Source organism: Trachemys scripta, chromosome 2 (assembly GCF_013100865.1).
Source record: "Trachemys scripta elegans isolate TJP31775 chromosome 2, CAS_Tse_1.0, whole genome shotgun sequence".
Lineage (NCBI taxonomy): Eukaryota > Metazoa > Chordata > Testudines > Emydidae > Trachemys > Trachemys scripta.
Window position 1 is genome coordinate 241,393,734 of NC_048299.1, and position 72,089 is coordinate 241,465,822.

Here is a 72,089-nt window from a genome sequence, read left to right on the forward strand (position 1 = left end):
CAAGGCAAAGTAACAAAAAAGCAGGTATGGGGCAGGTTCAGGAAGGACAAGATTTGCAGCATAAGATCATGCAGTTACTTGGGTTAGTTACATGCATACTTTGATGAGTCAATTAAAAGAATTTTAACACAATAATAATTATTGTTATTGAACCGTCATTTATCCCAGAAAGTACTTGTTTAAACATACAATAGAACAAAGTTAAAAGTGAAATAAAATATATCAAAAAACAATTATAGTAAAGTATACAGTGGATAATTTATGGGCCATTAAAGACATAAGCAAAGCAAGTCTTTTAACTATTCAATAAATAAAGAGCTGAAAAAGTATTTCAAACTTTATTAAAAATGTCCAGGAAACCTCTAAATCTCATTTTATGCTCCACTAGAATACACAGATTAATTTCCTTTTGGCTGCTGCTAGACAAGTAATCAAATTGGTTTTCCAGTAGTTGATCAGACATTGGCCTGCCGGAGAAAATTCAGTTCCCTAGAGGCAATTCCCGCAAACCTCTTCAGATGACTTGTCAGACAAGTTTCTTCTGAGTCTTATAAATAAATGTTTAAGCCCTGCTGCTCCACTATGTCTGTGCTGTACTCAGAAGTAGTGGAGAGGGCTAGCTGCAGGGAGTTGCTTGGGGTTCCCTGATGCAGAACCATCTAGCTCCAATACAAAGTCAAGGCTAAATGTGGGCAGCCCAATCTTACATCAGTGGAGAACTGGACATAGCAGAGCTCTGCTCCGTCGTTCTCTCCTGCCCCACCTTGCCCTGGTCCCAGACAACCTCCAACATACTCAAACATCATGAAACCAAATCATAATAGGTATTACCCAAGTGTCCGTTATTTTGTTCTAATTCTTTCTAACCTACCTCTTTGCAAATTACAATGTCTTAAGAAGTATTTAGAAACTCAGAATGTACACTTGTTTCAAAAGATGGTGGATCAAATCTTGCAATGCACCCTCAGTCCTCATTCAGGCAAGACTCGTTCAATGGGATGGCAGAATTTGGCCTAGACCATATGAAAAGGGAATGTTGTCTGCCATTCTGTAGTGTATCCATGACTGCCTAACCACACACAGCATGAGGCCTGCTCCAACACCCATCAACAACAATGGAAAGTCTCCAACTGATTTCAGGGGACACTGGATCTGGCCCACAAATCCTCAAGCCTTTCAATTTGAGATTATATGATGAGGTTGCCTGACATAACAGGGACTGGAATCAATGACCCAGAAGGCCTCTTCAAAACCTATGTCCTATGAGATAAAAGAATAACTAACACTGTTAACTATAAGTAGCAGGCTTCTGTAGTCTTTGAAGTTAGTTACTATATGCATAGCAGACAGACAAAGCAGTGTATTATATACTCCCTCTATTAGATAAACTCATGCTCAGCATCTGATGGGCCACAGGAGTTCAAGTCCCCTGTGAAGTAATAACATATAATAGATCTGGGGTGTCTGTAAATATGTGGCTACTGCTGCATGACAAAACAGAACCTGGATGGGAACTGCCATATTGTAATGAATCCATGGCTGCATACCCCAGCTCATCATCAGGAATAGAACTTGGGACCTTCATCAGCAAAAGTTCAAGCGCCCACTGCTTTAATGTAACACATACTTTTTCTCATCTTAATATTAGCCATGGAGTGGTAAAATTACCACTATGCTCTACAGTACTTGTAGAATGACAAACTCTTGAATGGAAGACCCTATAACTGAATTAATACACAATACAGGAGATAGAAACACCATTGGTGGGGATCAGGGCTGGATTAACCACTAGCCACAGTACACCCATGCATATGACTCCTGTGATGGTTCTTGGGGTACCCAAGCCTGTGAGTCAACTTGTTATCCCACCTCGAGCAAGAGAGAGTCTTTTTTTGTACTAGCCCACACACCACCTGGGTGTGGTGTTCTGTTCCATCTAGTGGCACCGAGACCATTTAGAAAGAGAAAATGAGTCTGCTCTTCAGCCTTTGCTAACAGCCAGTTAGCTTTTAGCTCATGCGATAGAGACTCATTCGTTAAGCTCCAGAAGTTCCAAATTCAATCCCTCCCGCCAACGACCGGGGTCTGTCGGCGTTACATCAACTTCCTGACATCATCAGTCTTTCAGCCACTCAAGCAATCTCCTCTGGGCCCTAATTTTGCCTTGCAGGTTAACAATAGATGCACCCCAATATCCAAGCTACCTTAAATAACTCCCCTGTGATAGCCAGCCCTTGACACTGGCTACTCTCAGAAATTCCAGTGCAGTGCACCCGTTTACAGTTTTACTTTAAACCACTGCTCCTGTAAACCACATGTCACTTGTGAGCACTTATGATAAAACAAAATAAGGTTTATTTAAATAAGACTAAAGATATAACTAGAAATAAGAGAGTGGTGGAAACAAGTGGTAACAATACAGAGCAAAATCATAAAATGTGATCCTGGGTCTACACTTATCAATAGTTACCTTCCCTCTCAATAAAGTAGATTTTCCACACAAGTTCAGTCTCTATTGCAGAGCTGGCTGGTTTTTCAATAAACAGTATCCAAAATGTTAATGAAAGCACCCTTGCTTCCCAAGGCATTTCCTCAGTGAAGGGATACACTCTGCTATAGTCTTTTGTTTCTATTCATGACCATGGCACAGCTCTCTCTGTCGTAATGTTTCTTTTTCACTTCTAAGTGGTTTTGATTGTTTGATAGTGCCTCTGATGGTTTGCCATTGATAGTTTTGGGAGGGAGCAAGGCTGATCAACTGAGCCTTGCCTTACCTTGCCAGCTAATTAGGTAAGGGTGACAACTCCCTCTTGCTTAGATGAGCCATTCTCAAGGCACGTTACCCCGTGGCGATTAATTTCTATTCCAAGTCCATCAAGCGCACTTTCACTATAAATACATTGTTCTTTAATATTACCTGTACATACATCTCACAATAGTTATAAGTCTGGAGAAATTACAAGCTTTCTGTAGACATGTCACATGATATCCCTTATGAATAATTACCCTTCAAGAAATGTGTTTGGTGTAATGAGTTTGTCAGTCTGAGATGAGAGCTGTTTCCAAAAAAATAGGGGACTTTTTGTCATGGGGTCTCTGTGACACAGGTCTGGAGTTATATGAAGACATTACAGTGACATCATCATGTACAGCCTGTAGCATAAGGCTGTATACTCCTGTGGAGCAAAAAAGCCTATATAGAAAGCTGTGATCTCAGTCCCATGGAATAGAGACCACTAAGGAGAATACCATCCCCACCCTCTCTGGGACAGAAAGCTCTGTGTTGAAGGCTCCTATGCCACTTTAGCAGACCCCTCAGGGATGGCCAGTTAGTAGCATCTACAGTACCCACAAAGCACCCTCTGCTGTTTTGTCAGGAAGCAACTCCCCATAAGGGTGCCCATGCCACAACCATCCAAAGCAAAATGTATGTCTGTCCATCATATGAAACAATGCCATCACAGCATCTGTGTGTTTTCTTGTGGCGGTATAGTCCAACCTGTGAGGAGCAATGTCATGAGCAGATATTGCATAGGAATGCATAGGCTCCCACTGAAGACTTTCAATGATACAAGGCTCTTTTTTTCAATCAGTTTTTCGCACTTGCCTTTCTCAATGTGTTTACAACCTTTATTGACAGCTGCTCTCCATTCAGGTCTGTCCTTGGAAGTTATGAATTTTTATGCCACATGAACTGAAATTCTTCTGAAGGATGTCTTTGAAGCATTTATGTTTTCTGAGTCTCAGCTCACCATAGAGGACTTTTGCTGGGAATCTATCCTCACCTATTCTGATAACATGACCTGTCCATCTAAGTTGAGCTTCGATAATCATTACCCTGTTGCTGGTTGTAGCAAAGGGTAGCCATAGCAGAGGCAGGACCCTAAGGCCCTTGTATGGGATGTGGAAATGGCCTGGATTGCCTTGATCCATAACTTCATGATAGAACAGGATTTGAAGAATGGTGCCCTTCACACAACTTAGAAGAGCCTCTGCTTTCTGTATGCCTATGGGACATATGAAGTAAGGGTTGCGCTAAGTGCAGAGGAGGCAACACTGACAGTTGTGACAATGCAGCCCCAGTTTTTAGCTTTGTTTATTGTCGAATTGCCATCTCGGGGGAAGGGGACATTGAAACTGCTTTCTAGTTACAATGTTGTCAACGTTTGTGATTTTTATTACAAGTCACATGATATTTGGTGTTTTCTTGAAGCCCCAGCTCCTGGAGTCATGTGAATGCATGAGAATCCCTGCTTCCGCTTTGTTTTAAAAGTATATTTCTAGTGCTGGTGTTGCAGAGAATAGCTTGAAAATACAACACAAGTACATCCTAAAGATTCAGAACCTAGAATGCAAATAAAAATAAACCCAGTGTATATATCTGGGGGGGCGGAGGGGGAAACATGATTTTAAGCTATGGTGATATCTGAGAGCTTGTGGTTTGTTCACTCAGCGCCCCACTGGCTTTGCCCCTCTGGGTGTGTGGATGAGTCTCAGAGCTTTGGGCAGGACAGATTAGTGGAAAAGGAAGTTCCCCCATGGGAGGGGAAACTGAGTGAGCATCACTATGTTCCCTCCCCTCCCCCATCATATCGGAAGTGATTTGAGACCCAGCGTTGCCTCGGTACTTGCACTTGTGTGCTCCGGCCACCTCCCCGCTCCCTGAGACTAGGGTTCCCGGTGAGACGGCAGCGACACCAGGAGCAGCAGGAAGGGAGGAGCGGCCGCCGCTGCTTGTGTGTTTGAGCCGATCCGCTCCCGGGACCACAGGGAGGAGAGGCCGCGGGGAGCGCGGACCAGACGCCCTCGCCCTGGAGAGGGTGGCGGGAGGAGCAGGCGGGAGCCCTTGCGGCTCTGCCGGAGGCTGGCGATGGAGGAAGGTGAGAGGCTTCATGGCGTGTGCCCCCGTATCACCCTCCCCCGGGGCGCTAGGCCGGCCATGGCTGTGGGCGGGGGGGAGGGGCGTTAGGAGCGGCGGGGGGGGACTGGTGCCAGTGACAACGGGGGCTGCTCGTGCGTCGCCCCTGCTTGGCGCGGCCGTGACGTTCCAGGGGCGAGTGCGTGCGGCGCGAGGAGGGCTCCTCTCGCGCGCGGGGGGCAGCGGCAGGCTGCGCTCGCCGCGGGTGGTCACTGGCCGTTTGCCGTTGGACGTGCGGTGTGGGGTTGCCCCGATGACGTAGGTCACAGGTAAATGTAAAAACTGCAGCGCAGCCGATCGCGTGATGTTGAATGGCAGAAGCAGGGTGTCAGTGGGCGCCCCTGGTTGCTGCTCCGGACTCGTCTTCGTGTGTTTTTAAAAATATGCGTTTAAGTAAATTTCACAAGGCTTTTTATGTGCCTCCATGAGCCTGCGCCGTTGTTTTGGTTTGCCCCAATTGGAGGAAATCATCATCACCGTCTAGTCACCCTGCGCTGTGTGAAGACAGAGCTAAACTTCTCATTCGTCAGTTTGCTGTTACAGACCACTTGTTGCTTTATTAATTGCAAATCTGTGGCGCTGTCTTCGCTACTGTGTACTCTGCAGTGTCTTACTGATCACAAATCCATCTACTCCAGGCTATTTTCCTTTGACTCTAAACCACACTAGATGAAACAATGGTAATGCTTAAAATCATTGGATTTCTAAAAGTTCTGTAAATGGGAAATTTCTCTAACTGCAAGTACAGTAACTCCTCGCTTAATGTTGTAGTTATGTTCCTGAAAAATGTAACTTTAAGCGAATCCAATTTCCCCATAAGAATTAATGTAAATGGGGGCGGTTAGGTTCCAGGGAAATTTTTTTCACTGGAGAAAAAACTATATATTATATAGATATACACACAGTATACATTTTAAACAAACAATTTAATACTGTTCACAACTATGATGATTGTGTAGCTTGGTTGAGGTGGTGAAGTTAGAGGGTGAAAGAGGGAGGGATATTTCCCAGGGAATGCCTTGCTGCTGAATGATGAACTAGCAGTCGGCTGAGCCCTCAAGGGTTAACACGTTGTTAATGTAGCCCCTCACACAAGGCAGCACGAACACGAGGGAGAGGAGACAGCATAGCAGACAGAGACAGACACACACCTGGTGTGTGGGAGAGAGAGAGATGTACACTGCCCCTTTAAGTAAGCTGACCCACTCTTAAGTGCATTATGTTTTTAAGTGGATCAGGAAGTTGAGACAGCAGCTGCTGCCCCAAGCTCTCTCTGTCTCTCTCAGTCTGTGTCCCCTCCCTGCTCTATATGGAGAAGGGGTAAGCAGGGTGCAGGAGTAGGGGGGAGGGAGACACCCTGACATTAGCCCCCTCCTTCCCACTCTGCACAGCAAGCAGGAGTCTCTGGGAGCAGCTCCAAGGCAGACGGCAGGAGCAGCACATGGCAGTGGGGGGAGGGACAGCTGAACTGCCAGCGATAGCCTGCTGGGCGGCTGCAGCACAGGGAACTTAGGGAAGTGGATGGGGGGCTGCCGGTCCACCCTGGTTACAAGCCCCCGCCGGCTAGCTGCAATGGGTTGCTCTTCCTGCAAGCAGTGGACAAAGCAGGCGGCTGCCAAACAACGTTAGAACGAGCGTGAGCATTGCAACAACTTTAAATGAGCATGTTCCCTAATTGATCAGCCACGTAACAACGAAACAACATTAACCGGGACGACTTTAAGTGAGGAGTTACTGTACTGATTTTATGAATAAAACCTGTGGCACTTCTGGAGTCAGAGAACAATGATACCATATCCAGATGTTCCTAAATTGGGATGAGTTTTATGTTAGAAACATGGGACTATTCTTGTCGGGATGCTGCCATTTTAAAAACAAAATAAATGTACTACTGTAGTTAAAGTATTACTGTATTTGAAAGACTAGAGAGAAAAAGATTTTTTTTTTCAATGTATTTTGTGTTTTGAAATCACTCTGTGCACAGTCAGTTTTCCCTTGTTGCTTATGTAGGTATAACCTTTCTCACCCCCAAAAATAAAGGAACCAGAAAAATCTTGTAAAATCACAGAAGTTGGCAGGGAGTTTTAAGGGTTGTGTTGGCTCCTGAAACTACTGTTGAAATCTAGTCAGTTTCATAACATGAGTTAAGTTGACATTGTCCCCTTGTAAGTTATTTTAGCTCCTACAGAAACACTGAACCCCTAATCCTGCAACTGGACCTGGATGGGTGAACCCTGTAAAATCTAAGGCACTCCAAGTGAGCACGAGGGTCCAACTCAGAGATCTAATTGCATATAATTTCATAGTTTTTAGGATAAACTAGAAAACCTTGATGATTACTGTCTGCTGGTCATTGCTGTTGCCATGAAAGTATCCAGAAATGCATTGTTTGGGTATATGGTGCTGAATATCCAGAAGAAACATCTTTATACAGTTGTCAGATCTGTAATCTCAACACTGCACATGTAAAATAATCAAATAATTCTGAGCTATAAATGAATTTAACCCAACATCATTTTATAAACAATTAAAGCGAAGCCTTCCTGATATGGCTGTGCAGAAAGTAAGTTGAACAGAGGAGGTCTTTTAACTAAAAGTTGAAGACAATTGTACTGGGAACCTTGGAACACTATGAAGTGGTCATTTAAGATGAGAAGCTGCTGGAGGTGAAGGAACTAGAGCAGGGGTTCGTTCTCAAACGGGGGGTCGGGACCCCTCAGGAGGTCATGAGGATATTATGTCATGGGGTCATGAGCTGTCGGTCTCCACCCCAAACCCTGCTTTGCCTCTAGCATTTATAATGGTGTTAAATATATTTTAAAAGTATTTTTAATTTATAAAGGGGGTCGCACTTAGAGGCTTGCTATGTGAAAGAGGTCACCAGTACAAAAGTTTGAGAATCACTGAACTAGAGGCTGTGTCATAAAATCAAAATCCTGGACTTATTTTTAGTTGTCACCTTGTTTGTCTTTTATTTCACCTAATTAAAAGGATTTACAGAAGTGGAAACAACAGTTTTTTTTCTTATTCAAGGCAATTGTAAATCAAACAGACATAGCATACTTGTATATTTTGTTTATTGATTTTGTTAGTTGTTGAGCAATCCAAAAAACCAATGTCCAGATCATTTTGTTGACTGATCTGTATTTATATCAGAATTGGAGGTTTTAAGTTTTTTCTTTTGGGATTTTTCTGTGATTACTGATAAATTCAGAGTTTACTGCAAACATCTGTTATCATTAAAATTTAGATTGTTTGCCAAAATATATATATATATATATATAGGCACTAGCTGCAGTGGTACCCTACTGATATTGCTCTGGTAATAGCTGGTATGACAGAGTAAGGTATCTAAGCTTTCCTTTTAAAATGCACACAAAATATCAATAAACACTTATTGCTCACCCAACCATGTAGATTTTACTTTTTCATATTGTATAAACACAAATTATGTGTCTGTTCTAGTACACTGAGTTTTTAACATTACTGTCTAACTTTTTTTAATTTCTTCGGAGCAAGGTGGGAACTAACTTATGTTTATTTGGATTTTTATACCATGCCGCCATCATCAAATTTGAGTGCCCTAGAGATTTCTTTTGTCAATCATATTCCCAAACCTGCTCCCATTGAAGTAGATGGAAACTTTGCATTGCATACAAAAAAAGACTGTCAGATTATAGATAGATTATCCCTAACCACACACAATCTATATATTTTGCTGAAAATATATTTTAAAACATTGTGTTTAAAACGTATTTCCTAATAAGCCAGACACCATTTTGAACCGTCTATTTATGTTATATCCTTTTCCCGTATTTCTAAGTCTAATGACTGGAAATTGAAGCTAGACAAACTTAAACTGTAAATAAGTGCAATTTTTTAACAGTGAAAATAATTAACAATTGGAAAGGTTTACCATAGGATGTGAAGACTGATGTCTTTAAATTAAGATTGGATGGCTTTTTAGAAGAGATGCTCTAATTGAGCCCCCAGTTACTGGATGACATTCTGTGTCCTATCTTATGTAGTAGGTCAGACTAGATTCATAAAATGTTCCCTTGTAGTATTACTATCTATGAATTAGCCTGTTTGCCCTTTAGATTGTAAAATCAGGGTGGGGTCTTAGACTTTATTTTTGGAAAACATTATGGAGTCTACAGAAAATAATAACGAGAGCAGAAACAGGCCTATAATCTTACTATGTGCCTTCATTAAATGACTTGCTTTTTAAACTATATGATTCTTGGTTAAATTAGCATGTATGGATTTCATTTGAGTAGACTTGGAAGTTAAAAAGGTCATCACTATTCATCTTTATCTTTTAAAATCTTGACTATATAAAAGTAGCAGTAACAGGCAGTTCTTTTAAAAAGCAATGTGTGCCTGATGCTGATCTAACTTACTAATGTAAATCTCAAGTCAGTGAAGTTACACCAATGTAAAAGCAGTGTGAGAACAGAATCATGTCTATATCCATTAATTTAGACAACCTGCTTTCTCCATTATAAAGTAACCATAAAATAAAATAACAAACTTTCAGTGAGGGTTCTAGTGATATCACAATCCTCAAAGCAAACTTTAATGAATTCTCAAAAGTATCTCATGATGGAATCAATATGTATTACCCTCTTGTATGTTAGTTATATATTCAATATAAAGGTAGAAAGTTGATTTAACACATTTTTGTTTAATGGGACTTTTATTGAATGTACTCTGTGTGAGGTTGCGTCAGTAACAATAACTGCTGTGTAGATTTCTTAGAAATGATACTATATATTGCAATAACTTCTGGGAATATCTTAAGGGGCAGCAGACCTGCGACAAAGAAAGAAGCAAAATTGCACAGAAACTGACAAAATGGCTCCAGATGAGAGAAACAAAGAAAACCCAAACCTGGGAAGATCGCCAAAATGTAAGCAGCAGCATTTTCTGTTAACGTCTCATTTTTTATTGTTCTTCTTAAACTATGTAAATTGTATGGAATTATGTTTCTAGTACAATAATTATAGAATAATTATTTTGAATGAGATTCTTTGGATGATTAAAAAATACACACATGCCCTTCAATCTACTTATGGTGCAAGTTTGCATATCATGAAGTAAAATGATAGTGCTTGATCATTTCAATTTTTTGCAGTGTGCAAATTGCATTTCTTCTTATAGAAAATCTCTGCTCAAAGTTGCACGTTTTTGCCTGTTTAAAAACAAAACACTCCATTCAATTTACATGTGCGTGTATTTGTACACACTTGCATCCTTTAATGGAGTCTGGAATTTTCTAGTAGCTTATAAATTGGGACGGTTGAATTGATCTGCAGCAGGAATAGAGGAACTAAAATAGTTCTAGTTTTATAAGAAATAGAACAACTAAAAGCTGTTGTTGTTTTATGTATGGGCAGTTCAATAAGTTTGTTACAGATTCTTAAACATTTTGAATACAAAATAGAGGGAGCTAGAGTTGAAATGGGTGCTGATTGAATTAAATAAATAGGTAAATTCCAAAGTAGCTCTGCCCTATCACTCATGAAGAAGAAAAAGGAAACGGTAATGTTAAAGTATTGGTGGCAATTTTCTTGAGAGCTAATGAATTGTTACCTTCTGTTGCCTGTATACATCTATTACAGTGTGTGTAATAAAATCCTGTCAGGACTGAGATCCCCACTTTGAACTTTAGGGTACAAATGTAGGGGCCTGCGTGAAAAACTTCTAAGCTTAATTACCAGCTTAGCTCTGGTTCGGCTGCCACCATTTTCAATGGATTCCCTCCCTGGGAAACCTTGAAAAACCTTCACCAAATCCCTGGTGAAAACAAATCCAACCCCTTGGATTTAAAACAAGGGGAAATTAACCATTCCCCTCCTTCCTCCCACCAACTCCTGGTGAATCAGTTCCAACCCCCCTTGGGATCTACAACAGGGAGAAATTAACCATTCCCCCTCCTTCCTCCCACCAACTCCTGGTGAGTCAGGATCCACCCCTTGGATCTTGAACAAGGAAAAATCAATCAGGTTCTTAAAAAGAAGGCTTTTAATTAAAGAAAAAGGTAAAAATCATCTCTGTAAAATCAGTATGGAAATTAACCTTACAGGGTAATCAAACTTAAAGAGCTCAGAGGACTCCCCTCTAGTCTCAGGTTCAAAGTACAGCAAACAAAGATAAACACTCTAGTAAAAGGTACATTTACAAGTTGAGAAAACAAAGGAAAACTAACACGCCTTGCCTGGCTATTTACTTACAAGTTTGAAATAGGAGAGACTTGCTTAGAAAGATGTGGAGAACCTGGATTGATGTCTGGTCCCTCTCAGTCCCCGAGAACGAACACCGTCCCAAAACAAAGAACACAAACAAAAGCCTTCCCCCCCCAAGATTTGAAAGTATCTTGTCCCCTTATTGGTCCTTTAGGTCAGATGCCAGCCAGGTTACCTGAGCTTCTTAACCCTTTACAGGGAAAAGGATTTTGGAGTCTCTGGCCAGGAGGGATTTATAGTACTGTACACAGGACAGCTATCACCCTTCCCTTTAAAGTTATGACAAATCCAAAGTTCAGTGCGGTTTTCTCTAGGATGTATTTTCTTCACTAGATTGTTTCAGAAATCATGACAGTTAATATGGGGGTAAATTTTCAGCATGATGTGTAGGTATTTATCTGTGAAATCCCCATTCAGCATTAGTGAGGACTGAGGGATAAAACCCCCTTTCAAGGAATGCAACTCTGCTATATGGTTTCTTCATGTGTCTGCAGTGAACTATTAGGTTAATTTTAAGGGCCTTAACTTGTTGAATTGAAAATAAACTAGTCATAGTGAACTTAAAAAAAAAAATTGGCACATTAACAAAAGTGCTGTATTTCTCTGGAGTATCTTTGCTTTTTAATATTCTTTTACAGATGTCTTATTTCAACGTTTTGCAAAGCTTTTCTTTGGCTGTGTCGCAGCTGTCACTAGCGGGATGATGTATGCTGTGTACCTCTCAACATACCATGAACGGAAATTCTGGTTTTCCAGCAGGCAGGTAAAAAAGTAGAATAGTTCTGAAATAATGTTATATTGTGTTTTTAATTCTCCCCATTAATCAGGATGTCAGGTTCAAACTTCTGGTTCCTGCTTTCAAATCCCTAAATCCTGTAGCCTTTGCTTACATTTGTGACAAGGTTTCTCCTTTGTATCCTTTCTGCCAAATGCCAATCTTAATTCCCCTCATCTCTTCTAACATATGTCTTCATGCCATTTTCTGTCCTGTTCTTATGGTTCGAACACCCTTCTAAAGTCTCTTGGAGAAGCCTCCACCCTCAGCTCATTCAAATCACTCCTGAATACTGACTTCTGCAGCAGTGCCTACATAATATTCTATGCACTATAAAAAACAAAGAAAAAATCCTAAAATGGAGCCACCCACATGTACATATGCCTAAACTGAGTAACTGCATAATGGTGGATATAATGTATGTCTGTCCTTCCCTCATCCCATTCTGGTGGATGCTGTATCCTCGCTCATTTAGGTTGCAAACTCTCTGAGAAGGGACCTGTATTATCTGCTGCTAGACATTAGAAACTTCTTGGGTTCTAATTCCAGTTCTGACCCCAACTCGCCCTGTGTCTTGAGCATATTCTTCATGTGTTCCTGATTTCCCATATGTAAAATGGACATAATGCTTTTTTTACAGGGATTTTGGATTCATTAGTAGTTAATATTTGCAAAGCACTATACTAATGAGAAGAGCTGTTATACCTTATGTATATATTTTAGTATGTAATCATCTAAACAAGCTTTGCTGGTTTCCATCTGGTGTTCTTGTTTTGACAGCATCAATACACTAACTAGGTTTTATACTTCTTGTCTTGTTGAGAAAACACTCTTTATAGCCAAAATAACCTAGAAGTTTTAAGAGGTGTGTTACACCCATATGATGTGTTTTACCTGTGTTATGTTGGCAAAAGGTGCTGTACTATATAAGATCTGTTCTAGATGTACTAAACCAGTGGCTCTCAAACTTTTTTACTGGTGACCCCTTTCACATAGCAAGCCTCTGAGTGTGACCCCCTTTATAAATTAAAAACACTTTTTTTATATATTTAACACCATTATAAATCCTGGAGGCAAAGTGGGATTTGGGGTGGAGGTTGACAGCTCGCGACCCCCCCCCCATGTAATAACCTCGTGATCCCCTGAGGGGTCCTGACCCCCAGTTTGAGAACCCCTGTACTAGACCTACAAATATTTGGAAACCATCATGTTGATTTTTAAGCTGTCCCTGCAAAGCATTGTACGGACAGCTGGAAGCGCCTTCTATATTTAGGTTGCTTAGGGCTTTCTATTCTAAGATTCTTGTGACCTCTTTTTAAGATACTTTAACGACTATGTTGTTCGGAGCAAGTCTCTAAAATTTTGCATGAGGAAAGCCCCTGGGTTAGAGAAGTGCCTTTTCTTTATCCTGTGACATTCTGTTCAGGTTTTGCTGAGATACAAACTGAAAATCACCATTTCTCTTGTCAAGTATCAGAGGGGTAGCTGTGTTAGTCTGGATCTGTAAAAAGCAACAGAGTCCTATGGCACCTTTAAGACTAACAGATGTATTGGAGCATAAGCTTTCGTGGGTGAATACCCACTTCGTCAGACGCATTGCTCAGAAAATTTTTGGCAGATTTCAAAATAATACATGAATATGAACATTCTAAAACTAGGCCCATGTCACCAAAGCAGCAACAGTGGGCGCGACACTGGGAATGCCTGAGAGCTGCTAGGGCAGCTGTAGTGGTGGGAGGACAGAGCCTGGCCGAGCTTAGTCTGACTGATTTACCATGTGGTTTTGGGCAAGTCGCTTTAATTCTCAGTGTCAGTTTCAGGATTTGTACATTATAGGTAACAATACATATATGACCGGGGTGCAGTGAAGATTAATATTTTAAAGATATGGATTCATAACCATATGCTATATTACAAAACTAGCCTATCTGAAAATATGTGGGCTTTTAGAAGAAGAAATTATAGGAGGCAAATATATATTTAATTATTTTATTTTCTTCTAGGAACTTGAACGAGAGATTACATTTCAGGGTGACAGTGCCATTTATTACTCATTTTATAAAGAACTGCTAAAGGCTCCTTCCTTTGAAAGAGGTATGACAAACATTTATTCTAGTCACTTCTATATAGGTTTTTATACTGTGCTTACCACCAGAATATCTGAGTTCCTTCCAGTAGTATATTAAGCAGCATGACAACACATGTATCATGTGTTGTTTGTTTTCTCATCCTCTTCCCAAAGGGAGATGCATGTGCAGTGAAGAGTCTTGTTTTAGTAGTGGTGTTGTCGGAGGAGCATAGTTTTTGAGCATGTTCTTCGTTCTGTAACTTTAAACAATCTTTTAGATTAGTTTACAGTTATTTATTAACTTTGAAAAGTCCTTTTTCCCCTTTGAGACAGTCAAACACTCTTGTAGATTAAGAAAGTTGGTTTTAGACTCCTATGTAGGTATAAGGGTCAGAATCATTAATCTCATGCTGACCGAACACTTTCAGATCTTTGCAAAAAAATAATAAACTCTCATCTACTCTATGGATTCCTTTGAGCCACCTTAGTTCGCTAATGGTGTTAATTGAAATGAATCTTATTCTGACACTGAACTGTATGTATATAAATTCTGATTTCCATTTGTAAAGTTGCTGCCCTGTCTTCTGGAATTTATGCATGCATGTTTGCTTATTTATAAATATACATACCACTTTTTTAAAGATGTGGATGATCTTTAATTTCTCAGTGGCTTTTCCCTTTCTGATTTTCATGTTAACCTCAAAATGTGATTAAGGAAAGTATACACCAAATTCCATTGTTTGGGAAGGGATAAATTGCATCAAGTGAACAGTTTTAAAAATCATGGTGTATATTAGGAACTGAATAGACTGTTTAAGCTTTAGGCAATGAACTTGTACTCTAAATTTAAAGGCTAGCTCAACGAATGTTTATAAATGGAAATAACTTAATGCTGACTTCCTCAAAATAATCAGGGTGAGGTTGCATCTAGTACAGTCCTTTCTTCTTTTTAAATTATGTGTGGGTGTATCAGTCAGTAGTCTTAATAGTCTGATCTACTGCCATCCTGCTTTTACACTACTATTACTGTTGTTGTTCCTACAAGCAGGATAACTGATTTTAGAAAAAATCTTTTCTGCCTTCAGGTGTTTATGAGCTGACGCACAACAATAAAACTGTATCGCTGAGGACTATAAATGCAGTGCAGCAAATGACATTGTATCCAGAGTTGATTGCCAGTGTTTTATATCAAGCATCTGGTAGCGAAGTATGTGTACCTCTTCAACTTTGCTTTTATTTTTACAGTATGATATGGGTATGAAGTTTTGTTTGCTATGTGTGTTGAAAGGATGTGGTCTGAGCATAACACTGGGATCCAGGGTCTCCTGAGCTCTAATCCAGTCTCTGACAGGCTCTCTGGGCTTGTCTATGCTAGACTTCTTTACTTAGTGCTGTTTGTTCTTTACATTTGTAGCCTGTTTCAAAAGTGTGGGGAATATCTACGCTAGCCTTTACATATGTTAACCCCTTGAGTTAATTGACAGTCAATTTGTATGACTGCAGAAGTTTATTGTAGACATATCCCACATGACCTTGGGCAAATCACAGTTTAGTAAGTCAGGCTTACTTCACAAAGGGAGGATTAAATAATGTTTTGGAAAAGACTTTGAAATCTAAATCTACCATACTGATTTAAATTGTTTCTGCAATAAAAGCTAGAAGGCCCTGCACAGTCTAGCAGCTTCTGTTTTGAGCAGGTCTACACTTGAAAGTTTTATCATCATAACTGTTGGTTGGAGGGTGTTTTTTTTTCCATTCAGTAACACATCTAATGTAGATGCAGCTTTACGGTTTAGAAGTGCCTTATACCAATATAGCTTATTTTGGTTCCCAAACTGGAACAAAGTATACTGGTATAAGCACTTTTATACTGATATAACTGCAGCCTGGTCAACAGTACAAATGCTTTGCCAGTATAGCTATACCAGACAAGCCCCCTAGTGTAGACACAGCGTATGCCTGCGGAAGATGTTTTTCTGTTGGCATAGTAACATCACACCTCCCCGAATATTTCGTGGACAGAAGTGCTCTTCTTTCAACATTGCTGTATCTGCACTGGGGTTTTGCTGGCATAGCTATGTTGGCTAGGGGCTGTGGGTTTTTTCACATCCCTGACCAAAATAGCTATGTTGACAAAACTTTGTAGTGTAGACCCGGCCTCCCTCTATGCTCTATGTGGGGGGGCATGGGGAGAGGTTAATCAGTATAGGTAAAGTGGCAAAATATTTACACTTAGAAAAGTCCGTTGTCTCTTTCCACTCCCCTGCTCCTCCCTACTTTGTTCTGCCCAAGCTGCATGATTGTATACTGTCTTCCACTCTCTTGTCTCTTTTTCTATATGCTCCCTTGATCTTGGAATCTCATCTGTAACCTCATCTGCCATGCCTTCACTTTATCAAAGTTCCTCCTTTAAATTCTCTCCCTTCAAGAGGCTTATATACTTAAAATCTCACTGCAGTAAGGTGTTATCAAACCTGATCAATGGGAAATCCTCACTATTAATACAAACCCCAGATCATAGCACAAAGATGTGTGCTAAACTCTGATGTTAATTCACTCTGTTTTGTACACACACACACACACACACACACACACACACACACACACACACAAAATCCCGGAGCATTTTTATGTTGTATACTTAAAACATAAGCTCTTATGATAGGGAGCATATCTTTTCTGTCTGTAAAGTATCTAGCACCCTGTTAGCAGTATATAGTAATAATTTACAATTTCAGCTCAGTTGCTACTATGTGTCTTTACTTTTATTTGTAATTTCAGGAGGTTATCGAGCCAGTGTATTTCTACATTGGTATAGTTTTTGGACTGCAGGGAATTTATATGGCTGCATTATTTGTAACCAGTTGGGTTATGAGTGGGACTTGGTTGGCAGGAATGCTGACCGTAGCATGGTTCATTATTAACAGGTAAGAAAAACATCTTTTATGTAATCTAGTTTGTCAGTAAGGCATTTTAAAAATATTGGTAGAGCTGGTCAGAACATTTTTGTTGAAACATTTTTTTAAATGTTATTTCATTGAAGCTGAAACGTTTTATGGAGATGTATCAATTTCAGAGTTTTTGATGGGAAGGTTTTTGAAGTCCAAGATGGATTCCCTGGTCACAGAGTGAGAGAGAACAGATGTTTCAACAAAATTCCATTTGGCAAAAACATTTTAAAGGTTTTGTTTTTGTTCCAGTGTGGAAGGAAAACAAATTTCAAAACCTTGACAATTGCCGTGAAATGGAAATCTCATGCTCTGGCCAGCTCTAACTGTTTTGGTTGTGATTCTCTTGCCTTGAACTTCATGCCTTGTGCATATCTTCAAAGCCTCTTGGCTGAATCTGCTTTCTGTAGCAAAGTAGAATCTCTCTTATCTAGAAGACCCTGTTATCCAAATTTGTTGTTTAATGTGTCACTTACCTGAAAACTCCCTGTTATGAACCCCTATAAAAGTATGTTGAAGAGTTTAATGCTGTGAATTGATTCTGAGAATAAACGATTGAGTTTAACTCCTAGTTTTGTCACTGATTTACTATGCATCTGTGATTTATTATTGGCTGTAAAGCACTTTGAGATTCTTGGAAGGAAAGACCTATGGAAGTGCAAAGTACTAATGATGTACAGTAGAACCTTGTTTATCTGACTCTCTATTATCCGTCTCTCCGTACCAAACAACCAGCACACACAGGTCCAGAAACGGGCAATCTCTTCTATGGCCACTAGATGGCACTCCAGCCACACACTTTCCCATTCTCCAGATTATCCGAATTTTTGATTATCCAATCTGGACCTGGTCTTAATTAGATCAGATAAACGGGGTCCTGCTGAATTTAAGTTGAACATGTTGAAGAGCACTTTCTTTGAGGAAAGGTATAAAGTCATCACTGTTCAGGCTGTGATCAGCAAATAAAAATGCTGTTCATTAGCTGGTTGGCTGAAGTACATGAAGTAGAAAAGGAAATGGTAGTGGTGAATAATCTGTATTTTTTTCCATGAGCAAGCAAAATTAAACAACTTTGGAAATTGAAAGCAAAAGTGGATACCGAGCTCTGAATGGACCACTGTGAGGGTATCTGGAGAGGCAAAAATTAGATAGGGGTAACATTTTTTTCAAGTGCCTAAACGATTTAGGAGCCTAAATCCAATTTTCAAAAGTGACTTAGGCACTTAGAAGCATAAATTTCACTGAAAGTCAGTGGGATGTAGGTTCCTAGGTGGGACTTAGGCACTCATATTATTTAGGCATTTTTGAAAATGTTACCCTGTGACTCAAGTTGTGTGGAAGCTGTTCAGTCACTATTTATAAGAAAATCCTACTGTTTTTTTGGTCTTTGCGCTCCATCAATCAGTAATCTCCATTTTGTCAGTAAAAGTCTCAAAAGTAGGCAGATGATCAACAGGTGCTGGATTGCTGTTTGGTAATGTTACATGACTCCCGAGACATCATGCAGATATGTTTTAAGCAGTTGAGAAAGTACTTGTCTAAAAAGTATATTGCGTAATAGTTGTAAAGTATCTATTCTCTCTGCCATAAACCATACTTCATCTTAATGTGAAAGGCACCCTTACGGGCCCTGACCTACAAACCTTAGTCATCTGAGTAGTCCTATTGACTATTCATATGCATAAAGTGGTAGAATACTTATAGCTGAATAAAGATTTTAAGTCCCTCCATTTTGACTATGTTAAACTTGTGACTTTTACCAATAGTAAAATAGCTTTTTGTTTCCAGTAAACAATGCAGTGTATTAAAACACCAGTAACAGGAATGGTTTGCTAATAAAATATCTATGATAACCAGAATTGGTTTCCCATAATATTTTTATTCCATAAGCAACTTAATAGTTCTGTTTTGTTCTTCTACGCTTTGTTTTAGGACAGATACAACAAGAATCGACTACTCCATTCCTTTAAGGGAAAATTGGGCATTGCCATATTTTGCATGTCAAGTTGCAGCTCTTACGGGCTATTTAAAAAACAACATAAATTCTTCTGCTGAGGTAAAACATAAGTACTTTCTTAACAAAATGCAACTAGTAGAAATGTGCTCCAAAGTAGTTACACCTTTGTCACCTTATTGTCTTTCTAGGCAGAAAAAGAAGAGAAAAAATTGTTTGCTTTTTGCAAAGCAGCCATCTGGAGTACACCTGGTACTTTAGTTTCACTGCAAAGTGAATATTCCCCTGTCCTCTAATGTTACCATGGTGATTGAGGGGAACAGTTTTGGAATCAACCTTGTACTAATGCCTCCAATTCTCTCACTTTTGAAATTTGTCAAAAGTTGTGTGGGGGGGTTGTTTTTTGAGCTTTTTTTGGCTGCATAAGGTTATAGAGAATTTGGTTCTTTCCTCACTATTCAGGGAGTCGGAAATATGGTGGTAGATACCTCTTCCTGTCCTTTGTCTAGGTTGGTAATTTCTTCTGACATGTCTCATATGATTTTGACTGCTTCAAATATGACCTCTTCTCTCCTCACTGAATAAGACTAAACTGGGGAAAAGAAGAATTCAGCTAACTAAAAATTAGCTGCTTATCAATAATATTAAGACCCCTTACCATGCCCACCCCCACCATCCAGTGCAAAGAAAATGAAACTCCCTTCTGAGAAAATTATGAACTCTTAGTTTAGTATTTTAATTCTTTAAAGAAACAATTTACATTACTAGTGAACTGATTTTTGTTTTAATTATCTCTCAATTTTTCTTATGGCAGAAATACATGATAATTAAATTAATGTTCTTCTGTGTTTCCTTAGAGGTTTTGCTACCTTTTGGTGAGTGCTTCAACATATACTTTCATGATGATGTGGGAGTACAGTCATTATCTGCTGTTTGTCCAGGCTGTGTCTCTCTTACTGCTGGACAGCTTTGCCCTTGTGCAGACAGATAAGGTATTATGACTCTTCAAACTATTGATTGTTTGTTAGAAACTTGAATTAAACAACTACAGTAACTGCAATGTTTTGTTTCCACAAACTCCAAAGGGCATAGATTATCTCTGTTTGTGAGTTAGAGCCAAACCTGGAGTCCAGTTAAAGTGCACATAACACTAGTCATGAGAATAAAGTGGCTTTAAGCTCATCTTTACATTCTCGTCTTCTGGGGATCAGGGGTTGGCGGGGCCTGGTCTTCTGACATAGAGCAATTTGAGGCTTAGGAGAGCCTGAGGGCTGCTCTAAGACTCACTGGTTGTAACACTTCTCTCCCCGCCCCCCCCCCCCCCAACAAAAAGAAAAAAAAAGTGGGGCCTGGACTGTTGCCATGAATTAGTGTACAGCCACATCTGCTTTGCTCTGGTCACGTCCCCTTTTCCTTTGTGTGTGGCAGCAGGGAGGGGAGGTGCCTAGGGGCTTGTCTGCTGGCTCTGTAGTACTGGAAACTCACTTTGCACTGAATGATTCTCCCCTATAGTTGGTTAAGCAGCCTGTACGGCTGGATAACTTATGTAAACAGGAGGTTCAGTAGGGGAAATATTTAAAGTTTGGAGCTACTCTAACAATGATTATTCATTTTTATATTCAATCTTTTATTTAGGTTCTTGTACTGTACCCCTCAGCATGGTATGTGTGTGCCTTCCAGATTTCAAAAAAACCCACAAAAGTAAACAAACTCCCCCTCCCCAAATACAGAGTGACTTACATCAAAAAATTAGCTTCCTTTCCATTTCCCCACAGTGGGGAACAAGTTATGCACACCAACCCTTACATGCTTTAGTCCCAAACTGATGGGGCAATATTGCTGGTCTATTGAAGAAACCACTATATTTTAAAATGCACATTGTAAATTCTTTCACTGTATATTTGCATATACATAAAGAATTGTAAGTATCAGAATTGCTGGATTCTGTTTACCCAGAGGTAAGTAATGGTAGCAAGTTGCAGTACCTAAATGTGATCATTCTAAGTAGTGTGACATGGTAAGGTGATATGCAAGTGAAGTGGAAGAAAAAAAGGTATCTCGTAAAACATAGCCGTTTAGTCATGCACTTTTACAAATGTGCTATGGAGTCACTGAGCGATAATTATGGAACCCCACCAACATTGCTTTTACATAGCTACCTTTCAGAGTAGAAATGTACTTTCTGATATCTCTGGATGGGAGGATGGGTGTTTAGCCAAAGTCTGTCTTCGTCAGCGTCAGGTTAGCAGGGCAACACTGTTTACATTTTACACTATACAAGCAATTTTTGCAATAGAAAACAAAATACTGAATTCTTAGGATTGTGCAGTAAAAGGATTCACAAATTTCTTTCACTTGTAGTTGTTCCACTGTTTTGTAAACAAGGTATGAACTATAGATTTGTTTTATTTTTATTTTTTTTCCCAACAGGTGCATGAAGTGTACAAAATCTATCTGTTCTCCCTGTTCCTGGGATATCTCTTACAGTTTGAAAATCCAGCTTTATTAGTATCTCCATTACTAAGCCTTGTAGCAGCTTTAATGCTCTCTAAATGCCTTCAGGTAATTGGGATATCGTTTTCTGAATCGGTGTGTAGTTTTTGTTGTTTACACTGAACTCCAAATAATTCACATTTTTAAATATTTATTTTTGCAGATGAATATGAAAAAGGGCACATTTATTTCAAGGATGCTAAAAATAATGTACTTTTACTTGGTATTTACGATATCAGTGACAATGAATTTCTTACTGAAGGTAAGATTTACCTTTAGAAAGAGACATTTAATTTGTTGATGTCCTATAGGGAGGGATGCAGTTATGTCTTTATAAAAGTAATCTTAGCAAAAAAATCTTTTCAAATGATGCTTATCCTGTGAAGCTGTTGTTGAACTAGGTTACTGGAAAATGGAAGAATTAAATCTTTAGCCACTTTTGTTTTACAGGGGAAATTTACAAATTAGGGCGGTCAATTATTCACAGTTAACTCAAACGATTAATGCAAAACAAATTAACTAGATTAAAAAAAGTCTTGATTAATTGCAGTTTAATCACATTGTTAAACAATAATAAAATACCAATTTAAATTTATTATAAATGTGGATGATTTTCTACATTTTCAAATGTATTGATTTCAATTACAACACAGAATACCAAGTGTACAGTGCTCACTTTATATTATTTTTTTTACAAATATTTGCACTATAAAAAAGATAAAATAAATAGTATTTTTCAGTTCACCTCATACAAGTACTGTAGTGCAATCTCTTTAGTGTGAAAGTGCAACTTACATATGTAGAATTATGTGTGTGTATGTATGTGTGTGTGTGTGTGTGTGTGTGTGTATATATATTAATAATGGGACTCAAAAACAAAACAATGTAAAACTTTAGAGCAGTGGTGGGCACTCTGCGGCCTGCAGGCAGCATGTGGCCCATCAGGGTAATCCGCTGGCGGGCTGCAAGACAGTTTGATTACATTGACCGCCGCAGGCACGGCTGCCCGCAGCTCCCAGTGGCCGCGGTTCATCGTTCCCGGCCAATGGGAGCTGCGGATGGCGGTGCCTGCGGCAGTCAATGTAAACAAATTGTCTCACGGCCTGCCAGCGGATTACCCTGACAGGCCACAGGTTGTCCACCACTGCTTTAGAGCCTACACATCCACTAAGTCCTACTTCTTGTTCAGCCCCTTGCTAAGACAAACAAGTTTGTTTACATTTACAGGAGATAATGCTGCCCGCTTTTTATTTACAATGTCACCTGAAGTGAGAACAGGTGTTCGCATGGCACTGTTAACTGAATGGAAAAATACTGTATCTTTTGTTTATCTTTTTTACAGTGTAAACATTTGTAATCAAAAATAATAAAATAAAGTGAGCACTGTACACTTTGTATTCTGTGTTGTAATTGAAATCAATATATTTGGAAATGTAGAAAGATATCCAAAAATATTTATAATAAATTTAAATTGGTATTCTATTATTGTTTAATAGTGTGATTTTAAAACTGATTAATCGAGCTATTTTTTAATCTCTTGATTAATTGCGATTATTTTTTAATCGTTTGACAGCACTAATATAAATGTGAACACAGTGAAAATATGTAGTTGCCTCTCATAACTCAAGCATTTTTATCCAAAATAACACTTGGGTTGAACCTAAACCCAGTCTACTCTGTCATAGAAACAGTCTGTGAATCATATTTTAAATTGTTTAATAAATGTGCCTCAAGCACAATGTCTGTTATGGCTTGGCTGGCCAGTGTGAATGGGGCAAGCATTCAGATTTTAAAATGATGTTCTAACCTAGGGAAAAGAGCCAGCAACCAGAAATAGGTGTGAAACATTTTAAGATAGACATTAATTTTCATTTTCATCTGGAACTCGGGAAGGGAGAATCTGTCTTAGTGGGAGTCATCAGGGGCTGGGATTAGACAATGGGATTTTGCTTTCACTTAGCCTTATGTTTTCGTGATTAAGTACCTCTTCTAAGTCAAGGCCTTTTTTTAAAAAAAAACTTCCTGCACTCCCTCCCTCCCAAATTCTTCTTGGTTTGTATTACTTAAGATAGATTGGAAAAAAAAAAAAGTCAATACTCACAAGATTTATGAGAGAACACTCAAATGCTTTCCTTTGCTTGCTGCATTAAGCGTGGGTTTTATGCTCTTGGAGCCACAGAAAAATTGGCTGATTTTGTAAAATGCATGAGCTGAATTATCGAGCCAGAGCAAAGTGAGTTAAGAAAAGAGTGTGAATGCTAAGGGATATAGTTTATTTGAAGGTATCTGATACACCCACAGCTTTTGGTTAAACCAGGGCTCTGTTGACTAGGGGAGTCAATTACCATCCTCTTTGGTTTGCTCTCTGCTGGGATTATACCCAGTTTGCAGCTTTCACCCTGCTGGTGGCTGGTCTGGTGGAAGCTGGCTGGCAATTCTTCACTCTCCTCTCCATTTGGAGAACCTGAATGAAGTGAAGAGTATACAACCTTCTGGGAAACACTAAGCAAAATTTATTTAAATGAGATTTTACTGTATTATGAAATTCCTGAACTGATAACAGCTTGGTTTTAACTATATTTTTGGGGTGTGTTGTTATTCCCTGCACTGTTTTGTAATCTGAAGGAAAAGAAGGCTATGTTACAGGTGCTACTTAGTTATCTTCGCTTAATTTTTTTTCAGACTTTTGTTCCCCATAAAGAAAATGAGCATGTGTTGAAGTTCCTTGAAGTAAAATTTGGATTAAACACAACTAAGTAAGTTTGAGCTATTTATTTACAGCTGTCTAAAATGCATAGAATTTTGAAATTACTTTGAAAAATACAAGCATTTAAATGCAGATGCTCCTAACATTTTGTAGGAGAACTTAGAAACTAATTTTTTACCTTATTTTTTAAAAAAAAACTTTAGAAATTTGGCACATACAGGATGTGCTTGGGATTTCTGGAATTCTGTAGCACTTCAGTGCCACTTCCTGCAGCAAGGGTAAAAGTTTCTGGTTTGTCTTTTTTAATATTTAAACTCTGCATCAGAGAGGCCTGAAAACATCCTACTTCTAACTAATATTTCTAAGTCCTGGTCTACACTGGGAGGGCAGCGGGGGGGATCGATCTAAGCTGTGCAGCTGAAGTCGACGTACTTAGATTGACTTACTGTGGTGTCTTCACCGCGGTGAGTCGACTGCTGCCGCTCCCCCACCAACTCTGCCTGCACCTCTCGTGCACTGGAGTACAGGAGTCGACGGGAGAAGGCTTGGGGGTCGATTTATCGCGTCTAGACTAGACTCGATAAATCGATCCCCGCTGGATCGATCACTGCCCACTCATCCGGCGGGTAGTGTAGACATACTCTATTAATAGTGGGAGACTAAGACGATGATGGGAAACCATGGAGCTAAATTCATATAGTCTAGAAAGGGGAAGACTCTGGAGAGAGAGAGAGATGGCATCAGCAATGAGTATTGTTACCTCAAACGTATTTTTGTAAGTAAACGGAGGGAATTATTGAAAGTTTTGGAAGATTGTAAGACAAAGCGCAGTAATCCTTAAGGTGAGAAGAAAATGGTAGGGCTGGATATTAAAAATGTGTTCTTAACCATAATAATTGGGCAGGGAACTAGAGTACCAGAGCCAATGACAGGCATCATCACTGCAGATATTCTAGAATATCTTAGATGAGACATAAATAATGATATTGAAATATGCACTTTGTTGGACTCTGAGAGCTCCTAGCACCTGAGGCCAATGTTTACAAACTCTGTACAGGAAGTTCTACCATCTCCACTGAAATGCACTTGCCTCTGTACAAAATGACTTCACAGCATTTCAGGACAGGAAGTAAAGAATACCATTACATACAACTGAAATTTCTTTGGGAATTTTAGGAAGGCAGAATGTAATAAACTTAGCCAAGACACAGTGATTAACATTCCTATTTTTCCTGAAAGCTCCAGAAAGGGTCTTTAATGGCTATATTTTGTCAGGATTTTGGTTTTATCTCAACTAACAGGTGTGTTAGAGATCTGTATATGAGACTTTTTACAGTGATTGGATTATTTCACTTTTAAGACATGGAGTTACTCCCCTTAAATCAGTAATTGAGACAAATGGATGAGAGTCCTCCCGGATAATTGTGAAACTTCCCTTTAGAATTATGGGAGCTTGATCTGTACTCTCACAATTTCCTGTCTCTCTTGAGGTTATCTTAGAAGGCCTGTTAAAATCTCTCACAATCCATGCTTCTGGGAACAGCGCTGGAAACTGTGGGATAGGTACCAAGATGACAGTGCAACTAAATTTGTTTGGAACAAAACTAGAGGGGACATGGGATTGCGGCATAAGAGTTGTTAAAGTGACTTATCACTAGTGCCCACTAATGTGGACACAGTGCACTGTTCATCCTTAAACTGGTTCTGTCCAGACACATTGATTGAAAATGGTTTGATTCTCTAGAGTAGATGCAAAAAGAAGAAAAGAGGGAGGAGAAGAAAGTGGGTAAGAAGTCCTAGTAAAGATACAGGAGATGAAGACATGGACAAATTCAGTGCATCATTTACATCATCAGTTTTACATTCCAGTAGAGGATATTGATTTCTAGCAGTACATAAATTAAAGACTAGACTTTCTCAGTTCTCTAGTTGAACTCTTTTGTGAGAGGAAGGAAGGATTGTCAAGTGATTAAGACCCAGGACTGGAACTTGGGAATTCCATGTTCTTTTCTTGGCTCTGCTGTAAGCTACCTATGTGATCTTTGATAAACTAGCTCAGCTTTCAGTTTCCTTCTCTGTGAAATGGGGATAAACACACTTCCTTTCCCCAAGAATAAGTCATTAGGTTTAATTCATTGATATCTGTGAAGTACTTTGTGATTCCCCAGAATGAAGTTTTTAGAAATGGATTTTTCCCTGTACAGAAGTGCTTATAAAATGTTATAACCTGCTCTTTTCAGATCACCAAATATACATTTCAAGGATGAGTTTATGAGCTGATTTAAAAAAAAAAAAAAAAAGCATGCTTGCAAAACCATTATATATTTGAAAAAAAATTGTTATTGGGGAGGAAATATATTAATTTGGATTCAGCTGAGCAGATAAGCTAATAATTTCTTTTTATATGTGATATTTCTACCTTACTAGAAACTTTACAGTGAACTGGCTTCTTTGTCAAGAATCCCTTCAGACACCATCTCAAGACTTTTTTTTGCGGCTAACTCAGTCATCTCTATTGCCTTTTTATATTTTAGTATTAATTATCTGCCTTTCTTCTGTAACTCAAGTCATTTTTAGGAGAATTAGGTAAGTGGTTTATTTTTTATCACTTATTTTTATACAGCTAATTTGAGGATTATGAAATTATATATGAAGGGTTAGTTGTAATCTTCTGATAGACCAGGGTTTAAAACTGTATAAAACATTTATGAATTTAGCGATAGCTTGATAGCAAATATGAGTGGAAGAGGGCTCCATAGATAATTCCCTGAGAGGTAGTACATCACCCACCCTTGCTGCCAGAAGAGAGGAGGCCTGGATCCTTCTAAGAGCTTCTTATGTGTCAGCCTCTGACTAGTGTGTTTCTGCTGCAAGAGGATTCATGTTTCTCTAGTATTTGTCTTCACCACAGCCTCCTGGCTGCCATGAATAAGGTGGAGGAATGGAGAAGATCTCCAGTAGTCGGCCTCTCCTCTGTATTTTTTGGGCTTGATCTCCTGCGTCTTCTGCTGCTGAGAGCCAAGCAGTAGAGTAAAACTGACCTGATTCCTTTGTTTCACTATGGCCCACAGGATTCTAAAAAGAACCAATGAAACTGACTAGTGTCTTCTTTGAGTATGTCTTCACTGCATGCACGCGCGTGTGTGTGTGTGTGTGTGTGAGTGATTGCAGCAGATGTAGGCATACCTGAGCTTGCTTTGATTGAGATGGCTCACTAAAAATAGCACTGAAATCAGGGCAGGGTGGGCAGTTGCATGGGTTAGCCACCAGAGTACAAGCCCGCCTGGGTACACACTCAAGTGTCTAGCTCATACCACCACTTATGCTGTTGCAGCTACACTGCTATTTTTAGTGAGCTAGCTCAAACAAAGCTAACCCAGGTGTGCTTACACATGCTGCAGTCAAATCCCTTGAATACAGTGTAAACATACCCTTAGTTTGAATCTGTTTTTGCTTGGTAAAACTGTGAACAGTAGAAGAGGCAATGGAACTGTCTGCAGGCTTAGAATGGCACCGCTGCATAGGTCCTAATATAGAAGTTTATCTTTGGAATCTTAAGTGCTAGAAAATTACCTTACTCGTTTCTGAAGAGTTTACATTATGCTGACTGTAATGAAAGGTATAGATTCCCTCCTATGCCAGGTCAAGCTTCCCACTTGTGAGGGGTAAAGATGAGAGTGGATTTTTCAAAATCTGTCAGACTTTTAGGAGATGAAGATTATGCCATATTTATTGGAAAGTTGTTTCCCCTGAGATTTGTAACAAGTAATCAGCTTTGATGCATGATGATTTTGTCAGTTTTAATTTTCTCATTCTTCAGATTGATTTTCACTCGTAATAATCATGACAACTTTGTGACAAGCAGTGACTTCAATTTATCCAACAAAACTCTTTTTTGGAAAATCTAAAAAAAGTCCAAAAATTATTTTTTGATTGTGAAGTATTAATAGTCTTAGTTCTCCATTTTGTCACAATTAAGTTTATTATTGTGATGTAGCTTAAAATAATTTTATGATTGAATAAAATCTATTCCTTCCCATTCCACCCCTCACCTTCCAAGTTGGTGAATGGATTTGTTTTATATTTGCAAGATAGCAACCTAAATCTGATACTACTAGGATCTGTAATGATGAGATTGAACTGTCTTCCATCCTTTTTTCTGTCCTCAAATTATAGGTGCAGTTTCACTGATTCTACAGCTTGTAGTTGGGCTAATAATGTGACAAAGCATGGTTTAGCTTAAGTACAGCATACTTCAGTGCAGAATAGTTACGTGTGTGAAGCCTTCTTACTCTTGAATTAGATTCTCTATTAAAGTTATTTATTATTTGTGTTATCGTAGTGCCTAGGAGCCCTAATCATGGACCAAGCCATGGAGCCAGACAAGCACAGAACATAGACAGTCCCTGCCCCCAAAGAGCTTACAATCTGAGTACAAGACAAGAGACAGAAGATAAATAAAGACAGATGGACAGGGGGTACAAGGAAACAATAAGACAATATTGGTCAGCATGATAGATAGTGGTATCGGCACACCAGTGGCCTAGCTGTTGTCAAGTTTTTTGTAGATATCACAGCTTGAGACACTGTGTGAGATAAATGCTGTTTCATTTTCTTCCAACTGCAGTGGTGAACCACTCAAAGAAAAAATTACACTTGACGATGGCCGAATTGGAGAGAGGCCAGAGATAGCTTATCATGTAATCCACACAATGTTAATGGGTTCTCTTGCAATGATGTTGGAAGAGTAAGTTTTATATTGATATTTCTGTTTTGAAAGTGGCAAAATATTACTAACTGGACATGGTACTTTAGTCACCCTTTTAGAAGTTGTCCAAATTGTCCCCCTCCCTCATTCTTCTCTGAAACCCATTTGACATACAACACTACTAATTACTCTAAGAAATAGGTGAGTGAGCTTTGCCATATATCTCCAACAAAAAAAAAGTAGACTATGCCTAAGTGTCTTTGGTTTCTTGAACCCATTTTCTTGGGTTTTCCCAGCATAAATCTGAGAAGTTAATTGGAACAAATTTTTAATCATTCCCCCGTTGGTCTTCAAATTCAGCTGCTGTGCTAGCATTCTTTTTAAATTCGTATGTGCCATTGAAATCTTATGTAATTTTTTGATGCACCAGGTAGTTCATGGTTAAGGCCATTCTTGAATCGTGGGATGATTGTCCAATAATTGCTGCTGAGTTGTGGACAAGCCATGAAAATTGTGGAAAAGTAATAATCGACCTATTTGTGGTAATAAGGTCCATTATTACTTTTCCACGATTATTTGCTGTCAGGAGCCCGGGGCTCCCACTGTCAAAATTGCACTGAAAGTCTAATATCACAGAAGCCGCAATTTCCAAAATATTGCAAATTAAGTAGGGCCTTATTCATGGTGTATCATGGAAACTAGAAATGGAAAAGACCTCTACTCCATCTCATTGTCTGTTTAGAACATCATGAGATGTGTGTTTTGACATGTCAAGCAACAGCAAAGCAGTTTAAAAAGATATTCTGGACATTTATTCTTATGACACTATATGTAATGCTGTTTAGACTAGAACAATGGCATTTTCCAGACTGTTAGCCAAATAAATTTTAGAGACAGGTGTGTGTTTGTGTCTGGAGTCTGAATACAATCTGTGCAATGTCTCATCTTTGGATTTTTGTGGTGTTTCCCAGCATAAAGTACCTGTGGACTCCCTATATGTGTATGCTTGCAGCATTTGGTGTATGCTCCCCTGAGCTTTGGATAACGCTTTTCAAATGGCTTCGACTGAGAGCTGTACACCCAATATTGCTGGTGAGTCATCATTACCAGTTATTTTTAGCCGTTAGTGGTAGTTGTTATAGCTAATGAGTACATCTCTTTTACAAGTGATGAGTAATTGGGAATTCTAAAGAAACATTTAAGGTTAGAAAAATAGGGCAGCCTGGACAAATGTATATTTAATTGTCGGGAAAGATTGAAAAATTGTCAAACTAAACAATGGCTGGGATTATTCATATAAGGTTTGTTGAGACCATTTGTCTGCTCATGTTTATGCTACAGCCTCTAATCAGGGTTTAAGAGGGATAAATGCTGCAGTGGGAATCAGGACCACTTCTGTTGTAATCCCAGCTCTACCACTGATGTGATGAGTGGCCTTGGGTAAATCACATCTCTTTTCTGCCACATTTTACCATTCCATAAAATGGGGATCATATCCAGTTACCTGATTCAAGGGTGCTCTGAGGAATAATTATTTATTGAATGTTTGTACAATGCCTTGGACATGTCACTTGCTATGTAAATGCTAAGCAGTAGTACTCTGTAAGAATTGCCAAGGCAGTTCTTCCAGTGGTAATGTAGTTGATACCAGGTTATGTAAGAACATCTATTTGTTTCTATTTCATGTTTTATTTTGTGCATGCAATTAACTGATCTACTGCAGTTTTAATTGTCAATAGATTGCTTTGCATACATTCATTACTAGAAATTACCAAAACAGTGTTATACTACTCCTTCTTTGCAAGACGAGGTTGATTAGCTGAAATGCTGCTGTGCTGTATAATAGGCTGTTCTTTTGTATTAATACTGGGATTCTGAATGAGAGAATAAATATGGTTAAAGGGAATTGAATTACACTTTTCATTCTTTCTTTTTTTCTTTCTCTTGATCACGTTAGTGAGAGAGAACCTGTTCACTCTTGCTTCCTTCGCCAGCTCATGTATGCACTTCATCACTGTTACTTGAAGAATAAACTATTCAGACCCAATACTACTAAAGTTACAGTGAGCCAAATTCTGCAGATTTTAATCAAGTAAAATCCTGTTCATTCATATTGAGTTTTGCTTGATTAAGAACTGCAGAATTTGTCCAAATGTCGTTTAATGTTCATGTCTGAGACTCGTTCTATTATAGCTGACCGCTTTTAGATGTGCAGGGTTGTTGTATATGTTTTGGTCCCAGAATATTAGAGAGATAAGGTCCAATAAAAGATATTGGTAACCTCTCCCACCTTGTGTTTCAGTTTTTAGGCACAAACAGTAAATATCCCAGATTCCATGTGTGGAGAATAAAGGAGCAATCAGTAATCTTTTTTGTTTGTTTGTTTTTGTTTTAAATATTCTAGGCTCTCATTCTGAGTATGGCAGTTCCAAGTATAATAGGTTTCAGCTTGTGGAAAGAGGTAAGAAAAAGAGTATTTTAAGGGTTCATTGTAGGCACAGTATAAGTAATGTCTTGCTGGTGAGAGAAGATAGTGCCTCTGTGAAGTGTGCTCTAGTGAACACAGTTCTTTAAAAGCAGCAAATAAAATCATATATAGTTGTATGTACAAGGATACATAACAATTGTGGCTGGTGCAATTAAAACATGCATTAGTCTGTTGGCTGAAGACAAACACATTCATTTAAATTTTGGATTTATAAAGTAAAGTGATTCTACAGAGAAAATATTGCAAAAGTAAAACATTGGAACATTTTTAAGAGTATGTCATCCCATGTGTGTTTTCACTGAGAGGCAGTTAGATAAGTTGGAAGTAGAATTACAGAAGGCAGTTGCAAGTGCTTTATCTGAAAAGCTCCTGTCAACAAGAAATGGAATTCTTAGTTTAGAACCTTACGTAGAAATAGTCTAGATGTTCAAATACTACAGTAAAGGATACCATTTAGGCACTTACATAGATGTGTCCTGATTTAAAAAAAAAAAGTTCAATTCCATATTGCAATAGTTCAGAAAGGCTATTTCTAAATACTTAATTGTTTTAAACAATTTATTTATGTAGGAAGTGTTAAAAGGTTTATAAATCGTTGCCATGTAAATATCAAAAACAAAACAATCATTACAATAGTGAGCTTTTGTTAAATAGACATTATACAGGGATCAGATTGCTCTTTTAACGGGTGTTATATTACAGAGTGAATAGTTGTTAAAATTTAAGTTTGTAAATGGCAAAAGTATCTGAAAATTATAGTTCTTCTCTGTATTGAGATGACATGGACACAAGAACAAATGGATATAAACTGGCCATCAATGAGTTTAGGCTCAAAATTAGGTGATGGTTTCTAACCGAGGAGTTAAGTTCTGGAACAGCCTTCCAAGGGGAGCAGGGAGGGCAAAAAACCTAACTGGCTTCAAGACTGAGCTTGATAAGTTTATGGAGGAAATGGCATGATGGGACTGCCTACAATGGCATGTGACCCATCGGCGACTGCAAGGGCAAAAATCCCCAACAGCTGGAGATGGGACACTAGATAGGGAGGGCTCTGTTACAACAGAGAATTTTTTCCCAGGTATCTGCCTGATGAGTCTTGGCTGCATGCTCAGGGTCTAACTGATCACCATATTGGAAGCGGGAAGGAATTTTCCCTTGAGTCAGATTGGCAGAGACCTTAGGGCAGTGGTTCTTAATCAGGGGTATGTGTACCCCGAGGGTATGCACAAGTCTTCCAGGGGGTACATCAATTCATCTAGACATTTGCCTAGTTTTACTAAAATTTCATACAGACAATGAATGACTTGTTTATATTGCTCTATATACTGATGTGTAAGTACAGTATTTGTATTCCAATTGATTTATTTTATAATTATATGGTAAAAATGAGAAAGTGAGCACGTTTTCAGTAATAGCGTGCTGTGACATTTTGTATTTTTATGTCTGGTTTTGTAAGCAAGTAGTTTTTTTTAAGTGAGGTGCAACTTGCGGATACGCAAGACAAATCCGACTCCTGAAAGGAGTACAGTAGTCTGGAATGGTTGAGAGCCACTGCCCTAGGGTTTTTTTGCCTTCCTCTGCAACATGGGGTATGGGTCACTTGCAGTTTTAAATCTGTAAATGGTAAATTCTCTGTAACCTGATGTCTTTAAACCATGATTTGAGGACTTCAGTATCTCAGCCAGAGGTTAGGGGTTTATTACAGAAGTGGATGGGTGTGGTTCTGTGGCCTGCAATGTGCGGGACATCAGACTAGATCACGATGGTCCCTTAGTGATAAGGTATGAACATCTGATTCAAATGGTTTATTATTGACGTTCTGATATGATGTATGTATAGCAGTAGAGTAAGACTTTCTTTACACATCTTCTGACTTCACATATGCTGCCAGTGCATTTAAGTTGGCTCTCTGGGAAGCTATAATGGCTTTAAAATGTTATCAGATATAAATCTATTTACAGTAAATAAAACTTGTTCAATGACTGGGGAATTCTGTACTTCAAATTGTTCTAACAAAACTGTTTTAAGGGTTTGGACACCTAAAGGGCTCTATATGTTACAAATCCAGTTTAAGAAGTTTGTGTCATTATACCATAGAACTGAACTGAAGGAAAGGGGGGGAAAAGTTGCAAAATGTTAAAAAGATCCAGATGTTATAATAATTTTCTCTCAGAAACTTCCATAATTTTATACTGAGGAGAATTGCGTTGGGGTCATTTGAGAAACAGAAGGACACTTCAATAAAATGCATTACTAGATTAAATTACATAGTATTGTTAGACCTACTATTACCCTTTGTAGAGGGACAACTGCGATTTAGTTTACTATTGTATGCTTCAAGTTACTGTCTCGAAAACCAAAGGGAAAAAGTTTGTGGTTTTGTTTGTTTTTTTAATATAAGGGGTCAGATTCACTCCTTGTGTAAATCCTTTGGAGTTTATGGTACTAAACCATTGAATTTGGACCAAAATATAGAACAGTTTTATTAGACTTTAATTGATCATCTGCAGCAATATTTCTTTTGTGACTGTAAAGACTACAGATTACTCTTATTGCTATATTTAAAGTTACAATGTTTGAGAGATCCCATTGGGCTTACCATGGTATGTAATAAACTTCTGTTTATTTTCTTCAGTATTTTCCTAGGATAATGACAGAGCTTTCAGAACTGCAAGAATTTTATGACTCAGATACAGTAGAACTCATGATGTGGATAAAGTAAGTGTGAGTTCCTGGATGTATCTCTGTTTTGTTTTGCTCAAGGCATTTTTGTTTTGAGTAATAACAGCATATTTTATCATAAGACATAAGAACAGCCATACTGGGTCAGACCAAAAGTCCATTTAGCCCAGAATCCTGTCTTCCGACAATGGCCAATGCCAGGTGCCCCAGAGGTAATGGACAGAACAGGTAATCACCAAGTGATCCAACCCCTGTCGCCCATTCCCAGCCTCTGGCAAACACTCATAGACTCATAGACTATGAGCAAACAGAGGCTGGGAACACCATCCCTGCCCATCCTGGCTAATAGCCATTGATGGACCTATCCTCCATGAACTTATCTAGTTCTTTTTTGAACCCTGTTGTAGTCTTTGCCTTCACAACATCCTCTGACAAGGAATTCTACAGGTTGACTGTGCGTTGTATGAAAAAATACTTCCTTTTGTTTGTTTTAAACCTGCTGCCTATTAATTTCATTTGATGACCCCTAGTTCTTGTGTTATGAGGAGGAGTAAATAATGCTTCCTTATTTACTTTCTCCACACCAGTCATGATTTTATAGACCTCAATCATATCCCCGCTTAGTCATCTCTTTTCCAAGATGAAAAGTCCCAGTCTTATTAATTTCTCCTCATATGGCAGCTGTTCCATATCACTAATCATTTTTGTTGCCCTTTTCTGAACCTTTTCCAATTCCAATCTTTTTTTGAGATGGGGCGACCACATCTGCACGCAGTATTCAAGGTATGGGCGTACCATGGATTTATACCATGGAGGCAATATGATATTTCTGTCTCTCTCTATGAGCTGAGGGGTGAAAACATTATCTATCCCTTTCTTAATGATTCCCAACATTCTGTTCACTTTTTTGACTGCCACTGCACATTGAGTGGATGTTTTCAGAGAACTATCTACAGTGACTCCAAGATCTCTTTCTTGAGTGGTAACAGCCAGTTTAGACTCCATCATTTTATAAGAACTAAAGAACAAATGGATATAAACTGGCCATCAGGAAGTTTAGACTTGAAATTAGATGAAGGTTTCTAACCATCAGAGGAGTGAAGTTCTGGAACAGCCTTCCAAGGGGAGCAGTGGGGGCAAAAGACATATCTGGCTTCAAGACTAAGCTTGATACGTTTATGGAGGGGCTGGTATGATGGGATAGCCTAATTTTGGCAATTAATTGATCTTTGACTATTAGCGGTAAATATGCCCAATGGCCTGTGATGGGATGTTAGATGGGGTGGGATCTGAGTTACTACAGAGAATTCTTTCCTGGGTGTCTGGCTAGTGAGTCTTGCCCAGATGCTCAGGGTTTAGCTGATCACCATATTTGGGGTCGGGAAGGAATTTTCTTCCAGGGCAGATTTGCAGAGGCCCTGGGGGGTTTTCGCCTTCCTCTGCAGCGTGGGGCATGGGTCACTTGCTGGAGGATTCTCTGCACCTTGAAGTCTTTAAACCACGATTTGAGATCTTCAATAGCTCAGACATAGGTTAGGGGTTTGATACAAGAGTGGGTGGGTGAGATTCTGTGGCCTGCGTTGTGCAGGAGGTCAGACTAGACAATCATAATGGTCCCTTCTGATCTTAAAGTCTGTGATTCTATATGTACAGTTGAGATTGTTTTCCAATGTGCATTACTTTGCATTTATCAACATTGAATTTCATCTGCCATTTTGTTGCCCAGTCACCCAGTTTGGAGAGAGCATTTTGTAGCTCTTCGCAGTCTGCCTGGTACTTAACTATCTTGAGCAATTTTGTATCATCTGCAAATTTTGCCACCTCATTGTTTACCCCTTTTTCCAGATCATTTATGAATATATTGAAAAGGACTGGGCCCAGTACAGACCCCTGGGGGACACCACTATTTACCTTCTCCATTCTGAAAACCTACCCTTTGTTTCCTATCTTTTAACCAGTTACCAATCCATAAGAAGACCTTCCCTCTTATCCCATGACCGCTTACTTTGCTTAAGAGCCTTTGGTGAGGGACCTTCTCAAAGGCTTTCTGAAAATCTAAGTACACTATATCCACTGGATTCCCCTTATCCACATGCTTGTTGACCCCCTCAAAGAATTCTAGTAGATTGGTGAGGCATGATTTCTCTTTCAAAAACCATGTTGACTCTTCCACAACAAATTATGTTCATCTATGTGTCTGACAACTTTGTTCTTTACCATAGTTTCAACCAGTTTGCCTGGTACTGAAGTCAGGTTTACCGACCTATAATTGTCAGGATTACCTCTCGAGCCCTTTTTAAAATTTGGCGTCACATTAGCTATTCTCCAGTCATTTGGTACAGAAGCTGATTTAAATGATAGATTACAGACTACAGTTATTAATCTGAGTTTTCCCTCCATACTTGATCATGTAGTTTGGGAAGAGAAAGAAGACAGGGATTATGGGCTTGATATTACTTCCATTGAAAGCAATAGGAACTTGTCATTGACTTCAGTGGGAGCAGAAGCAGCTTCTGCATGTGTGTGACTTGCTTTCATATAATTTAGTTACTAATCTTAATCGCCAAGTAAAAAAACTTAAGTTGGTGAATGTTATATTCTTAGTTCTTTAGATGCTAATTTTCTAATAGCTAATTGCAAAAAACATTGGTGGAGACAAATATCAGGCTTGATCCTGCAAGGTGCATAACCACTTACATTCTTAGCTGTATCAGGGCCAGAGTGCTCAGCAATTGGCAGAATCAACCCTACTGATAGAGGGAATAAGAGATTTAAGTAAAGCAGTAATGTAATGTAGTTGGTTAAAGACTTCCACTTTGACCAGGAGGCTATGTCAGTTCTTGTCCATGGCTGGCTGTGCTGGTCATAACTAAGGCTACGTTTTAGTCACGGGTATTTTTAGTAAAAGTCACAGACAGGTCACGAGAAGTAAACAAAAATTCACAGCCCATGACCTGTCCCTGACTTTTACTAAACATACCCATGACTAAAACTGAGGGGGAGCCTGCCCGGGGCCCCCGCAGGTGCTGTGAGAGGGCAGCCCGGGTGCTGGGGCGGGCAGGTGAAATCATGCGGCCTGGGACCCCCACAGGTGCTTGGGGGTGGGTGGGCAGGCAGCGATATGTGGCCCGGGACCCCCACTCATGCTGGGGGCGGGAAGGGTTGGCAGGGCCAGTACGCTACCTACTTACCTCCACGCCTCCCCCATCCAGTAGCAGCAGACTCAGTTTGGGTGTGGGAGGGGGCAGGAGGTTGGGGCATGGGATGGGGTGAGACGGGCTCTGGGCGACGCTTACCTGGCTGTGGGGCTCCCCAGAAGTGGTGACATTCCCCTCGCTCAGCTCTGTCCTAGGCAGAGGCGTGGCCAGGCAGTACTGCACACTGCCTCCGCCTGCAGGCACCCCCACCCGGCAGCTCCCAGTGGCTGCAGTTCCCGGCCAATGTGAGCTCTGAAACCAGTGTTCTGGGCGGAGGCAGCGTGCAGAGCTGCCTGGCCATGCCTCCGCCTAGCAGCTGAGCAAGGGGGATGTCGCCGCTTCCAGGGAGCCACCCAGGTACGTGCCGCCCAGAGCCCACCTCACCCCATCCTGTACCCCAACCCCCTACCCCCTCCCACACCCAAACTCTGCTGCTGAGGGCACGGTCGCCTGAGACTGCCCCAGCAATGGCCAGTGTGCCTGGCGCAGGGGCTGCCTGAGCTGCCCCTGAGCCAGGTGCATTAGCCGCTGCAGAAGTCACGGAATCCGTGACCTCCGTGACAAACTCGCAGCCTTAGTCATAACAAATACCGAGAGTACAACTGAATCTTACTTGAAGAAAAAATAATTTATCTGTAAAAATAAATGCTTTCCCAATGAGAACTACAGGCCCTATTTGGCCCTCACACAGTGCAACATCTGTTCTGTTGATGCTCCTGGAACTTGTGCCTTTGAGGGTAGAATTAGGCCCCTTGTGTTCAAATAGTTTAGTGATTTTAACTGTACGTCTTCAGAAAAGACTAGGTTGATAATTATGATGTTCCAACCAATTTCCTCTTTTTGTTAATAGCAGTGTAGGATATTTGTCACCCCGTGGATCTTTATGGCAGCAAGTGGAACCATGCCAAGTGCCTAATGACTTTTGCATTAGCCTGCATATATTACACATCCAGTACATAATTATTCATGGTGAATTGCTTTGAGATATGCTCAACAAAGAGCAGTCTGACTACCACTTTTTACAGCTGTTTGTATTTTTAATGAAAATGGAAATTTTTCAGTTCATAACTGAATATCTTTATTGGCATCTGCTGGCGGGCCACGAGACTGTTTATATTGACCGTCCACAGGCATGTGCCTGCGGACGGTCAATGTAAACAAACTGTCTCGTAGGCCGCAGGTTGCCCGCCACTGAACTAGAGCCTGTTAAATATTTGTGTGACCTTTTTTGATAGTCAAGTTGTCTAAACACATATATGTCTTTTACCAGTACATCTTCAAATAAAATAAAACCTTGCCAGGGCAGAACATATGATAAAATGAATCTGATTATTTAAAAATATTCGTTGTGTGGTGGGACTTGCAGGAGCTTTTAATTGCTTTTTGTTGATAGGTAAAATAACTGAGACATATTTTCTGAGTATAGCTTTTGAACTACCTTTATATAAAAATTTGTATTTCTTTTATAGGCGCTCTGCTAGGTGTATATAAATATGTAGCATCTCTTTTCTTGTTCTGTGGTTTTCATTTTTTCTACAGTTATTGCCACATTTCTTTTCCTCCTTCGCCTTCCACCCATTCCTGTGTGTTCTACTTGGCATTCTCTTGCCAGCCCAGAAGACCAGGATCCCAGTCCCTTCAGGACCAAGTGCTGTTTCATGAATTAAATGATGCAGAAGTGAATGGCAGTTAGCCAACCCTTCTCTCCACTCTCTTCATCAGGAGGCCTTAATTAGCTCATGCTCCTAATAAGCCTGGGCTTCCACCTAGCAATGCAAAGGACTTTGATCATGCTACTAGGCCACTTCATAGCTGATTGCTAAGAAGAGTAATTTCAGTTAAATGTGTTAGATGCATAAAGGTATCTTCATGAGCTGGAATTTTTACCTTAACAGGTTATAAGATTCATTTGGGTGTTAGAATTGATATAAAATATTGTTTTAGAAAATATGTCCTTGTACTTAAATGCATGAAGTGATGTTGTTTTTTGTAGAAGACAGGCTCCTGTTGCTGCTGTGTTTGCTGGAAGTCCACAGCTAATGGGTTTGATTAAGCTGTGTACTGGATGGATGGTGACAAGTCTACCTTCATATAATGATGTTGATCTTCTACAAAGAAATGAAAATGTGAGTATCTGATTCCAAAAATGTATTGCGGTATCAGTGATTCATTCTTCATTCGTTATGTGGGAAATGAGTTGAGGTGCTTGATATGTGTAGGAGCATTGAAAATTATACATGTCAAAGAAGATAAGTGAAGGCCACCTGATGGTCTTGTGGAGTTGGAGTTCCAACATGGGATCCAAGTTCAGGTCTCCGTGTCCCTTGTTTCCCGGACCACCTGGGATGAGGAATTTTTATTATTTATTTATGCTAGTGCCCACCATGTGGCAGGTGCCTTCCAAACATTAAATACCAATGGAGTTTACATTCTAAGGATAGACAAATAGACAGAGGTTGGGGAAGGGTAATGTACATGGCAGCTTGATTCACCATAAGCAACATGGCAGAAGTGGGTTTTAAGAGGAACATGTTAGGAGAGTTGTGGCCTTGCTGATGAGCTCAGGGAGGTTTTGCCATGCATAGAAGACTGTGTGGAAGAACACTCAGGAACACTGAGCGAAGGGCATCGGGGGCCAATGTGAAGTATGACAAAAGAAGATAAGTAAAGAGGGACAGAGTTTTATAGAGCTGTGAAGGTGGTGTCAGAAACCTTAAATTTGACATAAGAGTGGCTGGGGAACAAAAAGAGAGATTGAAAAAGCGTGATCGTATCAGTGGGCAAGAAACATAAATTTAGTGACTTCATTTTGTCTCTGTTGAAGAGCAATGTATGTGTTTGAGAAACCAAAGAGGAGGATGTTGCAGTAAATCAAGGCAGGATATAATGAGGTCCAGAATGAGAGATTTGGGTGTGGAGATGGAAAGAAAAGGACAGATCTTGGGCATACTAAGAGGAATACTTAAAAGAAGTTGCAGGACTCGCATAATGCCTAGATGTTTGGATGAGGAAGAGGGAAGAGTCAAAATAACCCTCTGTGTCTCAAGTTGGACCCACTGTATAATTGCTCTAAAGTCCTCCCATGAATGGGTACACAGGAGTGCAAAATAATATTAACTCCTCTCCAAAACAGTAAAAATCTCACTTTTTGTATACTGGTATTGTATGTATATGTATGTGATGTGTCTGGTTATTTGGTAAATACAAGATAGGTCAAATTCTTGGGACCCATTTAATTTAGATTATAGTGATTTAATTTTTCCTGCACCTATGTAGGATTATAATTTTCCCCCATCTAGAATCATTTAATATTCAGACCTAGTAAAGTCACTGAATTTAGCACACTTTCTAGTATTGTAGTATACAGTGTGTCCTCATTTATGTATTCACCTCCATATCCCATGAATTAATTTCCCTTGATTGCAAGAGAGTTTTTTCAGATCATTATAAAAATGCAGAAGTGAAGAGCTAATTTTCTGGATTCTGACATGGTTCTGGGCTACCAGTTGAATTCATGGGCAGAAACAGACCTGCATCACTGGAGTCTGAGATAAACATCTTTCAATTAAGATGTTTTGCTACTTAACTGAACCATGGAGCAGAATTGACATCTACTTTGACCATCCGTGCTGGAATTGTGTTGTATTCCAGGACTCTGAGGATACTATGTAAACAATTGGCTTCAGAATAGTGAAACGTCTGTAGGCCTGAATGACACTAGAAATCATTTTGTTGCCAGGCAGTCTTGTTTGAGAATACAACAAAAAAATAAATTGGAGAGTTAAGAGTTAGGTGGTTGATTGAGGAGAGATAATTTCTTATTTTACTGGGTTTGATGCCTTGACACTGTTATCTTCTGTCTTCTCATGACCAGTAAATACTAAGGGTATGTTTACACTGCAAATGCCACAGCAGCACAGCTGCAGCTATGCCATTGTAGGGTAGACCCTTGCTACAGCGACAGCAGGGGTTTTTCCATCGCTATAGTAAATCCACCCCGCTGTGAGGTGATAGCTCAGAATTCTTCTGTCGACCTACTGGTGTCTATACCATGTGTTAGGTTGGCTTACCTATGTCTCTGAAGGGTGTGAAATTTTCACATCTGTGAGTGATGTAGCTAGATTGACCTAAGTTTTAGGTGTAGACCAGGCCTGAGTCTCAGCACAACTTTAGAAACTGCATTTTGCCAGTAATGTTATTTTTTTAACAGGAATCGACTGCCTCACATGATTTTAGATGCCCTTTGGCTTATTTTTCCTTCCATTCCTCTCTTGCCTGTTGATCTCCAATGAGATCTCCTGACATCAAAAAACAGAATCTAAGCAGACATTTCCAAAGTCTTTAGCAGTGCACTTCCATAGTAGTGGTCAGTAGCTGGTGCAGAATATCAATACAGCCATGAAAGGTAAAAAAAGTGTTCCAAGTTTTCTGTTTAGAAGGACTTGCCCGATCACCTGCTATTACCACAGGGACTACTCTGCAAGGAAATTGAGATCAGAACTCTAAATAGGTTCCTCGTTCCCTGTTTGAGGGTGATGCAAAAGTATAGCAGGAGAGTAGCAGTGTTTCATCACTCTCTAGGAACTCACCAGCGGACTTCAGAAGCATGTGACAGACTCCAGAGTGAACCATATGTCTTCTCCTTCATTAGAAGAATAAATAGCCCAAATGTGAAGATGAAGAAATTAAGTGTATTTGAGTTGAGGTGGGAGGATGGGCTGAGCTGGGAGCACAGTGGAAATAGATTTTCAAAGTTCTGCTATTGAAGGAAAGGCTGTTAAAACAGGATTTCCCAACCTCTTAGGGCAATTTTACCAGGTTAGCAGCCCAAGACCTCAACTATAGCAGAGTCTACATCATCTCCCATTCAGCTCCCCATGGTCTTATCAGCTATGGAGCTTTTGCTGTCCACAGTTGTCATAAGCTAAAAATACTAGCCCACTAAAGGACTGACACGGAGGCTTATCTTTTAAGATTCTTCCTCCTTATCTTGAGAACCAGTCACAGACGCCTGAAGCCTTATTCATGAAATCCTGTAGTATCATATACCAGTGCTTGTAATCCATGGTTGTTAAATACTCTCGACAAATGTCTAGTGCACCAGAGACTTTAAACCTTATGACTGGTCTCCAGAAATCCATTTCACTTACAAAAACATATTTTACCCTTAGATATTTCTGGAAATGTATTGAGTAGCAAATTTATACAATTATATTTTTTAAATAACTGCCTTTTTATAATTTGATGTATATGTAACTTCTTATTCCCAATTACCCAATGTATTTAATATGCATTTAATTTTCCATAGTTTTAATTTGTATTAAATATTTTCTAATCTACAGATTTATCAGATCTATTCAAAAAGGTCTGCTGAGGATATTTATAAGATACTCACATCCTACAAAGCCACCTACCTAATTATAGAGGATTCAATTTGCAATGAGGTTGGACCTGTGAAAGGATGTAGGGTTAAAGACTTACTGGATATTGCTAATGGCCATGTAAGTATCACCTGGAAAAAGTCAAATGTTTGAATGAATAAAGTAATTAGTTAAATTTAAAGAAAAATGAAATTAATGCCACAGGAATACTTGTTTTGCCAGTTACAGTTAGCATGCAATCTGGAATTGATAAATATCTTAGTGAATCTTAAGCTTTTGTTTTGAAAACACCCTTCTTTTTCAATTTTTTGAAACATATGATCTTTCCCCCAGGTTGTTCCTTAGCCCTGCTGAGTAATCCCTTCTGATATGTTGGCACCTAACTGTGTTGCTTCCCCACCAGTCATTAAATATCTAAGCCTATACAATTAAATTATTTTTATATCTAAAATAACTAGCAAAGTTTCCCAAAGAGGTTCTGTAGAGTATGTCCTCTTAGGCATATCTCGACTATGATATAAGGTGTATTTTTAAAACGTTTAAAAACCCTAGTGCAGACAGAGAAAAGTTGTATTGTAACGCATTAACTTGATCACCTCTACCAGCTAACATATTACAATAAACTTATTCCATCTACACTAGGTATTTAAAATATGGTAGTTACAATGATTTAGATAAACAAGCCCTTAGATACCACTGTGAAGTCTGAGCACCAAATAGGGAATTAAAATCTGCTTAGACTTCTTCATACTGGATTATGCTTTTTGCCTTTTCCAGGTTTAGTAACTCTTGCTTAGTCTGTTGGTAGGGCTTGGTTTTGGTTTATTTTGGGGGTGGGGATGCAGTTAGAGGGAGTTAGTGGCTATTCATGGCTTCAGTTTCAGTGAGAAGTCTTTCCAAAAAGTGAGTCTTACAACTTGCTCTGAAAAGGATCAGGCTTTGACTCAGAAGATGCAAATGCACGGATCACAGTGAGTGCATCTTTGAGAGGAAAGGACATAGTTTACTGACAAGTTGGCAGTGAAAGCAAGCATTTCTTGCCACTCTTGCTGCCCAGGTGTCCAAGATTTGCAATGAGTCCAATAAGACTGAGACTTCATACTACTGTGAATAAAGAGAGAAATTAGCATCATTGACATTTTGAAGTACACCTCTACCCCGATATAATGCAACCCGATATAACATAAATTCTGATATAACACGGTAAAGCAGTGCTCCAGGTGGGGGCGGGACTGCACACTCCGACGGATCAAAGCAAGTTCAATATAACGCAGTTTTACCTATAACGCAATAAGATTTTTTTGGCTCCCGAGGACAGCTTTATATCGAGGTAGAGGTGTATATTACTTCAGTCTCACAGGTTTCAGTTTAAGCCAGACACTCTTCATCTCAGTACTAATCCCTTTAAATCACTAAGAGATCTTTGTAACTGTTAATTCTGTTTGTTGAGAAGAAGGAAGGAAACTGAGTGTCATGCACTCATTGATGCCAGCCATGCACATTCATCTCACCAAGGGATTTCCTATAAAGATTGAAGAGGAGGCAGAGACTAAATTAGTCTCTCTCAAATTCTGCATGTGAGAACGGTCAGAGATGAGGACAACTGCCTATTACAGCTCTCTGGGTCTATTTAGAGGAATTAAAACCCATCATATTTCTGCCCCATTCATTCCAGCTAAGTCTTACAAATGTGTCAACAACACCATGTGATTAACTGCCACAGGCTGCAGAAAGGCTGATTGTATAAGGACTGACATTTGGTCTTTATCAAGAACCATAAGAAGATCATCAGTGGCTACTAAAGACATCTTCATGCAGTATCTTAGTCTGAAGACTGATAGTGAAGAGTCTGGGATGTTAGCAGTGATATGTGATGCTGACATTTGTCTCCATCTTCTAATTGATTTTGCATAGGAAGAGGAGGTTTTGATGCCTATATTTTTAAATAGGGAAAATATATATAAACTTTGTCTCTTTCTAATATTGCATTGCATTCTTGGAAAAAGATACAAGCTCTACTTCATTTATGTTAAGTATTATAAACATTACTTTTTGATTTATGCAGGACCTAGAGGGATATTAGAGAAGACAAAGTCACGTTCCAAAGGGAAATACCCAAGATAATTGCAATAGTCCAGTTTCAAAATGAAGAATAGTCCAAGATTGCCAGCATATAGAATTAATATTATGGGGTGACTCTCTACCCACATAAAAAGGAAAATAATTGCTATTATCATTCTGCGGCACAAAAAGATTCTAAAACCATGATTGCTTGATGGTGTGACTTGCTTTATTAGCATGAGGCGGCAAGGAGTATATATACTGGCAAATGAAACATGAGAAAATCTCATAAAAAATCATGCTGGATTTGCCTCACTGGTTTCATATTCATTTTATGATGTATCACATGTAAAGCTTTTGATACTAAAAGGGGTCTGAAACAGCTTGCATACGAGGAGAGATTAAAAAGATTGTGACTGTTCAGCTTAGAAAAGAGATGACTAAGGAAGGATCCGATAGAAGTCTATAAAATCATGAATGGTGTGGAGAAAGTGAATAGAGAGTGTTATTTAACCCTTAACATGGTACAAAGGGTCACCCAATGAAATTAATAGGCAGCAGGTTTAAAAACAAATATAAAGAATTACTTCTTCTCACAACACATAGTCAACCTGTAGAATCATGGTGAGAGGATGTTTTGAAGGCCAAAGGTATAACTGGGTTTGAAAAAGAATTAGATAAGGTCCTAGAGGATAAGTCTATCAATGGCTATTAGCCAACGTGGTCAGGGATGCAACCCCATGCTCTGGGTGTCCCTAAACCTCTGACTGGCAGAAGCTGGGACTAGACTACCAGGGATGGAGCACTCACGATTTTCAAAAAGAGAGATAGGGCCAACTGTGGCAACTGTCGAGGCATTGCTCTCCTCTCCAGTGCTGGGAAGATTCTTGCTAGAATTTTACTGAATCCCTGCACCCTCTTGCAGAGGAAGTATTGCCGGAGTCCCAATATGGCTTCAGGCCATCACAAGGCACCACCAACATGATTTTCGCAGCCAGGCAGATCCAGAAAAAATATCAAGAACAACACCAGGAGCTGTATATGGCCTTTATCGATCAGACCAAAGCCTTTGACTCTGTTAACCATGAGGCTCTGTGGAAAATCATGTCAAAGTTTGGCTGCCCAAGCAAATTTATCACCATTCTAAGACTATCATTAGATTCTATCACCATTGCAGGATCTTCTCACCAGTACTTTCCATATCTTCCCTTATCTGAACTGTTATCCGACATCTTATCTTACATTCACTTTTTCTTATTCTTTGACTATAAACTCTTCATTGCCAGGAATGCAAATACATGAAGTAATAAAGTAACTCAATGATTTCTTGACCAGGTGGCCAAAGAGCAGGCAGGGTTGTTTGATTTATGGTACGTTTGTGAGTGAGAAGGCAAAAAAATCATAGAATTGTGCAAAATGAAGAATCTGACTTTTTTTCAGTGGCCCTGTTAAATTTTTTAGATTGTTTTTAAATTGTATGAGGTTGTAGGTTCAGGATTGATTTACCTAATCCTTGGCTATTGCAAGCAAGAAGAGGAAGAGGAACTTCTCTGTAGAGTTGTACTTTTTATTTCTCTTTACCTTACACCCCTTAAATTTCTCTGACTTGTTGAATATTTACAGGTCCACATTATGCTGGAGACTCAGTTTAAACATTTATGCAGCAGAAAACTATTTGAAATGGCTTGACTGGCCAACATGATAGGAATAAATCATGGTAGAACTATGTTTTTAAAAAGTTGTGATAGCCTATTCTCATAGCTAATTAGAAATAAACTGATTTACTAGTACACAAGTGTGTCTCAAAGTTTTCTGTTTAAGTAATATTTAAAAACTATTGATAGTTTCAGTCTCAGGCCTGGTTTACACTACATGGTTAGGTCAACATAAGCTGCTTTCATCGACCTAGCTCTGGAAGTGTATTCATTTAAATTTGGCTCCCGCCGACATAAGTGCCTCTACACCAGTAACACCGCCTCTCCAAACAGTGTAGAGTTATGGTCAGTGTAATTAGGTCAACGTAGTGTCAGTGTAGACACTGCGTTGCTTACACTGACTGTTTCTCGCTTCCAGGAGCCATCCTACAGTGCCCCACACTGACAATACAATCAATGCAAATGTTCCTGGTGAGGACCCACACAGCCAACACAAGGAGCCACATGTATGCACACAAGCAATTTTAATAACTGCTATGGCTGTGCTGACATATAAGTTAGGTTGACATAATTTTGTAATGTAGACATGGCCTTAGTCAACAGTTATTTCTAATATCAGAGGGGTAGCCGTGTTAGTCTGAATCTGTAAAAAGCAACAGAGGGTCCTGTGGCACCTTTAAGATTAACAGATGTATTGGGAGCATAAGCTTTCGTGGGTAAGAACCTCACTTCTTCAGATGCAAGACTTATGAAGCAGCAGCTGGCCAGATTGCATGTCCGTGTGAGCACACGCGCACACAAGCACACATGCGCACGCACAGTGGCAGGGCAACCCTCCATGTGCATGACTCCAACGTGGATGGAGGAGGGGCCAACCCGTTCCACAGACCCTGCCGCCATTCACCAGGTCAGGATCCATAAGTGAAGAGGAGGCAGTCATACTTTGTATAGCGACTGGGCCAGAGGATGGACCTCATTCCCTGCCCTGGTCCTGAGGGGACTCCCCAAGGAAGGTAACAGTGGGAGGGTGTATTGCGTGGTCCCTTTAAGTGAGCAGGGTGGTGGGGATGGCTGTGGTGGCTGCATTGGAGCCGTATGACTAGGTGGTCCCAGGGGTGAGGTACACACAACGCNTTTCGTGGGTAAGAACCTCACTTGCATCTGAAGAAGTGAGGTTCTTACCCACGAAAGCTTATGCTCCCAATACTTCTGTTAGTCTTAAAGGTGCCACAGGACCCTCTGTTGCTAGTTATTTCTAATTAACTTTGTGTCAGTAATTTGAGAGTGAGGCGTTCACTTATCCCCAAATTAACAGGAAAGACAGCGGGTGTCTCTAACTCTTTGCTCAGTATAGTCAATGCTATAGATGTGGTGTAAAACAGGGCTGTATTAAAGAAGAAAAGGGTGGGCTAGATGGCTTAAGGAACAGATAATGAGATGTGAAGCCTTTTGCCTTTGGGCTGACTGGTTTGAATCAACTTCATGGCTGTGAAAAGAACGAGGAGTACTTGTGGCACCTTAGAGACTAACAAATTTATTTGGGCATAAGCTTTTGTGGGCTGTGGTAATTGACACCCATGTTTTCAGTCTCTGAAAGGGGGTCAATGAATTAATTGGTCTTGGAAAGAGAATTTCTTTCTCATCCCCAGAGTTGCTCCCTGCAGGTCTGATTTGAAGTTGGTTGACAGGGTGATGTGGATAACTTTGCATTGTGCTGCTCATGCTTTCTACTTCTATCATATAGAGGATTTTTGTTTTCAGGGGTATTAATCTAGCACTAGCATTAATCAATTCACAGGCATTAAGTTAAAAAAAAAAAAACACCCAAAGTATAGGGGAAAATGTTTTCTGCCACTTATGTATATTTGTGTTATCTCTATTGGAATTGTATAATATAGAAATGAAAAATTAATTATATGTTCTGTGTTTAGGTTTCTCTAAACAAATTTCTTCTCCTCTGATAGGTGGTTTGTGACGAAGGGGACAGTTATGCCTATTCTAAATATGGACGATTTTGTCATGAGATCAAAATGAACTATTCTCCATATGTGAATTATTTTACTCGGGTATACTGGAACAGATCCTACTTTGTGTATAAAATCAACACTGTGATATCCTTCCAATCTTGAAAAATCATGGAGACTTCTTTTTGAAGATTGACCATGTATGGAATTAATAGAAGTTTCTATTTTAAAAGTGGCTTTTTTGCAGATCGAAGTGGGAGCATGCAGAATGCTCATTCTGTTAGTTTACCAAACTGGAACTCTGTGGACTACAGCTCAACAAGCCAGAGTACCATCCTGTAAGGAAATGTGTCAATTTTTACAGTCTCTACAAAGTGTGACCGTCTTCCGTAATTCTTACATTTGTCTTTCCAGTTTTTCCCATTTTGAATCATCCTAATTTTCATGGAAATAAAATGTCTAACTTAAATATTACAAGAAATAATTAAATAACTTCTAGATGGACTTACTTTGGAAAATACAGAAAACATTTGGGCGTGATTTAAATTCAAGTTGTTATACAGCTTTCATTTTCTAGCATTTGAAACCATCAAAATGTCCCAAGAAAGAGACCATGCAAATAGTTTGATTTTCTGTTAATAGGACTGTCTTTAACTATGTGCATTACTATTACACACACATTCAATCATTTTCTGGGTGTAGGTATAGCATTTTTGTATGAGCCAAATCCTGAAGATTTTACTTAGGCAGAACACCCATAAATTTTAATTCAATGCACGGACAAAGGGGTCCACCTACATGGACAAGTTGGCAGGATCAGGATTTTAATTTGGACTGAGCAGGTCTTTGGAGTTTGGCCACATTAGATAATATATACTTATTCATTTTAATAGATATTATGTAGTTAGTCTTGGTAAAATATTGCCACAAATTTTATTTAAACCCCACACACACAGTGAAGTCATGGTAAAACAGTTGATAACTATTTTTTAAATATATGCATATAATGAATTAAGAGTATACTGTCATGGTATTTTTTCAAAATTTTAGAAAATATTTTGCCTCCTAACTTTACTCCTTTCCCACACCATGCTAGTCAGTTTTCTTAATGAATTCTCTATTTATGCAATTTATTTTGTTGCTACTTGCTGTGCTTCTGCTATAATGGATGTTTGTTTGCGTCTATTTTTGGCCTGATCTTGGAGTCCTGAAACAAAACACCGCAAAAGAAATGGACATCGTGCCTGAGGACTGCAAAATCATGCCTGCTGTGTCTGCTGGAAAAATGTAAATCCAAAGAATTCAACTTCTATGAAGTGTGCATATACAGCAAGAATATGGTGCATGTGTATGCTTACCATTTCCTCTGTGCACATAGTTTTTTTTATTGTTATACTAACAGTGTTGCATTATCAAACAACTCTGGAGTGATCTTTTTTTCAAAATGCTTTATTGTTGCAAATGTCATTATATCTGTAGTCCAGTTTTCATTTCTAGATGTGCTAATTTTTGAGGCCTGAAAACCTTGACAATGTTTTAAATTATCCACTTTATTTGAAACCATGGCTCAGATAAATCCATTAAACAAAATAATAATGGGCTTGGTGATCTGAAGGAAAAATGGTTTTTAGTATAATTGAGTGACAGGGTATAGTAAGTAGCCTTATATCAGATGAAGCCTTGACATATCCATTATATTAAGAATGTGTGTGGGTGTTTGTGTATTTTATATAAAATCCACTCACAATATGCACTATTTGTGTGTTTATACACAAGTGCATATGTGTATCTGCACTGAACATTTTTCAGACTTTTCAGTCACTACAATAAACTAATGCATTATCTTCAGCTACTGCAAGCTGTGGGAACCTTTTAGTGGTCTTTTCTGTGTGTGATAGAATGAATGTAGATGTATTTAATATTTTGAAATAACTCTAGAACTCCATATGCAGTTGGAGTTCATTATAATTGACTGTCAGGGATGTCATACCTATGTCTCATTCCTAGTAAACGCATGAGCCTAAACGTTCATGAATTCCATTTCATAATAGCAATAAGGCATTCCAGGTAGTGAATTTCAGGGTGACTGTTGCACTCCTTGGTGGCTGAAGTCACTTAGCCAATGGCCTCATGCCTTATAACAGCATTCAACGTGCAATATTTTAATTACCCTGGAATAGACTGCCTATTGTGTTTTATACAGTACTATGTTTGTATAGTACTGAGTAGTACATAGTGTGAATATGTACACATAGAATACATATGTATAGACAAATACAGCTAACGCCCATTCTACACATCTGAAAATAAATCCCATCTGTAGCACATTGGCCTTTATACGTTTGAATAGACATGTTAGCTCTTTTTTGAACTGTGATATAATATTGTTAAGTGTTGTCATTCTTTTTAAGTAGTGATGCTACTTCAGTTGATTCTGCTTTAGGAGAATCAAAATCAGGAGGATTTTTTTATGTGTTCATTATTTTGTTTTTATATATATATGAAAAACTGTATTACAGTAGCATTGGGTTATCAGGCTAAAGAAAACAGAAAAAGAGTCTTGTAACTGTGGGAAAATGTAGCCATTGTAATCCCTGTTAAAAGGCAAAAATATTTAAATAATTAACCTAAAACTTTGGTTTGAACATCCAATCAAGTTGCTGACCTGCTTATGAAATAGCCAAAAAAAAAAAGTGTCATCTACTAAAGGTCTATTCTGTTTCCCACTTTTTGTGGAGAACGCAGGTTCTATGGTGTTCCTGGGAAGGATTAAATAGGGCTTTTCATACAAGTAAGCTGCAGTTATGCTCTGACTTGCTTTCCAGCATAGGTCACTAGCATTACAAGCCTACTAAATGAATAAAAACTCATAGTTGTGAGGGTGAGAGAACATACTAAAAAATCACATCTGTTTTACTGTAGAAGTTGCAATCCATTTGAAATATGTGCCTTGAAAGCTTTATTAAACAAACAAAATCTTTCAACTTGTGTTTGTTTTTGTGAAGATTTTTAATCCATTTCTTTTGTGGTTTATGTAGTTTCAATTGTATCTCATTTTCAGCAGGAAAAGATCCTAGCAACCTCCTCCAAAGGTGCTGCTGCTGTAAATGGCACAGCTAGCCTCTGTGCCAGCCATTTTGTTTATAACCATTGACTCTACCAGCCCAGAAAGAGAGATAAATTTGCATGGCAAGTTGTTGGCTTTTGTTCTGGCTTCCTCCTTCCCCCTATGAGCCCTCAATGAACAAAAATATTATCTGAAAAGGTTATAGGTGGAAGATAAAGCAGTAAAATACTCCTAACCTTTCACCTTTAGATCTCTGGTTTCAGATTTAGTCGGATCACAAGTGAAATGAGATTGATAATCTCAGCCTAGCCCCTAAAGCATACTTGTCCAGACTGAGTCCAAACTACCACATAATTTGACACAATTTTGCATGATTGTCTAGAAGAAATGTAGGACTGCATTAGCAAGGGTGATCAAGGTCATGGTTAAGATGCTTTGTCCAAATGATGCAACACACTTATTAATTAATACATTGAAAGAGCACTTTCACTTCCTCCAAAATAAATTAATTTTTTTAAGCTAACAGCTGCTATCCTTACGAAACAAAGACTAGTGTTACAAAGAACAAGTGTTTAATGGACATTTTAGGTTTTTCCAATTACTCACATTGTTGCATATTAAAATATAAATAGTAAATCTTTAGGGATCAAATCTTGCTTGCCTTACTCATGTAATTAGTGTCCATTGAAACATCCCTTTGGTTTCACAGGAATAAAAGCTTCAAGATTAAATCCTAGATTTGTAAATTTTCAGTAAGCCACATGTTGATTACCGATGTTAACTTTATACAATCCCTGTATTTTAACCAAAATCAATAAGAAAAACTGGTATGTGTGTGCAGATGCATTTAGAGAGTTCTTCTATCATCATTTGGAGACTTTAAATGTGTAGTTATTATTACTAATGGCAGTTAAACTGCTAAATCCTCTTGTATTGATATGCAAATAGACTCCAAAGAACATTGGAATAAGGATGTAGCAAAAAATGAGCTTATTTCAATTCAAGTAGGCTTGGCAGAATTTGATTATTGAGATGGATAATATAAATATTTGTTTAAGCTTTTTTTTTATTTTTATCTAGTGAAATGTTCACAGTTGTGAGAAATTATTGGTAGGTCAGACAATTATTTACTGAAAGTAGATTTTAAAATTCAAAAAGTTAAATCTTTATAACTGTTAGCTGATTTTGACAATGTGTTTATCAGAATGTTCACTCTGAATACCCTTAATCAAACTCTAATACGTTCTTAGGTAGCATTTTTCTTACTTTGCCTATCTAAGTTTTCAATTATGGATGGAAATATTTTTTGTTGGTTTGTGTGTGTGCAGTGAAGTCAATGTTTACCTACAGTTACTGATAAAAATCTAATCCTTCCAAGCCTAAATACTGTACAAACAATATTTCACTGAAATAATACCTCATCTTTAAGTTGTTTAATTGTGTGTTGAATATGCTTAATAGTGAATGTTAGTAAAGTAGTGGCAGCTAGAGGAACATGCAGTGCATGTTTATATAGTAATTTTTTTTTTTTTACGTTATCAGTGTAGCCAAATATGTTTAAAGACTTTTCTGAATTGTTTGGTACCTTAATTGCTGTTCAAATGTGTTACTAGAAGTGGTGATATTTTAGACATCAATACAATTAAATGCATGTTTGATCTACTTTTGAAAATGATGAGATTATAAAGATTTTTTTTATTTGATGGGAAAAGGGATGCGTGTAGTGCAGGGCCGGCTCTGGCTTTTTTGCCCAGCGCGGCAGGGGAGGGTGCCGAGCCCAGCCGCGGGCCCGCAATCCCCGGCCGGAGCGCCAGGAGGAGGGCGGAGAGCCCCCGGCGGCCAGAGCGCCGAGAGCAGGGCAGAGAGCCCGGCCGGTGCTCTCCGCTGTTCCCGGCGGCCAGAGCCCCGGGAGCAGGGCGGAGAGCCCAGCTGGGGCTCTCCGCTCTCCCCGGCAGCCAGCCCGCCGCGGCTCTCCGCTCTCCCCAACCGGCCGGAGTGCCCTGGGGAGGGCAGCAAGTCCGGCTGGGGCCCCGCTCTCCCCGACTGGCCAGAGCGCTGGGGGGAGGGCGGCGAGCCCAGCCAGGGCCCCGCTCTCCCCGACCAGAGCCGCTCTCCCCGACCGGCTGGAGCACCGGGGGGAGGGCGGCGAGCCCGGCCGGGGCCCCGCTCTCCCCGACGGCTGGAGCACCAGGGGGAGGGCGGCGCCCCCCTCCAGGTGCCACCCAAAGCACATGCTTGGTGGGCTGGTGACTGGAGCCAGCCCTGGTGTAGTGTTATAGAAAATTTTAACTTTGAGAACAGAAACATCTTGCTGGCAATGCTTTATTTTTTCCTGTTGGCACTTATTGGTAGTGCATGTGGCATAATTACCATATCTAATCCTGTGCAAACATTTAATGACAAATCTGAAAGGAATTGTACTGACTGTCTTCTGAGACAGATTGCTCTCAATACACTTGGTATACAGCAACTATTTTCTCCTATGACAGAAGTTTCATCTTTGCAAAAGATGAAATGTTAAAACCAATGAATATGGATCAGTTGAGACAAACTTTTTACCTCTGCTTTTGAGACCTCAAGTATTCTTTCATAAGGAAAGAAGCTTTAGTTTATGGTAAAGTAACCTGCTTGTTCTGTTACAGTAATAAAATTGTTTCTGTATTTTTTGCTTATACAATCTTTTAACTAACTTGAGAGTTATTGTGTAAAGTTCTTCAAACATTTGTCTTTTGGCACAGAATAATAATCAAAGTACTTCAGCAGTATCCAACCTATTAAAGCTGGATCCATATGTCACAGTGACTGTGACTAGCTGTTGAGAAACATATCCGAAGAAGTGGGCTGTAGTCCACGAAAGCTTATGCTCTAATAAATTTGTTAGGCTCTAAGGTGCCACAAGTACTCCTATTCTTCTTTTTATATTGGTACAAAGTAGACCAGCAAAATAAGATGTTTCATGTTCAATGATGGGGGGGGGGGGAAGAAGGGGGGGTTGAAATCTAATTTTCTAGCTAAACAATCTTTTTTCAGGGATAAAGAAAACTGGAAGGGAATTACTAAACAAACGCAAATACTTAACCATAAAATTTTGCATCAACTAGTATACTTACCCATCTTGTGCATGTGCTATATGTACAGGTAAGCATTAACAAAAGCAAGAATCTCCTATATTATGTTTATATGGTGATGCTAGTACAATTAGGGTTTTTGACTCAGATTGTGGTTTGTATCAGTTTACTGCATGGTTATATTAAATTTGGAAATGACTTCATTTTATCTAGGATTTTTACAGATGTTAGAAACATTTGATGGGAAATTCAGAAAAATTTGACAGTATGATATATACTAAAAATTGTAGTAAATTGAAGTTGCTTGGATCCTTGAAGCCTAATTCTTAACAATACTATGTCTTAATAATTAGTTCATCAAAAATTTTCCCTTTAAAACTATGCAGGAACTAAGTCTGATCTTAAATACATTAATACATATTACTGAATATCTTAAAATATCCAAGGGCATTACGTTTTTTTTCAAGCAGCATAACAAAATGAGCTTGTTTTAGCTGTGATGAGAATCAAGTCTATTGTAACCATAAAGTATGTCTGTATACATATACAAATCCTTATTTAAGACTAAGGCCCTGACTTACTCAGTTTGCTGATTGCTATATTTTGCTTTAAATCACAGTTGTTCTGGTATATCGGTTTAAGACACTTTGGACAAATCTGAGTGTCAAGCAAAAGCACCAGTCAATTTTGGCAGTGTCGCAGCCTCTTGCCTTCAGGACTTTGTCTCCCAGATTCTGTAGTTCTTGTTCTGCCTCACTATTTGAAGCATACTTCAGTTCCTGTGTGACTGACTGAAAATAAATTAGATAGCAAAGTGACAGGCACCTTAGTAATAGATTAAAAAAAGTTTCTCAGTAGAACTTGAAAGGCAGACTTTAAAAGAATATTACACCTATAGAATGCCACTTAAATGCACAGCTGGTAGCCCTAATGCCTTCCTATGGCCACAGGACTCTGAACCATTGAATGAGATGTTCTTGAGGGCTGCAGTTGCTCCCAGGTATTTGATCTCAAGGTAAGCCAGTAGCTCTCAGAAACCTATGGAAGATGTAGGAACTCCTGCTCAGTACAATAACTTAACAAGTGTTCAGTCTCTTCAGTTAAGTCTTTACACCTTCCTGCATTGAGGGATGTTATCTCTTAACTAAAACTTTTGTAGAGAATAGGTACATACAAACTGAAACCCTAAGCTAGTCTCCATTCTGAAGATAAGCAGACTGACTGCTGCTAAGAATGTAGACATGGTCACAGTCTGAATAAAAAAAAATAATAAAAAAAAAAACATTGGGGACAGCGTGAGACCTGCAATAGAGATCTCCCTACAGGATGGGGAGCAGACAGATACTGGACACTGTGTTGGTATACAATACTCTAAATGCTCTTTATTGATTAAGAAACAAACCTTACTCACTCCACAGTCACACCCCAAACATACTATACCAAAGTCCAAAGGTGAGAATGGTCTGGATGGCCAGATGAGATTCCTTCTGATCACAAGATGTGGGAAGCAGGCGAAAACCACATCTAGATCTACACCGGACTCTAGATCAACAAACAACTCAGATTTGCAGAAATCATAGACAACCATTTATAGTCCATTCTGTTGTGTCATCCGTTCTTTGCCTTTGTTTACTAGGCCTTCTACCCACACAATGATCCAAGGCATGTAATTTCCTCCCATTCTTATACAATTGTATAAAAGTACAGCTGGTGTGGTTTCCTTTTCTGCTGATTTTCCGTATTTTTCTTGGAATGTAAGATTGTTTTTACACAAATTGTTCTTGACCTTAAGTTCTTGCTTCAGTTGCCAACTTGCAACACATATACTCATGTCAAGCATGCATCATTCATACCAGGCCTCAGTGACCTACAACATATTTCATGAATATATGAATCACAATAATTAATGGCATTAATCATGTATCAAGAGGGGGAAAATGTTGGGAGATATATATTGTATCACTTCATAATTTTACAAGCAATTCAATTTTACATATTACTTACTCCAAAACTTCGTCACTTTCTTATTCAGCAGTATAAACAAAGATTAACAAAATCATTAATGCAAATAATGACAATAGGATGTAGCATTAAATTTAGAAGAGCTGTGACACTTGGAGACCATCCTTTAAAGATATAATAATGAGAAATTGCCAATTCTTCTTCTTTCCCCAAATAATATTTGGCCATTGTGGATCAAAATGTTTATTTTTTCCCAGCTGAGCAGACTTAGATACATCTTTTGCATATTGCCTGATTTTTTTGCTTTCAATCAATCTTTCCCCATTGTTCCCAATGTATCTCCAACTCAAAAGGACCAGTCCACATCTTTTGGTTCCCAAACAATTTCCGTTTTTAAAAATAGAGGACCTCGGTAAGTAATTCCTTTAATAATGACCTCTGTTATATTTACATGACTCGGTTGGGCCTTTTTCTGTCATAATTCCCCAAAATACATGTTTTTCAGTAGTTACCACACAAATACACCCGTTGCCTAAATCAAACGCTCTTGTGCCATTAGAGTAGTGGTGGGCAACCTGCAGCCCATCAGGGTAATCTGCTGGCAGGCCAAGAGACAGTTTGTTTACATTGACTGCTGCAGGCACGGCCACACACAGCTCCCAGTGGCCGTGGTTCACTGTTCCCAGCCACCGGGAGCTGCGTGCGGCCAATGTAAACAAGCTATCTCTTGGCCTGCCAGCAGATTACCCTGATGGGCTGCAGGTTGCCCACCACTGCATTAGAGGCTAAATATTGCATGGTACATTGTCTGCTTGAATGGTTCTAATGACATCCCTCTACAGACCAAGTTAGTTGTGGATACACCCATTTACTTCGTCCCCACTCTTCACAATGTTTTGTTAATTCTACTAATTTATAATCCCCTTCTTCTTGAATCAAGTGTGTCCCACTTATTTCTATTTACCATCCTTCTCCATTGCTGCTTTTCTTTGCTTCCCTGTGTTGTGTAACAGCATTCTGCCTTTCCACTCTCCCCTCAGGGTGGCTTGATTCCAATTAAACTCCATATATTTCTTCCATCCTGTAATTTGTTGATTCCATATATGAGGATTTTTGAACCATTCTAAAGGCCATTGCCCATTACTTAACAGATTAGCCATTTTCTATGTATTGTATCCCATAAATCTGCATCTGTATGCATCGTATTGCTAGTACAGTTTTATTGTCACTCAGCCACACCAAATACATTTACATTTAGAGATGTTTTCAAGGCTTGGACTTGTTTCAATTAGAGTTCCACACTTCTTATTCCTTGTTCCGATAATGCACCAAAATTGTCATGTGTCTGTATAGCCCCCCAAAATCTTATCCAAAGGTGACGTTTTCTCTTGTAACGTCTCAGTATCAAATGAGTTTAAAACTCCAGCTCCAGCACCAATATTATCTACAATATATTCCTATACCTCTTATTTCCTGTAGTCCAGTCTCCCCATTGTTGTTGCCACGCTTGTAATAGAGGCAAGGCATACACTCTGGATGTTGTGCACTTATTTTACTTTCGTTCCTTCAACCAGATTGTTTGATCCACAATAGTTAGGGCTTTGATTACTTCTCCCCTATATGGATGCTCATTTGCCATGATTCTTGGTGCAGTCTTGTTTACGGATATCTGATTAACAAACATAAAAAAGGACTATATCCCTGAAAATATAGTCCCCCATTAATTTTCCTAAAGCAACTCAATCTTCTCATTATGGAAGGATTTGCCATTACATCATATTCCCATAATTTAAGCACCATTGACTCATTCCATCCCACATGAGTATTAACCAATTCTTGTTCTTTAGTTACATCTAGGGTGACTCCAAAAAGTGCAGTTCAGAGTACTCATTCAGATTTTCATCGTAATGAAATCTAAACATTAGGTGACCATTCTCCCCCTTAGTATGTACAAATATCTCCCTTACTTTTCCAAATCTTTTGGCTTTAGACATTCCCATGTCAAATTTTTGCCATCTTTCCCCCCCCCCATATTTCAAATTTTAACCTCAAAAGGTTTTTCTTTGCATCTTGTTTTGTTTGGTCCTGTTTTTTCCATTCTGTCCCACAAATAGTTGAATGTATTATTCCCTTTGATCCATACCGCCATCCTAGAGGTGCTCCCATTTGTATATCCATGTACCCCTAAATTTTCCCAAATATTCAAAAACCATAAAAGCCAAAAAATATATTTCCACCCTTTTTGAATTATGCGGCTCCTCAATATTGAAGCCATGGCCATTATTCTATAGGAATAATGTCCAGTGCTTCCAGCCGTATTATTCTAAACACTTACACTAAACCTCTATTTTTGCTCAAGCTCCGGTATTTTTTTTTTTCTTCCTAAAATATAATGCACACAACAATATTCTTTTATTAAGCACAAAATGCAGAGCAAAGCACGTATAAGCAATAAACCAATTACAGAAAGTGTAGCACTGTATCCACACTCCAAATCCAAGGTCCGTACAAGAAAACCTCCAGTGCAATTGGGCATTACTTTCCCTCTGTAAGATAAACTAGAAGCAAAAGAAAGGAACATTATTTAATCTTTAGGCCATAACTAATTGTGACGTGTAGACCCACTTTCCCTTTCCCCCCTTGTTAATCTGCACTGCAGTAGGTGAAATTTTATTCATGATGGAAAATGGTCCAACCCATCTAGACTCCAGGACATGATTTTTTTCCTATCTCCAATTTTCCATAATTTACTGTCCTGAGTCACACAAGAATCCAGTCTCTTCCTTTTTCAGTGGTGTCAGTTTAAATTCCATTTTCTTAAGTTCTATCAGTAACTTTACCCATTGGGTAACTGATACCGTCTCTTCTTCTGGGTACAATAAAGGGCTCCACAATCTCATAGGCCTTCTGTGATGCTCTGTACCTTGGGGGAACACTCTGCACCCCAGTGTTCATCCTTATATGATTGTGTGGTATCCAATGCAAAGTTTGTCACGTTGGGCGTCTTCGGAAGGTTCATGATGCACTGAGCATTGTTGTTACAGTAATGTTATAGGTTTTAATTTCATATATAGTTATGAGGCTGAAAATATGTCCTCATGGCTTAAAACAAGCCCAGGCAAAACTCCCCAGGCGCAGAGGGGCAGTTCACACCTCATCAGGGCATGTATAGGACAAACCAACCCAGTCTCACAGGAACAAAGGACACTGGCCTAGGCAGCAACAAAAGATCTGTTGGACTCCCGAGTGAGTCACCCCCCCTTCCCTTGGTCAGTTTAGGACTATGATGAGGTAATGCTCACCTGACTCTGAAAGGGGGGGGGCACGCGCAAAGCCAAGAGGGAAGAAAGGACATGATAAAAGGGAGAGACATTTGCCATGCTCTCTCCCGCCTCCATCTAGAGACACCACCACCAAGTGACTGAAGTGCTGATCAAAGGGGAGAGCCTGGCTGAACGGCAACCAGCCAGCCTGTGGTGAAAAGCATCTAAGTTTATAAGGGTACTAAAAGTGTTAAGATCAGCTTAGAATGTGTTTTGCTTTCATTTCACCAAATCTGACTTATTGTGCTTTAACTTATAATCACTTAATCTCTCTTTTGTAGTTAATAAATTTGTTTATTCTATCTGAAGCAGTGTGTTTGGTTTGAAGAATGTCAGAGACTCCCCTTGGGATAACAAGCCTCGTACACATCAATTTCTTTGTTAAATTGACGAATTTATATAAGCTTGCAGCATCCAGCTGGCATAACTGGACACTGCAAGATGTAGCTTCCTAGGGTTGTGTTTGGGACCAGAGATAGTGGCTAGTGTCATTTGGTTGCAAAATCCAAGCAGCAGGTGGCCAAAAGTGCTCACTCACGTAGCTGGGAGCAGCTTACATGCCAGAGTCTGTGTGTGAACATCCTGGGAGTGAGGGTTCTCAGAGCAGAGCAGGGTAAGGCTGGTTTCCAGAGCCAAGGATTGGAGTGGCCTAGCAGATCATTAGTCCAGATAACACCAGGGGAACATCACACCTTCCAAAGAGAAGGTGATAAGGCTGGTAGCCAGTACCCAAGCGATCATTACTTCAGATTGCTGCCAACACCATTGGCAATTTATTGTGCCAATCTTTGCCAGTTTCTTGCACTACTTTGCATAGAGCTTGTTTACTAGTTTGATTCATCCTTTCTACTGTCCCTGATGATTGAGGAGGATAGGGGATACGTAGTTGTTGCTCTATTCCTAAAGAATTTTAATAAACTTCTAATTATTCCTCCTACAAAATGTGGTCTATTATCTGAATTAATTACTTTTGGAGTTCTATATCTACTTCCTACAACTTTTTGGCAGTGGTCTCTGCAGTATGATTTCTAGTGGGAATTGCCTCCACCCATCCAAAAAAGGAATCTATCATTAATACATACTGATTTCCCCTTTGGGTCTTAGGCAATTTATCAATATAATCAACTTGTATTCTACTCCATGGCCCCACAATTCTTTAGTGCAACAAGGGTCTTGAATCTGGTGGCCTATTCCCATCTGCTGCACACCTTATGCTGTTTTTAAACAAAGTTTTCTACATCCTCTCACACGTTAGGCCATATTCCAATTTGTTTTACCTTAAAGAGTATTCTCTTTTCCTTGGTGTGCCATAGTGTGTCACAGGTTAATAGTCTCTTCTCTTTGAAGTCTGTCAGGTACCCCACTTTACCTCTCCTATTTTCTTAGTCACTATATAGCCACCTTGTATATTCCAGTTTCCCCATCTTTCCTCAGGTTTAACCTCCTGTTTCATGCTTGAGCTCTAGTAACTACCATAACTCCCAAAGGTTCCTTTGCTGCTAATTTAGCTAAAGCATCTGCTTTATCATTCCAATATTTTTCATTCCTGTCTTGCTTTTGATGACCTTTAATAAGAGTAAGACCTAATTTTCCTGGGTGTTTTTTCAACTATAGATAGATTTCTAGTGCTCCTTTTGGACTAAATTTTTCCCCTCAGCTCTTTCCCAGTGATTCTTTTTCCAAATCCCAATCTAGTAGAACAGTCTTTGTACCACAGAGTCCAAATCCATATAGACAATCTGCAACATTATTTTTCTGTTTAAGCAGATCAGCTCGGGGAGCAGAGGTCTGAGCTCTTAGTGAAGAGATACTCCTACACAAATAGTTCTAGACCTTACGTTCTTGCTTCAGTTGCCATCTTGCAATGCATGTATTCATGTCAAGCATGTGTCATTCATACCAGGCCTCAATGACCTATAACATATGAGATAGATCCCAACAACAGCTATTTTAGACTTAATTCCTCCTTGTTGGTCAGAATTGTTCAGAAATGTGAAGGTAGAAAGCAATTTGGGTGAAAGTGACAGATTTTTGTGATTCTAAGGCAAGGAAGGGAGTGAGCAGCAAAATAAGGACAATGGATTTAAAAAGAGCATATTTTAACTCAGAGGTAGGTGTGATGGGTTGGATCACAGAAACCCCCTTGGGGCTGCCAACCGATGTGCCAAGACTACTTCTGCCCCTGCTTTCCTGCCCGGGCAGCTTAGGACTTCAGTGCCCTGCCTGGTTTGAGCCAGACCCGCTAGCCTGCCGCAAACCCAGACCCAGGGTCTGAACCATGTCCCCTAACAGTGGTAGGCTTAGCTAAACAACTTACAGAAGTGTTCCTGTCTTTAACACTCAGATGTCCAACTCCCAATGGGGTCCAAACCCCAAATAAATCTGTTTTACCCTGTATAAAGCTTATACAGGGTAAAACACTCAAATTGTTTGCCCTCCATAACACTGATAGAGAAATATGCACAGCTGTTGCCCCCCCGGTATTAATACATACTCTGGGTTAATTAATAATTAAAAAGTGATTTTATTAAATACAGAAAGTAGGATTTAAGTGATTCCAAGTAGTAACAGACAGAACAAAATGAATTACCAAGCAAAATAAAACATGCAAATCTAAGCCTAATACAGTAATACAACTGAGTACAGATAAAAATGTCATCCTGAAAGATGTTTCAATAAGTCTCTTTCACAGACTGGATGCCTTTCTAGTCTGGGCACAATCCTTTCCCCGGTACAGCCCTTGTTCCAGCTCAGGTGGTATCTAGGGGATTCCTCATGATGCTCACGCTTTTCTCTGTTCCACCTACTTATATCTCTTTTCTATAAGGTGGGAATCCTTTGTCCCTCTGGGTTCCCACCCTCCCCTTCTCAATGGAAAAGCACCAGGTTAAAGATGGATTCCAGTTCAGGGGACGTGACCACATGTCACTGTAAGACTTCATTACCCACTTGCCAGCACACACATATACAGGAAGACTTACAGGTAAAACAGAGCCATCTGCAGTCAATTGTCCTGGTTAATGGGAGTCATCAAGATTCCAAACCACCATTAATGGACCACACTTTGCATAATTACAATAGCCCCTCAGTTATATTTCATATTTCTAGTTTCAGATACAAATAGGATGATCTCACAGTAGATTATAAGCTTTGTAATGATGTCTTACACGATACCTTTTGCATGAAGCATATTCTAGTTACATTATATGATTTTATGAAAATATGCTAGAGTGCAATGTTACAGTAGGTAAGGTCCCATGGGAAGAAAATTTAAAGGAAAAAGTAGTTCAGGAGAGCTGATAGTGTCTCAGAGATCCTATTAAACAGGGCTGGCTCTGGCTTTTTTGCTGCCCTAGGCAAAAAAGCCACCCGCCGCCGCTCCCTCCCCCAGCGCGGCAGGGGAGGGTGGCAAGCCCGGCCGCGGGCCCGCAATCCCCAACTGGCCGGAGCGCCTGGAGGAGGGCGGAGAGCGGGCTCTCCGCTCTCCCCGGCAGCCAGAGCACCAGGGGGAGGGTAGAGAGCCCCCGGCGGCCAGGCGGAGAGCCCGGCCAGGGCCCCGCTCTCCCTGACCGGCCGGAGCGCCAGGGGGAGGGTGGCGAGCCCGGCCGGGGCCCCGCTCTCCCCAACCAGCTGGAGCGCCGGGGGGAGGGTGGCGAGCCCGGCCGGGGCCCCGCCGTGCCGCCCCCTCCAGGCGCCGCCCCAAGCATATGCTTGGTGGGCTGGTGCCTGGAGCCGGCCCTGCTATTAAAGGCACTTCTGCAGACTATCCTAATGCAAAGGAAAGATATGAACAGTAAGAGGCCAATATGGCTCCATCAGGAGCTCTTTAATGATCTGACAATCAGAAAGGAATCCTACAAAAAGTGAAAACATGGACCAGTTGCTAAGAAGGGGGTATAAAATAATAGCACAAGCATGTAGGGACAGAATCAGAAGAACTAAGTTACAAAATGAGTTACACCTAGCAAGGGACATAAGACAGTTAAAAGAAAAAAAGTTTCTCTTGCTCCTAATGTACTTAAAGAAAGGAAAGTTTAGGTCTCTTAGTGGGGAAGGAGAGCTAATAACCTCAAGAAGGCTGAGATCTTTAATACCTATTTTGCTTCAGCCTTCACTAAAAAAGGTTAATGGTGACCAGATACTCAGCACAATTAATATTAACAAGGAAGGAAGAACACAAGCCAAAATAGGGAAAGACCAGGTTAAAGACTATTTAGCTAAATTAGATGTAATCAGGTGATTACCTGATGAAATTCATCCTAGGCTACTTAAGGAACTAGGTAAAGAAATCTCTTGGAACCATTAGCAATTTTTTTTTTATTTTTTTTTTGGAGAGCTCCTGGAGGACTGGTGAAGTCCCAGAGGACTGGAGAAGGGCAAACATAGTACAGTAGAACCTCAGAGTTACAGACAGCTGGGAATGAAGGTTGTTCATAACTCTTAAATGTTTGCAACTCTGAACAAAATGTTATGGTTCTTTCAAAAAGTTTACAGCTGAACATTTACTTAAAGCTTTGAAACTTTACTCCCCACTGCCTTCTGTCCCTATCTCCCACTGTTCCCTATTCCCCTTCCCCCACCCAATTCCCCTAATCCATCCCCCATTTCCCCAGCTCCACCCTGCTCCCCCTTGCCTTGCTCCACCATGAGCCCTCACCGTTGTACAGGAAACAGGAGGGTGGCCATGCAGGGTACCCAGCCCATATAGAAGAGGTAGATGACCAGCACTAGGACCCAAGAGGTGGTGTCCAGCTGCAGAGGCAGCAAGCCGGAGTGGCCACCCTACCTCACCCAGCAGGAGAAGGGGCTCTGTCCCCTGGAAATGTGCTGAAAGGGGGGGGAGGCACAGGGTGGGAATGACAGAGCCCTCCTTCCCTTCCCCGCCCTCCTGGGCAGGCTGAGCAGAGCAAGGCCTGGGCAGTTTGGTGCTAGAAGAAATGAGAGGGGGAGCAGGGACATGTGACCTTGTGTGTTCCCCACACCTCGGGGGGGGCTAATCCCCCCCAACCCTCCTAAACTATACCCATGTGTGCAGTTGACTGGTCAGTTCGTAACTCTGGTGTTCGCCTCTGAGGATCTACTGTACCTATCTTTAAAAAGGGTGTGATGGGGTCTGCTTACCCCGTACTAGCCCAGACAGGGTTGAGCCCATGGTATTGACAGTGGAAGTCCTGCCTCCCTGGCAAGACTGGGCATGCTCCAAGTGCTCTAGTCGTATAAAGGGAGGGAGCACAGCTCATTCTGGGCTGGAGGCTACAGGGGAAAAAGCCTGCCGGGGCAGCTCCTGCAGAGGGCCAGCCATAGCCTCTGACTGCACCAGGAATTGAAGCTGTCCATGGCCCGCCTGTATCCCGGCAACTGGAGGAACGCCTGGAGATGACCGGCCCTGCTGAACACAGAGAACCCGACACCTCATGGGAAACCCCAACACAGACTCCGGTAGGAAGTGACCCAGGGAGGGTGACAGTACCTCCCGCCCAAGGAAACTCAACATGTTTCAGTAAGACCCCCTGCCCCTCTGGCCACTAGGCCATGCTACCCTGCACCTAAGGGTGGTGCTATGGACTCTGGCTGCTAGGCCACGCTGCCCAGCGCCAAAGGGCTGCTTCATAGACTGTGACTGATAGGCCATGTGGCCTTGAGCCTAGGGGTGTGGACTGTCACAAAGGGGACCAGAGGATGTGAGGAATTATAGATCAATTAGCCTAACTTCCATTCCTGGAAAGAAACTAACAAATTAAGCAATCTGTTTGTAAGAATGTAGAGGATAAGATAAGGAACAGCCAGCATGGATTTGTCAAGAACAAATCATGCCAAACCAATCAAAAGTTTCTTCTTTGACAGGATTCCTGACCTTGTGGATGAGGAGAAGCAATAGACAGGATACAGCTTGATTTTAGTAAGGCTTTTTACACAGTCCCACATGAGTCTCATAAACTAAGGAAATGCAGTCTAGATTAACCTTCTATAAGATGGGTGCACAAATGATTGACAGATCATAGTCAGAGTAGTTAATTGTTTGCTATCAAACTGGGAGGGTGTATATAGTGGGTTCCTGCAAGGGTCAGTCCCAGGTTGCTACTAATCAATAATTTCCTTGAAGACTTTGGATGATGAGTTTGTCAGTTTGACCGTGTGCTTGTTTGTTTGAACAGTGTGAATTGGGAGTGCTTTGTTCCAGATGGGCCTTGAGTGGGCCTGACTGGCATAAAAAGGCAGTCAGCAGCGAACCAGCTGAGCGGCAAACACCGGAGGCTAACAGAGGGAGTTTGCCTGGGATCTGTCAGAGAGCCCACTGAGCCTTACATCTTGTGGGCTTCTGTGAGTTGCTGCAACAGCTGAGGAAGCTCTTAAAAGGAAGGTGATATGGAAGGTGACCGTTCAGTTGTTGTAACCTGCACAGGTTGTGCCATGTTTGTCTGTCTTCCACAGTACAGAAACCACTTTGTCTGTACAAAGTGCAAGCTGGTCTCCATATTGGAAGAGAAGGTTCGAGGTCTGGAGAAACAAGTATCGACCCTGTGTTGCATATGAGAAAATGAAGATTTCCTGGACAGACATCAGGATATGCTTCTACAGGCACAACGTTCTGAAGAATCGGAGCAGGTTGCGCAGAAGGGACTGAGGGATGGTGAAGAAAATTGGCAGCATGTGACCTCCAGAAGAAAGAGGAGCGTCCATGTACCAGCAATGGAGATACAGGTGAGCAAACATTTTCATGTTCTCTCCACAGGTAGTAATGCGGAGAGTGGACTAGATGACCCATCTGAGGGAAGGGAGCAGAAGGAGATTCCACCGATTGGAAGGCATGAGATGCACTGCCCTAGGGATGGGGGTTCCACGACCACCATTCCCAAGAGACGGAGGAGAGTGGTGGTGGTCGGGGACTCCCTCCTCAGGGGGACTGAGTCATCTATCTGCCGCCCCGACCGAAAAAACAGAGAGGTCTGCTGCTTGCCAGGAGCTAGGATTCACGCTGTGACGGAGAGACTGCCGAGACTCAAAGCCCTCGGATCACTACCCCTTCCTGCTTCTCCACGTGGGCACCAATGATACTGCCAAGAATGACCTTGAGTGGATTACTGCAGTATACGTGGCTCTTGGAAGAAAGATAAAGGAATTTGAGGCGCAAGTGGTGTTCTCGTCCATCCCCCCTGTGCAGGGAAAAGGCCTTGGTAGAGACTGTCGAATTGTGGAAATCAACGAATGGCTACGCAGGTGGTGTCAGAGAAGGCTTTGGATTCTTGGACCATGGGATGGTGTTCCAAGAAGGAGTGCTAGGCAGAGATGGGCTCCACCTAACGAAGAGAGGGAAGAACATCTTCGTGAGCAGGCTGGCTAACCTAGTGAGGAGGGCTTTAAACTAGGTTCACTGGGGGAAGGAGACCAAAGCCCTGAGGTAAGTGGCAAAATGGGATACCGGGAGGAAGCACGAGCAGGAGAGTGCAAGAAGGGAGGACTCCTGTCTCAGACTGAGAAAGCGGGACAATCAGCAAGTTATCTTAAGTGCCTATACACAAATGCAAGAAGCCTGCGAAACAAGCAGGGAGAACTGGAAGTCCTAGCACAGTCAAGGAACTATGTCGTCATTGGAATAACAGAGACTTGGTGGGATAACTCACATGACTGGAGTACTGTCATGGATGGATATAAACTGTTCAGGAAGGACAGGCAGGGCAGAAAAGGTGGGGGAGTTGCATTGTATGTAAGAGATCAGTATGACTGCTCAGAGCTCCGGTATGAAAACTGCAGAAAAACCTGAGAGTCTCTGGATTAGGTTTAGAAGTGTGAGCAACAAGGGTGATGTTGTGGTGGGAGTCTGCTATAGACCACCAGACCAGGGGGATGAGGTGGACGAGGCTTTCTTCCGGCAACTAGCAGAAGTTACTAGATCGCAGGCCCTGGTTCTCATGGGAGACTTTAATCACCCTGATATCTGCTGGGAGGGCAATACAATAGTGTACAGACAATCCAGGAAGTTTTTGGAAAGTGTAGGGGTCAGGGGACAATTTCCTGGTGCAAGTGCTGGCAGAACCAACTAGGAGCAGAGCTCTTCTAGACCTGCTGCTCACAAACTGGGAAGAATTAGTAGAGGAAGCAAAAAGTGGATGGGAACCTGGGACGCAGTGACCATGAGATGGTAGAGTTCAGGATTCTGACACAAGGAAGAAAGGAGAGCAGCAGAATACGGACCCTGGACTTCAGAAAAGCAGACTTTGACTCCCTCAGGGAACTGATGGGCAGGAATCCCCTGGGAGAATAACATGAGGGGGAAGAGTCCAGGAGAGCTGGCTGTATTTTAAAGAATTCTTATTGAGGTTGCAAGAAAAAAAAAAACATCCCAATGTGTAGAAAGAACAGTAAATATGGCAGGCAGCCAGCTTGGCTTAACAGTGAAATCCTTGCTGACCTTAAATGCAAAAAAAGAAGCTTACAAGAAGTGGAAGATTGGACAAATGACCAGGGAGGAGTATAAAAATATTGCTCAGGCGTGCAGGAGTGAAATCAGGAAGGCCAAATCACACTTGGAGTTGCAGCTAGCAAGAGATGTTAAGAGTAACAAGAAGGGTTTCTTCAGGTATGTTAGCAACAAGAAGAAAGTCAAGGAAAGTGTGGGCCCCTTACTGAATGGGGGGAAGACAACCTAGTAACAGAGGATGTGGAAAAAGCTGATGTACTCAATGATTTTTTTCGTCTCTCTCTTCATGAACAAGGTCAGCTCCCAGACTGCTGCACTGGACAGCACAGTATGGGGAGAAGGTGACCAGCCCTCTGTGGAGAAAGAAGTGGTTTGGGACTACTTAGAAAAACTGGACGAGCACAAATCCATGGGGCCGGATGCAATGCATCCGAGGGTGCTAAAGGAGTTGGCGGATGTGATTGCAGAGCCATTGGCCATTATCTTTGAAAACTCATGGCGATCGGGGGAGGTCCCGGATGACTGGAAAAAGGCTAATGTAGTGCCAATCTTTAAAAAAGGGAAGAAGGAGGATCCAGGGAACTACAGGCCAGTCAGCCTCACTTCAGTCCCTGGAAAAGTCATGGAACAGGTCCTCAAGGAATCAATTCTGAAGCACTTAGAGGAGAGGAGAGTGATCAGGAACAGTCAGCATGGATTCACCAAGGGCAAGTCATGCCTGACTAACCTAATTGCCTTCTATGAAGAGATAACTGACTCTGTGGATGATGGGAAAGCAGTGGGTGTGTTATTCCTTGACTTTAGCAAAGCTTTTGATACGGTCTCCCACAGTATTCTTGCCATTAAGTTAAAGAAGTAGGGGCTGGATGAATGGACTATAAGGTGGATAGAAAGCTGGCTAGATCGTCGGGCTCAACGGATAGTGATCAACAGCTCCATGTCTAGTTGGCAGCCAGTTTCAAGTGGAGTGCCCCAGGGGTCGGTCCTGGGGCCGGTTTTGTTCAATATCTTCATTAATGATCTGGAGGATGGCGTAGACTGCACTCTCAGCAAGTTTGCAGATGACACTAAACTGGGAGGAGTGGTAGATATGCTGGAGGGTAGGGATAGGATACAGAGGGACCTAGACAAATTAGAGGATTGGGCCAAAAGAAACCTGATGAGATTCAACAAGGACAAGTGCAGAGTCCTGCACTTAGGACGGAAGAATCCCATGCACTGCTACAGACTAGGGACCGAATGGCTAGGAAGCAGTTGTGCAGAAAAGGACCTAGGGGTTACAGTGGACAAGAAGCTGGATATGAATCAACAGTGTGCCCTTGTTGCCAAGAAGGCTAACAGCATTTGGGGCTGTATAAGTAGGGACATTGCCAGCAGATCGAGGGACGTGATCGTTCCCCTCTATTCGACATTGGTGAGGCGTCATCTGGCATACGGTGTCCAGTTTTGGGCCCCACACTACAAGAAGGATGTGGAAAAATTGGAAAGAGTCCAGCGGAGGGCAACAAAAATGATTAGGGGACTGGAACACATGATTTATGAGGAGAGGCTGAGGGAACTGGGATTATTTAATCTGCAGAAGAGAAGAATGAGGGGGGATTTGATAGCTGTTTTCAACTACCTGAAAGGGGGTTCCAAAGAGGATGGATCTAGACTGTTCTCAGTGGTACCTGATGACAGAACAAGGAGTAATGGTCTCAAGTTGCAGTTGGGGAGGTTTAGGTTGGATATTAGGAAAAACTTTTTCACTAGGAAGGTGGTGAAGCACTGGAATGGGTTACCTAGGGAGGTGGTGGAATCTCCTTCCTTAGAGATTTTTAAGGCCTGGCTTGACAAAGCCCTGATTTAGTTGGGGTTGATCCTGCTTTGAGCAGGGGGTTGGACTAGATGACCTCCTGAGGTCCCTTCCAACCCTGATATTCTATGATGGAGTGGAGTGAGTACTTATAAAATTTGCAGATAACACCAAGCTGGGAGGGGTTGCAAGCCCTTTAGAGGACAGAATTAGAATTTTTAAAAAGTGTTCATATTGGGCCAGATCCTTAGCTGGTGTAAATCAGTGTAGCTCCATTGAAGTCAGTGGAGTTCCATTGATTTACACTGAGGATCTAGCCAAGTAGGTTTTTAGACTCAATTATATTGTTGAATGTGATGTGTTGGACTTTTTTGGTCACTTAGCCTCTATTGTGAAACAAATGTGTTTGGTTCTCCTTTCAACCTTCTGTTTCAGAATTATTGAAGCTTCATATGAGTGTCGTGGAAGCTTTACACAAGTAGCTTGGAAGAGACAAGGGGTAATGGAGAATGCTGGGTGCCAAAATTTTTAATCACAATTTGCCTGATGCTTCTGGCTGACAAAAGTAGGTTCCAGACACATTCAGAAACATTTATTCATAGCAATTCTGGTCAAATGTGCCCTACTTATATTGGTATCTCTTTTCTCTAAGAATTAGTGTGGGATTTTTATCCCTTGCTGGGGGAGGACTGTGGTTTTTGTCCTTATGTACATTTTTGTGTAATCAGATGCCTTTGTCTCTTAAGTAAAAGAGGCCATTGGGCTATTATGTAGCCTAGGGGGTTTGTTCTCTCCCTCATGTGCATGTAAATGCCATCAAAGGGAATGACGTGTGCGCATCAGGGAGGAAATAGAGGTCTAAATTTAGATCACTGGCAGTACATATTGACAAATGAGGTCTAGCTTCTCAATGCTAGAGAGATGTTGTGCATATTCTCATCTCCTCTCCCAGACTAAGGATCTCCACATGTAGAAGCTGATTCCCATTTCAGATGGGTTGCACCCTTGCCACTTTGGCTTGGGTGAACCCAAGCTCATAAGGGCACAGAGTAGAATGTCATACAACAAATGAATTAATGAATGAAGATTTGACTTCAACTTTTTTTTTTTTTATCACCACTAGTGGCTTGACCCCATCTTTGTATTATGTTTCCTGGGATGAAAGAAGTAGGAATTCATCCTTTACTACTCCCAGTCACAACAGCTACAGTTAGCATTCTTTTTCATCATTGATGAGAATGTTGTGATTAACTTCTGGTGGTAAAAAAAGACTAACTGCTAAGCTACACAGAGCTCTTATTCAGGTCATTAAAGTGCAGTGGCACCTTGTCACATGGTATGCACACCCTGTCCTCCTTTGGGCCATGGCAGGGTTGTGATACCAACATGGTCAGTCTTCCTGACAGTCTTCAGGCTGAAAGCAGTATGGCCTAGCAGCCAGAGTAAATATAACAGGCTTCACGTACATGGCAGGGCAGCCTAATGGCTAGTACCCAGGGGGCCACCACAAGGGGAGACAGCAACTCAGGTAGGGGGCCCCAGGCAACTCCACCAGGCCCAATCCAGTGCCCTACCAGTGGCAGAGTGGTCCACCACTGGGTCAGCATGGAGTCCCACCAAAACATGCTGACCTCACTCAGGTGGAAGATATCACTTGCTCACCCTTCCTGGGCCACTTCCTACCACACTTCCAGAAGCTACAGTCCATGGGGCATCAGGGTCTCTGAGCTCCACAGCACAGATGAGTCCCTGGAGCTCTATTGTCCACAGACCTCTGGTCTGACTCTCAGAATCTCCAGCTCTCAGCCACAAGCAAGGGTTGTGACAGCTCTTCAGCTGAAGCCGCCGCCTCCTCCACCAAAGGTCTTGTCTCTCTAGCAGTCAGCCTAGAATGAACTGGGATGCTCCCTTTTATACTGAGGTAGCAATTGGTGCATGCCCAGCATGGTCTGAGGGGTGGGACTTCCGCAGCCCATAGCGTGGGGTTAACCTTCTCTTGTCCAGTGCGTGGTATGCACACCCCATCACACATGTATATACATTGTGAGTTCCTTACCTACTATATAGAAATGACTACCTGGCTATTATATTCCTTTCAGATAAATTCTTGAAACCATTCCTGTGTTCCAAGGCTTCACTGAACCCCTTCTGTTCTCCTCTATTTCTTTCACTAATTGTTTTTTTTATAATGTGATTAGAGTGTTTGTT

The 72,089-nt window shown here is 40.5% G+C and overlaps 1 protein-coding gene across 4 annotated transcripts; it reads left to right on the forward strand.

The window, feature by feature from the left end:
- Positions 1-4,659: 4,659 nt before the first annotated feature.
- Positions 4,660-51,235, forward strand: DPY19L4 (dpy-19 like 4). Of its 4 annotated transcripts, none has more exons than XM_034763303.1 (19): positions 4,660-4,880; positions 9,723-9,830; positions 11,805-11,929; positions 13,945-14,035; positions 15,095-15,216; positions 16,791-16,936; positions 18,890-19,013; positions 19,769-19,903; positions 21,342-21,473; positions 21,568-21,666; positions 24,087-24,160; positions 26,539-26,697; positions 28,739-28,858; positions 29,791-29,911; positions 31,224-31,280; positions 33,943-34,025; positions 39,180-39,312; positions 42,529-42,687; positions 48,248-51,235. In XM_034763303.1, the coding sequence occupies exons 1-19, from the start codon at positions 4,871-4,873 to the stop codon at positions 48,410-48,412; spliced, it is 2,163 nt and encodes a 720-aa protein (XP_034619194.1). In that variant the 5' UTR covers positions 4,660-4,870; the 3' UTR covers positions 48,413-51,235. The 4 variants fall into 4 exon arrangements, with proteins under 4 accessions (XP_034619194.1, XP_034619195.1, XP_034619197.1 ...); XM_034763304.1 differs by lacking the exon at positions 4,660-4,880 and adding an exon at positions 5,046-5,187 and having other exon boundaries at positions 48,248-48,412; XM_034763306.1 differs by lacking the exon at positions 4,660-4,880 and adding an exon at positions 5,078-5,176 and having other exon boundaries at positions 48,248-48,412.
- The last annotated feature ends 20,854 nt before the right edge of the window (positions 51,236-72,089 follow it).

What these genes read in the sequence shown, in the direction of transcription:
- DPY19L4 (XM_034763303.1), top strand. An exon ending in CCCTTGTGCAGACAGATAAG is followed by an intron (nt 19,904 to 21,341) that starts GTATTATGACTC and finishes TTTTCCCAACAG; the next exon opens with GTGCATGAAGTGTACAAAAT. An exon ending in GTCATTTTTAGGAGAATTAG is followed by an intron (nt 26,698 to 28,738) that starts GTAAGTGGTTTA and finishes TTCCAACTGCAG; the next exon opens with TGGTGAACCACTCAAAGAAA.